General features: G+C 48.1%; 3 protein-coding genes across 14 annotated transcripts in view; all 3 read right to left on the bottom strand.

Moving 5' to 3' along the window:
- Positions 1–21,450, bottom strand: part of LOC118080878 (sodium- and chloride-dependent creatine transporter 1) — a 29,242-nt gene extending 7,792 nt beyond the window's left edge. The window contains exons 1-9 of the mRNA XM_060271267.1: positions 20,997–21,450; positions 16,505–16,753; positions 12,186–12,317; positions 8,883–9,147; positions 7,613–7,745; positions 4,525–4,659; positions 4,194–4,297; positions 1,589–1,713; positions 754–866 (exon numbers count right to left, since the gene is read on the bottom strand). Coding sequence (XP_060127250.1) covers positions 754–866; positions 1,589–1,713; positions 4,194–4,297; positions 4,525–4,659; positions 7,613–7,745; positions 8,883–9,147; positions 12,186–12,317; positions 16,505–16,753; positions 20,997–21,027 — 1,287 coding nt within the window. The 5' untranslated portion in view covers positions 21,028–21,450. The remainder of the gene's footprint in view (positions 1–753; positions 867–1,588; positions 1,714–4,193; positions 4,298–4,524; positions 4,660–7,612; positions 7,746–8,882; positions 9,148–12,185; positions 12,318–16,504; positions 16,754–20,996) is intronic.
- Positions 21,451–26,772: 5,322 nt separating this feature from the next.
- USP19 (ubiquitin specific peptidase 19) lies at positions 26,773–67,347 on the bottom strand. Of its 12 annotated transcripts, none has more exons than XM_035106853.2 (28): positions 67,148–67,347; positions 61,731–62,010; positions 54,859–54,915; positions 53,267–53,395; positions 52,769–52,902; positions 51,072–51,446; positions 49,600–49,852; positions 48,058–48,214; positions 47,850–47,921; positions 46,954–47,087; positions 46,373–46,587; positions 44,860–45,058; positions 44,610–44,743; positions 43,377–43,535; positions 43,126–43,236; positions 42,651–42,761; positions 42,135–42,236; positions 40,121–40,261; positions 39,831–39,949; positions 39,565–39,702; positions 38,973–39,379; positions 38,280–38,390; positions 36,837–37,053; positions 36,073–36,225; positions 35,172–35,335; positions 33,415–33,599; positions 31,356–31,570; positions 26,773–27,887 (listed from the first exon to the last, which is right to left on the bottom strand). In XM_035106853.2, the coding sequence occupies exons 2-28, from the start codon at positions 61,873–61,875 to the stop codon at positions 27,725–27,727; spliced, it is 4,500 nt and encodes a 1,499-aa protein (XP_034962744.2). In that variant the 5' UTR covers positions 61,876–62,010; positions 67,148–67,347; the 3' UTR covers positions 26,773–27,724. The 12 variants fall into 12 exon arrangements, with proteins under 12 accessions (XP_034962744.2, XP_034962747.2, XP_034962749.2 ...); XM_035106856.2 differs by having other exon boundaries at positions 46,373–46,581; XM_035106858.2 differs by having other exon boundaries at positions 46,373–46,581; positions 46,972–47,087.
- Positions 67,348–70,359: 3,012 nt separating this feature from the next.
- LOC118080881 (laminin subunit beta-2) overlaps positions 70,360–70,537 on the bottom strand; it is a 60,297-nt gene continuing 60,119 nt past the window's right edge. The window contains exon 34 of the mRNA XM_060271261.1: positions 70,360–70,537. This exon is cut by the window's right edge and continues 353 nt beyond it. The gene's annotated coding sequence lies outside the window, so the exon portion shown is untranslated.

Raw genomic sequence — 70,537 nt, 5'->3', positions numbered from 1 at the left:
ACATATGAGAGAGAGAGAGAGAGGTAAACTTGGCATGAGGTGCTGGTCTACGCTCTGCTTAACACAGAGTTGTGTAACCTCAGGACTGAGGTCGAGATGTGGCATAGCTGTCAACTTTCGGGTTTGAAAATAAGGGATCAGCAGCCTCACCTGTCCCAGGGACAGTCTAGGGTATATCTAACAATCCAGGATAGCAGCGGAAAACGGCGCTGGAATAAGGGAATTTCCAGCCAAAAAAAAGGGTGGGTTGACAGCTATGAGACGTGGCCCTCCAGGCCTCTCAACCTGGCCCCCGGGACTCCCTCTGGCCCTGCTTTGCACTCTGCACACATCCTGTGCCCCTTCAGCAGTGCAAACACATGAGCTTCGTTTGCATTCAGGTCAACTGGCGAGTGCTGGTTCGGTCTCTTGGGTTCCTCTTTACTTGCCCTGTGGGCACAGCATTACGCTCCCATTTTCATCATGCCATTGTAACCTGCTCCCTATCATCCTTGCTATGGGTGGCATGCCCTCCCTCCCTCCCTTCCCCCCTCCCTCCCGGCTGCCAACTTCTTAAACACCTCCTCCTCCTCCCATGCTTCCAACAGCAGCACCTTCCTGTCTGCGGCTGTGTTAGCAAACCGTAGCACAAACACCACGCACCGATTTCTGCAAGTAAAAGAAGCCACTTTCCCTCTACGCCATTTCTACATTGTGCCTCCCCCCCCCCAGCTGCTCTGCTCAATAAACACATGCTCCCCATGAGTGGCTTACCTGGCTGTCCAGCCCCAGGACCAGAAGCATGAAGAAAAAAAGTGTCGCCCAGAGCGGGGAGAGCGGCATGAGCGTCACAGCTTTGGGGTAGGCAATGAAGGCCAGGCCTGGACCTGCAAGAGACAGCGTGAGTTAAGAGGGGTGCCGGCTGCAGCGATAGCCACCAGCTTGGGGATTGAACAAATTCAGGGAGGACAAGGCTACCCATGTCTACTAGCTGCACCTGTGGCTCTGTTCTACCTCCACTGCCACAGGCATTGTGCCTCTGACTACCAGTTACTGGGAAACACAGGTGGGCAGGGTGATGCTGTGCTCAGGTCCAGCTTGCAGGCTTCCTATATAGGACGCTGCATGAAGGTGGACCATTGGCCAGATCTAACAGGCTGTTCTTACTTTCTCCCAAAATTCCAAGAAGTTACCTAAACTTAGCATGAAAGAACACACCATTGGCCTGGCCAGTCCTGTTCTTCCTACTCTGATTGGCTGCAGTTCTCCGTGGTCTAGTCAAAGTTCTCTCCTGTGCTGCTGTGCTTGAGGTTCTTTTCAATGGAGATGCCATTGTGCCTGGCGCCTTCAGCAGAGGGACACAGGGGAGCTGCCTTCTTCTAAATCGGATTATAGCTCCATCTAGTTCAGTATTGTCTATGCTGGCTGGCAGTGGCTCTCCAGGGCTTCAGGCAAGAGCTATTTGCTGGCGCTACCTGGAGGTTACAAGTAGGCTTGGTGCTCTGCCTCCCAGCTATTTTGCACCCATGCGCCACACCACAAAGAACCTGCCTTTTCTTGGGGAAAGGGGGGAATGGAATCAGAGGAAATCCCCACAGCTGGAGCTCACCTGACTCTGCCACCTGGGAGATGTCCACGCCCTGCTCCGATGCCATGAAGCCCAGGACTGAAAACACCACAAAGCCAGCAAAGAAGCTGGTTGAGCTGTTGATCACAGCCAAGACGTAGGCATCCCTATAGGGAGAGGATCAGGCAAGTCAATAGCCACAAGCTCACCCTCCACTCGGACCCATTGGGTGCCCAGTGCCCTCTCAGTTCACCTCCCTTACAAGAGGTTACAATGCTTGTACCATGTTAGAGGCGCCCAGGACACCAGCCTGCCTGGAAATCACCCTTCCTTCCCTCTAATAAACCCAATTGCCCCCTGCAATGACAGAAAGACACTCTGCACATGTTAAAATGTACTCTTGTCACATGTTCTAGGACTGAATCTCGCCACTAAGTATAGGTTGAGGGGTTCAAATTAAACCAGAGTTGGCTAGCATTAGATGCTAAAGGGTTCTTTTTTTGGGGGGGAGGTTCCCCCCCAAGCATGGGTAAGATTCTGCATCGCAGATGGCATCAAGCAGCTGCATCAAGCAGTGCACAATATAGGCACTATCCAATCTTCTGCTGGAAGCAGGTTGGACTGGATGGCCCTTGTGGTCTCTTCCAACTCTATGATTCCTGAAGCTCAGCTGTACTGTGCTAACCTCTTGCTGCTGCCACCAAGTTAGAATAATAGAATTGTAGAGCTCTAAGGGACCCCTGAGGGTCATTTAGTCCAACACCCTGCACAAAGGGCATCTTAGGGCAGTGGTGGTGCATCAAAGGCTTCAAGGTATGTGGGGTAGAAGCTTTTGCCGCACCCCACTCCCATATTAACTCCCCAACTCCACACACTTCCTCGAATGTTGCATTCGAGACAAATTGTGTCTCCATTTAAATTATGAATTTCCTTATTTTATCCAGATTTGCGAATTTGTATGAGTGCGGAAGATGTCATAGAGCAGGACTTGGCAACCTGTTCGATCTTGAGGGACACATGCAAACAGCAGCTCAAAGGTTTGTTTCCTGCCATTTCTGGCTTCCTGGCAGCTGACATTGCCAGGATTGTGTGTGTGTGTGTGCATGCAGCTTTCACCTGCATTAGCAGCAAATTAGTTCAGGGAAACCATGGAGGTAACTAGCAGACCATACATGGCATGAAAAACCATATTGCCCTCTGGCGCCTGGTACTACGATCTGCAAATGGAACATGCCGGTTTTATCATGGCCTGATGATTATCAGCTTGTGGCATCAGTGCTGCAGAATGCCCTCCATCAGTGTTGGTATTCTGCTGGCTCCTGAAGGCACACCTATTCAAGCAAGCTCTCCCCTAAACTGAACTAGTAGTTTTAATGGAATCTTTTTTTAGTATTTTCACTATATATTAAAGTTGTAAGCTGCTTAGAAGACACTTTGGCACAGAGTAGTATATAAATTAATAATAACTGATGACAAGGGTGTGGGTTGAATCTAGCCCATGGGTTCGCCCAACATAGAGAAAACAGAGAAGTTTTATGGAAGGAAATATGCATATCTGTGCATAAAGGTAAAGGTAAAGGGACCCCTGACCATTAGGTCCAGTCGTGACCGACTCTGGGGTTGCGGCGCTCATCTCACTTTACTGGCCGAGGGAGCTGGCGTACAGCTTCCAGGTCATGTGGCCAGCATGACAAAGCCGCTTCTGGCGAACCATAGCAGCGCACAGAAACGCCGTTTACCTTCCCTTCCCGCCGGAGCAGTACCTATTTATCGACTTGCATTTTGACGTGCTTTTGAACTGCTAGGTTGGCAGGAGCTGGGACTGAGCAATGGGAGCTCACCCTGTTGCGGGGATTCGAACCGCTGACCTTCTGATCGGCAAGCCCTAGGCTCTGTGGTTTAACCCACAGCGCCACCCGCGTCCCTATATCTGTGCATACTCTGCACTTAAAGAACAAACAAACAGCAACCCAGACTTCTATGCTAAATGCAACCTAAAATCTACACCAAGAAAAGCTGAATTCTGTGACCAACATAAATGATCAAATCAAGCACATTTGCAGACATTTTCATCTTGCATAATTCATTCAACTTCTGCCAGTCATAAAAATGATACTGTATCCCCCCCCCGACTCAGTACACACTGCGAGCACACATGTATATACACACACACACGTGATTTCTGATGTTTCACCAAGCATTGCCCACACAATTTCAGCCCTGTATTTGTCGCCTTAGCTGTAAACTTGCTTTTAAAGTGGAGGGAGAGAGGAAATGGAGATGGTCAGGCTGCTGAATTCTCTGCACTGCACCAAATTCTGTACTTGTGCAGAATAGAAAAGGGGGAGAAATAAATGTGTTGGAAGATGACATGCAGGTTGCGGAATGGGGTGTGGTTGGGGGCAGGAGAGAGATGACGACCTAGTGGGTGGGGGGGGGGTATAGATGCCACTATTTGAAGAAGTCCTACGGTAGTAACATTTTCAAGGCTTTTATTCAAGACCACAAGGGCTAGAAACAAACTCTTGTTTAAATAACAGCAGTGTCTCTATCAGGATTCAGACAAAGCCAGCAGATTCTACACTTGGGGACTGAAAGCCATGCAGATCTCTTTTTAAGATTACCTGTTTGCGGTGTGGGGCCTCACCTGTAGCAGTTGTTGTGGAAGCGGTTGTAGCTGCCAAGTGCGGTCAGGGCTCCCAGCCCGATAGCATATGAGAAGAAGATCTGGGTACCAGCATCAATCCATACCTGGGGTGAGGGGAACAGCCGTGGTATAAACCCCCACCGAGTGGGCGGGCAGAACTCTTGTTTGCATGACCAGGCCTGGCCTGGCCAGAGGGCAAAGGTGCAGTTAGATGCAAAGGCCTGCCTCCCTGCGCACAGATATTGGCTGCGGCCTCCGTTTCCCCAGCTGCTTCCCTGTTTGAAACCTTCCACGTCCCCTATCTTGGTGAATGTGGCATCCCAGTTCTTACCTGAGCGACAGCAAGCTTGGTCCAGTCCGGTTTCAGGTAGTAGATGATGCCATCAAGCGCACCGGGCAACGTCATGCCATGCAAGAGCAGCAAGATGAGAACCACGTAGGGGAAGAGTGCAGTGAAATAGACCACCTGACAAACAAGGATATTATTAGGACATTGCCAACACCACACTGGTGCTGAGTGGCTGCAATCAGATTGGTGGATTGCAAGGTGTGGATGCCTGGTCTGTAGGAGGAAAGGATGGGGCTCATGTTAAAAAAATGTGTCTTTTTTACTGGGGAATGATATGTAATGAAATGAAACGGATGTTTAAAATAACATATGTTTAAAAAACCCAGAAGCCTTTCTTCTGCGAATTATAGGGATAGAACTACATTAAATTGTATAGAAATTTATTTATGTGAGCGACTACAGCGGCAAGAATGGTACTTGCCCAAAAATGGAAAGAAGAAGAAGTCCCAGCAAAGGAAGAATGGATACAAAAACTTATGGAATATGCAGAAATGGCAAAACTTACTGGAAGAATAAGAAATCAAGAGACAAACTTTTTAAAAAAATAAAAGAATGGAAATGGTTTATTGAATATTTACAGATAAATTGTAAGCAGATAATAACACTGGCAGGATTATTGTAATAACCTGCAGCTATGTAAGAGTATATATACCCTGTTTCTCTGAAAATAAGACGTAGCCATAAAATAAGCTGTAGCAGGATTTTTAGGCATTCAAGGAATATAAGCCATACCCCGAAAATAAGGCATAGCCGCAATGCCGGCCATGGCAGGAGGAGGAGGAGGAAGAGGCAAAAAATAAGACATCCCCTGAAAATAAGCCATAGTGTGTTTTTTTGAGGAAAAATAAATATAAGACGGTGTCTTATTTTTGGAGAAACACGGTATATAAAGAAGATAAATAAATGAGCAAGTTAATTCAGATATGCAGAAGATAGTAAATTTAAGGAACTGCAGAAAGAGGGAGAAGGAAGTCAAGTTTTAAAATGTCAAAATGAATGTAAAATCAGTGAAATGTATATATTTGAAAAGTGTAAGTACTTTACTTATTATTTTAAAATGTGTCTTTTTGGCTCAGAGACACACCAGGAAATTATTTGTTGGGCGCCACAGAAGAAACACTTGTGATGCTCAGAACCCCCACCCCAAAAAGCAACACACACACACACAGGAGAAATAAGGGCAACTGTGGTGTCACCTGATACAAGAGTACTGGCCGTATAACCTCTCACTCCCATCCACATAAAGAATTAACGCCAGATGTGATAGGACGGCAGTTGCATTTGCTCGTATTTAACAGCGATTATGGTATTTTCTTACCACTGCTTACGCAACGTTTTTCCATTCACCACAGCAATTGTATAATGACAATTACTAGCTGACGTCATGTGTGGCTGGGCAGGGGTTGGGCCTTTCAGCAAACACCAGCGGTGCAACCACCACCAGAAAATTATTACAGATCCGAGTGCTACATCGGAAGGAGGAAGTGACAGCGTGTTCTCAGATTCTATCTTCGCTGGGAGTTTTTTTTATTACAGTTTCTGAACTACAAAGAACAAATTCCAGCATTAAGATGCTGATGGATCTGTCATTACTGACCACATTGCGCTCCCTGTGTGTTATTATTGCCAATATACACTTGTTATCAGTGGAGCAGTTATGTAATTTTAGGCTTTAGACTTATTAGGGAGAGAAAGGGTGCTATTTAAGAAGTGGGGGGGGGAACCCTTTTCAGCTTGAGGCCCACATGGCCTCATAGGGAACCTTTAGTGGGGCCACATAGCAGTGGTGGGTGGAGCCAGGTGGGAAAGTGGGCATAGCTGCCAAGTCTCCTGTTTTTCACGGGAAACCCCCGTATTTTAAACCGTTTCCCGCTGGCAGCCCGGATTGGGAAAAATCCCGTAAATCCCCTGGATTTCCTACCTGCCAGGGAGGCTCCATTTTGGGTCCTGGCGCCACCTGATTTCTGTTGCCCAGACGTAGATAGCGCGGCACCGGAAGTTGCTTCTACGCATGTCCGGACATGCATAGAAGCGACTTCCGGTGCTGGTGCTGCTCCCGCATTTTTCAACGGGAGACTTGGCAGCCATGGAAAGTGGGTGGGGCAACAACTGCATACATCCCAGGCTACATGGCAGCCCTGCAAAAGTCATAGAATCATAGAATCATAGAGTTGGAAGAGACCACAAGGGCCATCCAGTCCAACCCCCTGCCAAGCAGGAAAGTCGGACACACCCATCTCACCATCCATCAAACAAGAGGCGTTTTCGTCATAGCATTGCTTAATACGGAGGAACGGTAGTTGAAATTGTTGGAGACAAAGTTGATAGGTTTGGTTAGAGAAAAGCTATTGCTGAAATTATTAATAAATAGAGAAGCCCCTTTGGACTTTTTTTTGTGTAAAAGGAAAATGGATTAGTCTGAGACATTTGGCTGGGAAGATTGGGAAAATATTTCCTAACAGAAAGTAGACTCGCTGGATGTCATTCTAGAGTGGATATTTTGAATAATTTCTTTTATGTAACTGACAGGTGGAAAATCGGAAGTCTTTCCCTCTCTCCCCCCCCCCCCTTTAAATCTGGTTTTTTTCCTTTGGTGTTTTATTTTCTCTTTCTCTGTTTTTGTTTTTATTTACATTATTTTCTTTTATCTTATTGTATAATGAAAGAACTGTAATGAAATCTTATTTTTTTATATAAAAAAACAACCCAAAGAGGCATTAGCACTATTCAAGGGCAGCCAAAAGCACCCACAGAGGGCAGACTTCATGGCTGGTGAGTCTTGATAGTCAGATTGAGGTGCCTGGATGTGTCAGATTGAGGTTCAACCCCCCCCCCCAGGTGCCTGAGGCTCCCCACCTGAGGCTGCTTTAGGTGGTATTGTGTATTGTTTACTTCAAAATGTGTTATGGCAGCCTTGCTACATTTTTTGGGGGGGGGTGTCCTGATGAGCATAATCTTGAGCATTTGCCCTAAAATCCTGCCCTGGTGCCATAACCGACTGTTTTATACTTCCTCAAAAGCTTCCCCCGCAGTAACATTGCACACACACTTTTAAAGAAAGACCTGTTACCTTCCCAGTTGACTTGACCCCCTTCCAGATGCAGAAATAGACAATGACCCAAGTCGTGAGCAGGCAGAGAATCAGCTGCCAGCTAAGGTCTCCTGGTTCAGACAGACCCCCTGAAATCCGCAGCACCTTGTTCCTAAGAGGTGGGTGAGGAAGTGGAGAGGGAATTTAGCAGGGGCTGCAGCTTGAGCATGAGGAGGACAAGAAGAAAAACCATTTGCCTCTGTCCTTATCTAGTGCTGATCCTACCATTAGGCATTGCTTTAGAGATATTCAAAATATTAAGTGAGTTATAAATGATTTAAACAACTAACTACAGTAACTAACTAACTAACTAACTAACTAAATGTAGCACCTCACTTCAGATGACAGATTTCGGGTACCATTAAAAGGCAGCAAATAGTCAATCACTTTCGTTAATATAATTGATATAATATTTAAAAACGGGTCTCTGCAATGGGTTTCTCCTTTGTGTTGTTTTTAAATTTATCCGCTGTTATTTTCTGGGCTATTTTTAAAGCTGTTTTTTAATTATATTTTGTACATCACTGTCAGGGGACCTTCCTACAGGGAACCTCCCCCTCCCTCCTTCTGACCAGCACTTCGCCCAGTGAAAGCAGCAGCAGCAGCAGCAGCGGGTCAGGTGGAAGTTAGAGGAATGGAGGAGGCAAGGCTCAGTGATGTTGGAGAGCCCTTGCAACGCCTTGACCAGCAGGTGGATGGGAACAGGCAGCCCCTTCCGGCGCCCGGATTAAGGCGCGCCACTAAATGTAAGGTCGGGGGGAGGTGTTTTGGGGTGCCTAAGCTCTTATGCTGGCCACGCAACAGGAAACGTCCACTCCCGGATTCTGCAAGTGACCAGGAGGTCATGTTTTCTACTATCTCTGCACTGTAAATATTATGCACAATAAAACCGTTAAAGACAAGCATGGTCTTTACTCGAGAGTGGCCTCAACAACACCATTACAATCACCTAGAAACGTGTGTGGAAGGCGATTAATAAACAATGTTAGTAAATAATTAATGTATATAAATTATATACTGTCTTTTTTTTTATCCCCATGGAAAGCACCCTTTGAATTTTCTGCCTCAGGCACAAAAATGTGTAGGACCCCCTCCTTGTCTGAACCATTCCTCTCCCTCACGTTCCAGTCTCCCCTCATTCTTCCCCACTTGACCCTGTGAATTCACGAACCTTTACTGCAGGCCCCATACCGCCCCCCCAAAGAGACGAACATCCAGGTATCCCTCTAGGGAACTAGTACCCACTCACTCCCAGAACTCTATGATGGGCGAACGCTGGTCAGCCAGGTTGCTGCAGTTTCTGGCAGTGCTGCTGCTGTTGTTGGTGCTGTTGTTGTAGCAGCCGCCCAGTCCGAAGAGCTCAGTGCACTGGGGGGTGTTCCAGGAGTGGCCGCAGGTGGCCCAGGGCAGGGTTTCCGTCAGCGAGTGCACCAGGTAGAAAAGGGCCCAGACGAGAATCATGATGTAGTAAGAGTTGCAGAAGAAGACAATGACCATAGAGGCCAGGCCCAGGCCTAGGGAGAAACGAGATGGTCAGAGGCTGGCCCAGGGGAAAGCGGAGGAGGCATGCGGTTCTTCCTGAGGGAAGGGCAGCATGTTCAATTCCCACCAAGGCCTGGCTTGGGCATGCAGTGAGAATGAAGTGGTAGAGTCCCAGCGTGGTAGAGCAGAATGTACCACTTTACCTTCCAGGTGAGAGATCATATCTTGAATGCTCCCTTACGTGAAAGGAAAGGGAAGACCTCCCTGCAAATAGAAAATAAGCACTGTTTTCCATCTCCTGGTTTTTTGTTGTTTTTTTAAAAAAATAAAATAAGGAAGTGGGGCGGCCCCTCACTGACAGCCTGAGATCCATTGAAAGCTGCCTTACACCAAATTCAGGTCATTGGTCCATCTACCTCAGTACTGTCCACACTGACTGGCAGCAGCTCTGCAGAATTTCAGGCAGGCCACATCCCCAGGTATCACCCTTGGATACGTCAGGGATTGAACCTGGCATCTTTTGGGTGCCACTGAGCTACAGTCCGTTCTGGCACTTCCAACACCCCACGACCTCACTCTGCTGCGTGCGCAGACTAGGCCTAAGCCCTGCCCAACTCCACCTGCTTCTTCCATGACAACTTTCCGTCTGAGCTGCATAGCTGATAGCGAAGGAGGCGTAGACTCTCCTGGGGAGCAGGGGGGGGGGAAGCTGCGCCAGGGAAACCTAGATTCTACATCACGGGAAGCTCAATTCTATAACCTACATGTTGCTGTTACTATCATTATTCATTGCCTGCCCTTCGCACTAAGGTCCCAGGGTGTTACTACAAATAAAACACAACTTTTAAAAACAGTTTAAAGCAACTTTCTATCGCTCACAGAAATAAGGCGGGTCCTGAAAATAAATTATCTCATGTGTCAAAAGCCAGGACCAAGAGGTGTGTCTTCATATACAAATGAAGCATCCGTTTACCTAATCTGCACACTTTATTCTGCAAGGCAAGGGGAAAGCCAAGTCTCTGTCAAAGCCCCACCTCCTTCATTCAGCCCCCCAGTCCAAATTCTGAGCTATCACAAGAGACATGGCCCACACGCTTTCAAGCTTCCCGCCACCACGTCCTGAAATAACCTTAAGGACTTTAAAACTTGCTCTGAATTCTTCATCCAATACATTATTCAACGTGTTGGCAGAATCCTCATAGCCCCACGTTACCCTGACTGCTAATGTACGTAAGGGGGATGGTTACGGGGCATTTCAGGCCATACGTCAAAACGCCTCTACCGATTGCACGGCTGTTGCCCTTTCGCTTCATCTGCCATGTCTGTCTCCCACCCCGGTGTGCTAGTGTAGCCTTATCTGTCTCGCTGGTGTAGGCCCAGCTCTGTTGGAAGGAGAATGCATGATGCAGCTAGGGTTGCCAGGCTCAATAGAGGACAGGACTTCTGTGCCTTTAATTGCCCTGCTCTCTTTTGAGTCTGGAAACCTTAAAGAGAAACCAGCAGGCCCTTTGCTTGGAAATTAAACAAAGGGTCTGCTGGTTTCTCTTTAAGGTTTCCAGACTCAAAAGAGAGCAGGGCAATTAAAGGCACAGAAGTCCTGTCCACTATTGAGTCTGGCAACCCTAGTTGCAGGGGTGGGGAATCGCTGGTGGCTAGTACTGAGAAGTGACAAAATCGGTGGTAGTGAAAGGGGATTCTCCACTCACAGGCAGACTCAGTCCTGGGTCTACATTCGCAGACCCCACCCACCCCACGCTCTCCATTAACTCAAAGGCGCGACTCCCATGTCCTCATCCTCCAAGCAGCTGTTTAGTAAAGGGCCTCAGGGAGCCCTCTCTGCTGCTCCTTTTCAGGGCTGTGCTAGTTCTTTTCCAGTAGGCATCCCCAAACTGCGGCCCTCCAGATGTTTTGGCCTACAACTCCCATGATCCCTAGCTAACAGGACCAGTGGTTGGGGAAGATGGGAATTGTAGTCCAAAGCATCCGGAGGGCCGAAGTTTGGGGATGCCTGGTCTACAGCAAGGGCGGAGGTAGTCTGGTTGCACTCCAGCCCCCATCAGCCCACGGCTCATGTTCAGAGTTGGAGGGAAGTGTAGTGCAACATTGGGAGCGCCACTCATGTTTCCTCATCCTTGGTCTGTCGAAATGGTTGTCAGGCCTTCCAGGGAGGAGTTTCCATATTGAATCAACGAGCCCCCACCCCCGGCCAGGCATCCACCATGGAATCCCCATGCAAGGTTCCTTGGCAGACAAGTCGATGTGGGCTCTTCTTCCCTGAAGGGCAAGCCTTGTTTGAGCTGCTCAGCAGGGCTCAAATGACGCACAGGAAGGCTTGCTGAAATCCACACTTCACAGACTCCCTCTGCAAACTGTAACTGCCTCATAACCTTCGAAAGACAGGAGCTTGCTTGAGGCCCGGTGTGGGAGTCTTGTTATAAACTCAAAAAAGCAGCTGGTCCCTGCCAGAGTCCCCCCAGCCAGCTTAGCTCTCTAAGGCCCGGGGCGCCCCGCACTCTGCATGGGCCTGGCTGAGGGGCGGGCAGCCACAAAAGGGGGCAGCCTTCCACCCAGCCCCTATATAATTCAAGCCCTGCCCCAGGTTACATGAGAGCGCATTCTTAGAGCCCTTGACATTTTCCTAAATCTGAATGTACTTGGGGGGAGGGGGTAAGTTGTTCAGGAAGGACGTCATTATTTCAAGCAAACATGTCTATTGTTGCTGAACCCCTAATACGCCTCTATGTCACGCTGGGGACCCACAAAACACAAATGGAAAAACCTCTGTTCTGCTAGGAGGCTCTCTGGAGCTACCTAAGGCCAGTGTTGGGCCCATGCAGAAGCCCACACCACTTCAAGGGGCTCCACTGCTTCCCATGGGCTCTCTCCCTCTGCAGGGCTGTATGGACTGGGCCCAGAAGCAAGGAGGCAGGCACACTGCAGGTATCTCTTGGGCCTAGTGCACCCAAAAACCTAAAGCTGGCCCTGAGAATATGCTTTTTCCCTGGCAGCAACTCCTGTGGCTTCTAAGCATAGCCTGCTTATTATGCGGTTCACATTCCAAGCCTTTTACCTTTGAAGAGTGGGGCGATGTTCCAGGCAGAGATCCCACCTTGCTTCATAAACTGCCCCAGGGCCACCTCCAGGAAGAAGACGGGGATCCCCCCGACAAAGACGATTAGTAGATATGGAATCAGGAACACACCTGTGCAGAAATCGGGAGTCAGCCCTGTCGCTGTTAGAAGCACTGCAGAGGGGTATGAGACACGGGGCCTTTTCGGTGGTGACCCCTTAAAACTCTGGAAACCCCTCCCAGGAGAGTCCTGTCATCCTCACTCTCTTTGTGTGTGTGTTTAAGCAAGCATTCGATGCCCGCTTAGACTTATAGACTATACTCCTAACCCCACTTACCTAGGGGTAAGCCTCCTTCCGAGGAGACATGGTTAGTATTCTGCTCTGTTTGGAATCTTTCGCTCTGTGATGCTGTCATCTTAATTGCACATAAACTGTGCCATTTCCCCCCCCCCAAACTTTTAAATCATTTCATTGTTAAGATATTTTTAGAGGGTTTATTTTTGGTGAGCTGGTTTGAGTATAAATTGTACAGAACAGTGAAGGGAAACAACCCAATTAAATGAATAAATTAAATAAAAAGTCGTTGGCGTGGCTCAGCAGTTTCATATGGATGCTAGGAGAAATGTGGACACAAAGGAGTCTTACCCATTTTCATAGAATTATAGGGTAGGGAGGTACCCCAAGGGTCATCTAGTCCAAACCCTGTAATGCAGGAATCACGTCTTTCTCTCCCTTGTTGTTCACCAACCTGCTATTCAAGGTGGGGTGGGGACAGGGCCGGCTCTATGTAGACCCCCGGTGGCGCAGTGCACCATGGCGGGGGGCTGGTAAGCTGGGCGCCGGCCTGGCAAGGAGGGCGCCGCACGGCGAAGCCGCGCGGAAACCAATTGCGCCCTGCGAGGGCGGGGCGAGTGGCGGAGCGATCTCCGCCCCTCAGCACCAGGGCGCGCGATCTGCTCAAGATGGCCCTGGGTGGGGATGTTGATCCCTAGCTCCTGTTTACTTCTGCAATGGGTTCTTGTACATTTAGGAGCATCTATACAAACTCTAGCCCAGCACTGTCAACACTAATTGGCAGCAGTTCTCCAGCATTTACAGACTAAAGGGAAATGTCCTACGCGGATACACAAAAGATTGCATCTGAGACCTTCTGCAGGCAAAGCAGATTCCCTGTCCTCAAGCTAAGTGAGGCTCAGTTTCATAGCACAAAGCCATCAGAAGACACACAACCTCGGGTTCTGAAAACAAAGAAATCATTTCCTTAAACTCTAAAAACAGTAAAACCTGCTTTACCAATTCTAAAAACAATGTCAAGAATTTTAAAAAACATATATGTAATTTTGTATATTGTTGTTTCCCCACTGTATATATACTTACTTGTTGTATATTTTTTTGCTTCTTCCCTGCTCTGGGATTGAAAATATTCAATGAAGATCGTGTTACGAATACTTCAAATCAATCAACCCGCCAGAACAAAGTCTCAGTAAGGACCAGACATCATCCAATCACCTCCCTCCAGGTAAGCTTTCCGCAAGCAAAATGTGGATGAATGCTCAACAAACAAGTTGACAGGAGGAGCCCTCTTTGCATGTGAGCTTCTAGCCCCCCCTCCACTGCACTGAAGGCATTCCCTGGCATGTGGTGCAGGCCACTGCAAGCAATGCTTTCTTGAGCATCTGCTGCTGTGTCCTAGAAACTGAATCCTATGGACACAAACCAATGGACAAGGCCTAGGACCCACTCTGTTTTCAGGTGAATTCCACCTGGCTAACATCCATGGACCCAGTGGCCTTTAAAGGTGGTTTGTTTCACTCTGCTAGTTCTGGAGTCACATGGCCTTGATTTAATCTCCTCTGTGTCCGCCGTCTGCCCCCCCCCCCAAATTGGCTATTTTAGAAGCAGGTTATACATAAACCCAGTTTGAATTGTGTTGCTCACTACGTGGATCGAATAAATCAGCGGGGGCACAGAATGATTCATCTGATGATTTCCATAGCGGTTTTGCATCTGTGGGTAGGGATGCCTGCTGTACTTTCAGACACTGCTGGAGACGAAGCGTTGTCCGCTCCGCCCCCCCTCTCTCTTGTGTTACAAAACCCTTTGAAAGAAAAGCATCCCAGACCGTTCGGCTCGGCAGCACAGAATCCGCTTGCAAAATCTACCAGTGCCAGTCAGAGGATTCAGGTTCACTCATCTGGTCTCATTGAACTGAGACTAATCTTCCCACCCTGCTAAGGTTTGAGAAGCCAATGAGCAAAGTACTCACAGCGGCTCCTTCGCTCTCCCCGCCTTCCCACCCCTCTGGAACATCATGTGATGCTGCACACACACTTCCTCAGCTGGGTATGTGGGTTATGCTTTTCCCAGTGGCCACGAGAGATGAATACAGGGCAGAAGGAAAGCCATTAAGGTCCCACATGGAGGAATGAGGGCAGAAAGGAGCAGGAGCGCTGCAATTCAGAACCCAGGACTGAATCAGAAGGCTCAGCTAAGGAATCTGATTTCAGCGCTGGGTCTAAGAGAAGCAGAGCAACAATACAGAATGATGCCTCTGAGCACGTGCAGAGCTATCCCAGTTTTTCCTTGGACCAGCCCCTGTCCATGTGGAATGAAAACTAAGGTTTTCAGGAAACAGGGATGTCAGGCTCGAGGAACCACTACTGCTCCCAACATCTTTGACTACTGGTCATGCTGGTCAGGGCTGCTTGAGTGCAGTAACAACTGGAGAGGCAGAGGTTTCCCATCCCTGGGCCAGAGCCTGGCAATCCTTGGATAAGGTAAAGGTAAAGGGACCCCTGACCATGAGGTCCAGTCGTGACCGACTCTGGGGTTGCGCGCTCATCTCGCATTATTGGCCGAGGGAGCCAGCGTATAGCTTCCAGGTCATGTGGCCAGCATGGCGAAGCAGAGCAGCACATGGAAACGCCGTTTACCTTCCCGCTGTAGCGGTTCCTATTTATCTACTTGCATTTTGACGTGCTTTCGAACTGCTAGGTTGGCAGGAGCTGGGACAAAGCAACAGGAGCTCACCCCGTCACAGGGATTCGAACCGCCGACCTTCTGATCAGCAAGCCCTAGGCTCAGTGGTTTAACCACAGCGCCATAGTTAGAAGCAATTTGAAAGAAAGAGTTTTGCTCAAAAGTATATGCATGTAGAATCATAGAATCATAGAGTTGGAAGAGACCACAAGGACCATCCAGTCCAACCCCCTGCCAAGCAGGAAACACCATGTGTCCCACTTTTTTCTTCTCTGATAAAAGGATTCTGTAGAGTGGGTTAAAAAAATAAAGGTTCCAAATCTGACAGTGGGACAAAGAAAATTGAGTCACTTTCTTGCCTCTTAAAAACAACTGTTTGTCTCCAGCCTTACTTACTTAACCAGGTCCCAATTAGAAATAATGCATGGTCAGGGATTAGGCACATTTTAGGGACGGTGCAAAATTTTGCAGCTGCAAAAGTTACAATCCGAGGGTATAGCTTGACTGGTCAGGTGGGGCTGCAGCCGATGCTCGTCCTACCCAGAGTAGATCCACTGGAGTTAATGGACGTGACCAACTTTGGTTTGTTAATTTAAACGGGTCTACTCTGAACAGTACTTGGCTGGATATAGCCCCATGATTCTTTACCAAGTGGTAACTTAGCACACAGCTAACAGTGCATGGGACTAGTTAGGCTGTGAGCATATTCACAGGCAGCAGAGAGAATGTTGTCATGCTCCTCGCAGTCTCCCTCGGGAGGTTGTGGGCTCTCCTTACTTGGAGGATTTTAAGCAGAGGTTAGACGGCCATATGTCATGGATGCCTTAGCTGAGATTCCTGCATGGCAGGGGGTTGGACTAGATGCCCCTTGGGGGTCCCTTCCAACTCTACAGTTCTATGATTCCATGCTGCTTCTGTGTCAAGTTCAAGCACATGGTAAAATCCCATACATCACTTGCTACCAACAGACCCCACACCTATTTGTATACTCGCGGTAGTCTTCTACCACTTAGGATGAAAAAAAATTCTCATCTGCACTGACCCAGGCTAACCAGAAGTGAACAGAAGAAGCTGCCCACAATGTGTCAGGACACGGAATAGGGAAGCTGATGTTATAGCCATAGGAACAACAAAAAATGGGTTAGGTACTACAGGGCACCAGGATGATTTTGCTCCTTGCAAGTCACTAGAAGCTACCTCTTCCCATATCAAATTCTTTACTTCCTCCAAAAAAAAAGAGTGTCCATTTTCAGAGAGGAGTCTTCTCACACTCAGTTTAGACACCTGCTCTCACCCACCAAACCTGGTTCCCCCCCCCCCCCGCAGCCACCTCCTCACCTCCTCCATTCTTGTAGCACAGGTATGGGAAGCGCCAGACGTTGCCCAGCCCCACAGCAAAGCCAACACAGGACATGATGAAATCCATTTGCCGGGTCCAGGTCTCCCGCTCAGGAACGGGCAGCTTCCCGGGGCCCACGGGTACCACCAGAGGGGCAGTGATGGCTCTCCCTTCATGGGTGGACTCTGCTGTGCCACTAGTCGGCTCGGCACCCTCTGCCTCAGCCAGCTCTGAGCACCCACTGCCCTCTGTCAAGGCAAAGAACAAAGGATTAGTCAAATCAACCAATAGGTGCAGGGGATCAAGCCAGTTTTTGAACAATCGCAATGTATGGCTGCACGAGAGCTGAAAAGGATAATTAGCCTGGGCTTCCTCCTTTTGAACGCGTCTCTTCTACGTTTTGCCACCCAACTTTCACATTTATCTTTGCCACCAACAGGACTAGAAACTTAAATTTCAGCAAGAAACAGAACCGGAATGTTCAGAAGTCATCTGAAAGAATTTACTCTTCCACTTGTATTGTTTCATTTTCGGCATACAAATACCAGTAAAACAGTACGTAACACATGACAAAGAAACAAAAGACATGAGCATCGGTCAAAATTTAGTATCAAAGAAAGTAACATTTTTGTGGCTTGTCCTTGTTTAGTAGTTATTTCCTTCACAGGCTGTAAATTGCCTAGTTTTTATTAATTATACAAATGGACAGCAGCGCTTGCTTTTACCCTGGGAGAGATACTTTAGGGAGGAAACCTAATAATCGACGGAAACTCACCCTTTCCTGAGTGTCATTTGCAAGATCACTTACTATGGGTTAGTTATACCTTAGCAACCTTCAGCCATACCGAGCAACTTGCTCATGAATGCCACTGCATCAGCCTGGAGCAAGGTCTTGAATGCCACACAGCTCTCCGTCTTAAGGTCCTGTGCTGCTAAACATCTTTATAAACGGCTTGGGCGAAAGAGTAGCTTATCAAATCAGGGTATGGCACAAAGCACAGAGGAGAAGCTAATGCCATAAAAGTCAGAACCAAGTCTTAAAAAGACCTCAACAGGCTGGAATGCCGGGCCAAATCCAGCAAGATGAAATGCAATAGAAATTCAATAGAAATAGGTACTAAGAATCAATAAGCAAAAATACAGGATTGGAGCTGGGTGAGGTTGGTAGGTTTGAGAAAAGAGACCTAGCTTTGTATTAATGCAGCTGGAAAGGATTTAAGAATCTTAGGTTATTGTCAGCTAAGGATGAGCCAGCGGTGAAACACAGCAGCGTAAAAAACGAATGCACAGGCTGTATTAACAGATCACGAGCAGCAATAGTTCTACTCTTAGTCTGCACTAGTCCAACTGTGCCTAAAATACAGTTCTGGGTGCCACATTGTAAGACAGACATTGATCAGTTGAAAGGGTGACCAAGAAAAATACAAGGGGTCCTGGAAACAAAGAAGAATGACTGAAAAAAAAGTTGGGTAAGTTTATAACCTGGAGAAGAGAAGACTCCACAAGACATGATGGCCATCTTCGAATATCTAAAAGGCTGCCCCACTGAAGATGGGAGGAATTTGCTCTCTGTCGCTCCAGAGGGCAGGACCAGAACCAACCAGTGTTAATTGCCAGGAAGCAGAATTCAGCTAAAAGGGTTAGGAGCAACGAACTGGCGAAAGCTGTTCAACAATGGAACAGTCCACCTTGGGAGGTGGGTGGGCTCTCCGATGGAGGCAATGAAGCAGAGGCTGGACACCCACCTGTTAGGGACGCAGTGGTTGCATCCAGGTATTGCAGGTCCCTCGTGGAGCTGAACTAGGCGATCTCTGAGGTCTCATCTGAGTCTACATCTTGTGACATTTTGGTGCCTCTAGCTGCTGCCTTAGAACATCGGGGTGCTGCCCTAACCCCTGCCCCAATCCTTTTCATATCAAGTTACAGGTGGTGTAAGGATTCTAATCAGTGTTAATAGTTGCCACAGTTAATAGTTGTCACAGTGGCCAACCAGGTACCTGTGGGAAACCCGCAAGCAGGACCAGAGCACAAGAGCTCTTGCCTTCTCCTGCGGGTTCCAGCAGTGGGTAAAATTACTCCCCCTAATGCTATGGCTTTGCTCTGGAGCCTATTGCTTCCCTGGCCTGGGCAGGGCAGGAGTGGCACTCGTTTCCCAGGTTGAAAATCTGCCTCAGCCTGTGCCAAGGAGCTAGCTTGGCATCACTGCCTGCCCTTTGAGGCCCATCTCTGCTTTCTCGTTTCTTCAAGCGCCAAGTACTTCAGAAACACTTGAGCAGCTTAAAGAAGGCAGGAATTTTCCAGGCCTACCTTTTACATAATGAGCAAAACCCTTTTAAAGGGGAGGGGGAAACACACACACAACCCACCCTCTCTCATTCTGGAGTCCGAGTTTCGACGTCACAATGCAGGGTGGTGAGTCACCCACTAGGCAGCGATGCTGAATCCACACATTCATACACATGCGGAGGGAGTCACAGGAACCCACACATCAGGAATCACACTCACAGTGGGTTTACACACACACACACACACACACACACACACACTGAAGTGCTTATTGGGCTGTTGCACATGGTGGTTTCCATTTCCCCCACTCCCAATGAGCTGCGGGATCCCTTTTTAATTCTTTCTTTCTGAAGCGATGGAAATAAAGGCTGCGTATGCTCCATACACGCGAAGCACATTTAAAGCACACTATCTCACCCCATATAATTGTGGGAACCGCAATTTACCTCTTGGGCATATAATTCCGAGGGCCCACTGCAGTTCCCAGGATTTGGGGGGACTGCGCTTTGAATGTGTGGTGTGTACGCAGCCAAAGAGAGAATTAGCCAGCTCCTCTCCCCTTCCTTCTAGCCAGCAAAGAAGTGGCATGCCAGAGACAAAGCTCATAGGAGAAACGTGGGGGTCTGCACTGGGAAGGGTGTTTTCCATTCCAGCACCATCGTAACTCACAGCGGAACCTGAGAGCCCAGCCTCTCGCTGTCGCCAGCCCCGCTCAACGGACAACCCAAATTCCTCAAAGAAAACAACCTTACTCTGGGGGAAAGCCCTGAAAATCTCCTTTTGTGTTGAGCAGCCTCTGCAAAACCAGGGTGGAGGGTGGGAATGACCCGTTTTCAACAGAAACAGCAGCAACAACAACAAAAAAGCCCCCAGAAGAGACAATAGTTGTGAGCAGAGCAAAGCAGCAAACAACAGCCCAGACACAAAGCCCCTTTTCCTCCTCGTCTGGCTTCCCTCCCCCCACAGCCAACGTGCATCCAAGGCCCTGGCATGTGACGGAGCTAATCCTCCCCAATTGTGGGGCTGAGGCTGCCGGACACCCTTGCCTACCCCCCCCTCCCTCGCCTGGGTACAGATCAGCCACTTAGTTGGCACCACTCACGGGCATTCTTTTGGGCAATGCTGTGAAGAGCACATGCTTTCTCAATAAAAAGGAATGAGGGCAGGGAGGAGGTGATTGGAGGTTGATGGTTGCACACAAAACAATCTTGTTTTCTCTCACTCAAATGTACACACACACACCTTCTGCTCCAGCTGAGTTGCTGCCTTATAAGGGGCTGATGCACAGAAACCTCCAAGTTCTTCTTTTTGCCAGCTGCCCTCGTCTTGGAGAACCAGCCTATATGAACTATGGGGAACCCGCAAACAGGATAACTGCTTCGGACTCGGACATGTGGGCATCCAGTGCCAAATGGCAACCGTAGTGCACTGCTGATTAAAGGTGGGTCAAAGGGCAGCAGCTCCACCACCATAGATAAATAACAGTAAGAAATCTGTTTCCAAATGCACATTTCGGTTAAAGGTGGGCCCTGGATCTGAAAAAGCTGGAGGCTGCTGCTGATTTAGACTACACACCCTGAGTTCATAGCCCATTGACTCCACATGAGTTCCCCTAGAATACTCACCCTCCCGGTTCTGTATTCAAAAGAACCCCCAACTCTGATTAAACCTCCTGCCAGTGCCACCACTCCTGCCTTCAAAAGGAGAGGGGGAAATAATGGATGCGGCCACAGCGAGGGAGAGTCATAAAGTAAGTAAAGTATGTGCCCCGGGCACAGCATGGAAAGCTGCAAAGCACAGGGCATCCTGGCAGAGAGAGGAGAGAGGCAATGAGCAGGAACACCTTGGCAGAGACAGGACGTACTTCTGGCACAAGGCGGGGAGAGATGCCGGCGAGGCAAAAGGCGGATACAGCCCGGCTGCTTGAGCCCATCCATCTCAGGAGGCTTGGTGATGGCAGCATTTGAAAGCAGAGTGGGGAGGCTATTGTATTAAGTCTCCCACCCGAGCCGGGACGGGGCACTGCTTTGTTCACCTGGGTCCACTGGGTGGCCACGGATGGGTCGCCAGTGATGCTTCGCGGGTGGCATGCCACCGGTTACCTGAGCCCATCCACAGCAGGAAGCAAGGTAGGAGAAACGAGGACTCCCTGAAACCCCACACCCCGGAATGCAACCCGGCCCTACTTCCGAAGCCGGCGCTTACCTGAGCAGGTCTCGGTGGGCACTGGAGCCATTGGCACACTGGGCTAGCGGGCAGGAGGCTGAGACGGGTGTCGGGTGTCGGGAAAGCTGGCTCCGGGTCTTGGTTGGGGATCTCGGTGCGGTCTCAGAAGCAATCCACAAAGCACTTGAAGGTGAGACGGAAGAACCTCATTGATGGGGATTTACACCAGGGAAACGGTCTGGGGCGGGCGACGGTCTGGGCAGGGCCTGGAGCTCAGAACCAGCCGGCGCGGGCAGCGCTGAGACGACTCTCCATCGCTCAGCTCCGGCAGCGAGGCTTGTGGTTCCTCGCAGCAGAGGCGCAGCAGAGAAAGGCAGCAGCTGCGACTCGGGTTTGGCTCCCGCCCCGCTCGCGCCTCATTGGCCCGGCGCTGCTGGCATCAGGCCTGCCGCTTGCATGCCGGGAGATGGAGTCCGGGGTGGCGCTTGGGTACCATGGAAATGCTGGGACTGGGAGATGATGGAGGCGAGCAGGTGCACCAGTGGGCAGGGTGGAGCCAGAGAGAGAGAGAAAGAAAGAAAGAAAGAAGAGAGAGAGAGAGAGCAGGGCCTGGATTCTGCAAGCGCAGGAGCGAAAGGCGCGCAAAGCAGGCGCAGAGGTTTGGTTCCTCTTTCTAGTCGGGGATCCGAGTTGAGCGAAAACAAGACTCGCTCAATAATCAACCATTTTTTGCAACCCTTTCCTTGTGGGGGGCAGAATAGTTTGTGCAACTACACAGGCTCCTCCCGGGTAGATTTATGCCTAAACTTTCTGGGGAAGTCCTTCCCCTCCTCCCACCCCACCCAGGCTTTTTCGCAAGCATCGTCTTAGCTTTGCGGCCAAGGGAGTTTGTTTACCTAAATCTACCTTCCTGTGGCTAAAATCCGCGGTTGCTTAAAATGAAGCGGCCAATGTTAAGGTTTCAGACGGCCACGTAAGAGAAGCCCACAGGCCATCAGGAAGGGAGATGAACCTTGCCAAGCAGCCGACGCTGCGCAGTGAGGTATTTGGAAATAGGGTTAACGTCTAGATGAGAATATTAATTTGTAATATACTGGTAAAGGGCAATCCAGAAAGGCTTATTTAAATATCTCCTGGGTCTGTAGAACAACAGAATATGTCTATATTGAGGAAGCTGGGATAACTCTAATCAGTAGAGCAGGAGGCTGTTAATCTCAGGGTCGTGGGTTCGGTCCCAGGTTGGGCAAAATATTCCTGCATTGCAGGAGGTTGGACTAGATGACCAAACCGACCCTCAAAGTCTACAATTCTATGATTCTTTCAAAATGTCAGAAAAGCAATTGATGGAGTGGGAAAGTTTATATAAATGTTCTAATGGACAGAGAGTAGCAAAGGGAACTTAGTGAAATAATAAAGGGATTACCATTACTAAGTATACCGTATTATTGATTCATTACATTTAGAGCCCTCCTTTTCTCCAAGAAGCTCAAGGTAGTGGTTCCCTTGCTCCTTATTTAAACCTCACAACAATGCTGTGAGGTTAGGCTGAGAGGCAGTGACCGGCCCAAGGCCACCCAGTGAGTTTCATGTCCAAATGGGGATTTGACCCTGGTCTCCTAGCTCCTACTCCAATATTCTGACTGCTATACCACACTGGCTCTCAAACATAACACAATTAATGAAATGTTCGATTGGTTTGATTTAGGAAAATACCTTAACAAAATATGAATAATAGGAATCTAAAGTATCTTCGTGGTGGAAGGAAGAGGAAAGGAGGTGGCGGGGGCTTTTCATCCTATAGTGCAATCTGTTTTCAACATGCAAATTTAAAAAGGAGTTTAGCCTTACGGTGACCCTGTGGGAAGGGATTTGTGCAGAAGTATTGTGAATTAATTTGGGGAAAAGAATGGGAATGGTTAGGAAATGGCAACATTAAAACAACTGAATCAAAGTAATGATGTCTGCCTACCAAATTTTGGGTCCAAAATAAATCTAGAGGGAATATGTTAAGGAAGGAAAGTGAATTAGAAGTATTATTAACAAAGAGAAAACAGAAAAAAATGATATAAGGTATAATATATCAACACAGTTGATCTGACAAGAATATAAAAACTTTGGTGAAGGGGCATACCACTTCCTCAGGCCTTGTCACACCCTCCATGTTTTTACATGGCTGAAATGTGTCCTTAAATTTTATTATATCCCTTGCTTATCTGGAAGGGGTTTATGGAGGTGTGTGTTCAGGAACTGACTGTACAAAGGTTATGATTGACACTCACTTCTTGGCCCACATTAGCCTAAGGTTACCAGATTCCCCCCCCCCCCCAATGAATCCAGGGACACTTTTCAACTTCAATGGATTTTGTCAGGGGACTGATTTGTAAATCTGGGGACTGTCCCCAAGAAATGGGGACATCTGGTAACCTTACATTAGCCTCTGGCCATGCCCCACCACTGGACTGCATCTCTAAGGCTCAGGCTGAAAAAGGCTGCCTGCCCCGATATATTGGAAAATGCTTATTAAAGCCATAGCAAGTTTGCTATATGGCTCCATTGAGGATAAAATTAATGCCTCTAGAGAAAGCAGAATGCTACTGCCTGGATATCAAAAAAGAAAGAAAAGAAGAAAAGAAGAAGAAAAGAAAAAAAGATTAAAAGATTAAGATTACCAAAACAAGTTTTAAATGTACTACCCACTAGCCCGAGTGGTGTCCGTGTTGTTTATATAGCACCAGGCTGTGTCAAACTTCTTCCTGAGGTTGAGAAACTTGTGTTTCGTTAACGGGAAGCTGTGTTTCTCAAAAGATTGCTCCATGTTGTACAAAACACATGCGGCCTAGGGGTGGTGAAGGGAGGTGGTATTCCTAAGAACAGATAAGCTGGGGCAGGAATAATTTGAAAGTGAGAATGAACCAAAACGCCTCTTCTGGAAGGCCCTGTGCATGTCTCTGGTGTCAACACAGCTCTTATTTTTTTTGGGCGGACTTGGAGAAGCCATTGTTGCTCAGCTTTGCCTCTCCTTCACTCTTGTTACATTGAGAGAATATGGGCCTGTCCTCCAAGCAAGGCCGGCTCTGCCGTTGGGGAGAGTGAGGCAGCCGGTGCCACCTCAGGCAGCTACTTTTGCTGTGAGGCGGAGGCCTGAAGCTGTCGTTTACCGTTAATAAATTCAGTAACGATAAGCGACCGCTTCTGGCCTTCGCCTCACAGCAAAAAAATTCTTTCTTTATATGCCACCCTCAATCCGAAGATCTCGGGGCGGTTCGCGAGATAAAAATACTGTACAGGATAAAAACACAAAAATAAATAGTTCAGACAAAAACAAAACAAACCCCTTCCCGCTGCCAGGGGAAAGCCGTTTAGACCACCTGAGGACAAAATAGTTTATTTGCTGGATGGGTGCCATTTGCTGCTCTGCCTCAAGCAGCAAAAATGTCTTCAGGCAGCCGTGAAGATGACTCAGGAAACGGCGACGCAGAGCATTTTGACCATTTGAAGCGGGGAAGCGCTATGTGCAGGATGGAGATTACTATAGCTTCCTGCCCGTACGAGATAATGCCCATTTCTTCCCTCCTTTTCTCGCCAGCCCGGCTAACGCTTCCTCCCACCCCCCCACCCCCAAGCCGCCCATGAGAATCGGCACTGGGAGCACATTCCCATGGACGGCTTGCCCGGTTGCCATGGCGCCCTGTGAGCAAACAATTCCACGGCATGGCTAAGTCTCCCTATATAGCAGGCAGCAACCAGGCTCACAGGGCAAGCACACATACACTGGAGGCCCCTTTTCTCAAGCCGAGGAGTGAGGGTTAATGCCTTAGAAAAATAGGCTGAGGCACAGCCTCCGCCTGCTTGCTCCCTTTGTGATGTGAAAAGAGGCCAAGGATATTTCTGGGGCCTCCTCGCCAATAGGAAGCACATTGTATCTTCCCTGGGCCAGATAGGAAAGTGTGAGAATCAAAGGCAAGGCCGAAGGGCTTCACACCACCGTGGAGACAGCGTGGTTCAGCAGTTTTCAAACCCTCCGGCTGCAGAGAACCTTAAAAAATAAAATAAAAAAGGGCTTCCCTGCGGAGGAACCTCCTCTTGCACAGGCCATTCTGGGAAAAGTTCTGGTGCAGGCAATCCAGAAAAAAACTATTCGCAGCGGTGACAAGTCCATTTGTCCAATTATGCATAGAAGCACAAGGGGGAAGGTGGTTTTTAAAATCCCCATCCCCATATGGTTCACTTCCCTCATCTGTTCACTCCCCCCCCCCCAAGGTGCTTTGCTCTTTTGATGGGCTCCCTTCCCTGAGGCGGCTAGGGCAAAGGGCATTTGTGGATTGAGGCTATGTTGGGGGGGGGGGGAGAGAAGCTGGCAGAGGGGATTTGATTCTCCTCAGCCATATGCCCCTTTTTGTACTAAGTTTCCGATCCCACCATTTCATCTCGATTGGCCCTCAGTTCATATAAGGTGGTGGTTCAGGACTGCTGGGCCTCCTTCCTGCTCCATGTAAACTGCCCTCCAGTTCCCCATTTGAAGCATGATTGGCAATAGCAGACCACCTGTGTCCGGCAGTGGAAGCCTGTCAGCCATCTTTGAAGGCCATTGGTCCAGTTCTTTTTACATTAACCTGGCAGTGGTTACTAATAGCTGGATCTCTGCTACTTTCCAGGTCCTGCCCCACCCTTTTCTTGAATTATGTGCTCCCAATATTAAATATGTTCTCCCTTTGGGCTATATAGCACCCCTTTTATTCACTCTGAAGCAAAGCCGCTCCTGACGTCCGGCCTCAGCATTTCTGTGGCTCATGTGCATTAGAATCAAGTGGGGTTCACTAGGAGGCAAGTTGGCAGGAGGGGCATAATTTCAGTGCAGGAAGTGAAAGCATGCCAGGAAACCAATGGATTTTTATTCTGACAAATATTCAGAGCTCTATGGCAGGGGGTAAGGAACCTGCAGCCCCCGCCTGTGGCCAGGCTACAGCTACTATTGAATCTCTGGCCATTGGGGGGGTCACGATTGCCGGACAGATGGGGGTTGAAATCCAACAGCGTCTCATAGGCCACCCCCTGTTCTAGAAGCTTCTGTGTGTTCTTTTCTTTTTAAAAAACACAATGCAACTGTGACCATTGCTACTTACACTATCTCTCCCCTTTTGAACTGTTTTTTCAGTCGTCTTGTTTTTCAAGTGGAAATTCCTGCAATCTAGCATCCTTCCCATCCCACCTGTAAGGATAATGCGGTCTTTTCCTACCAACAGCCTCTCTGTATGACAGCTTATTCATTACCACATCAGAAGAGATGCTCATCTGCAGAATATTTTATCTGACATGGCAACTTCAGAGTTTCTCATACGGAAGGCTTTATCATCACATGCAGACTTATCATTTCAATTAGAGACACGAGAAATCAGTCAGTTGTCTGTTACACTTAGCACTACGTATATTACTCTTGTGATGACTATATTTGGTTATAGTTATTTGTGTTACATTGAGGACTCTGCGTTTTTTAAGACTCCTTCCGCTAATCACAGGGAAAAGGAAAAGCTAAATTCCTGGTATCTGAACATAAAGCTGCACATGGAGCAAAACATGCTTCTAAGAATTCCTGATCTACAGGCCCTTTCCTATACATTCATCAGTCATTTTATACAGAAGTTTAAATCGTGCCACCGTTCCTTTCTTTCCCAGCTCCCAGAATGTGTTCGCCAAGGAGACAGAATGAAGTTTCTAATTCAGGTTGCAATTTTATCTCTACAGTGTTGCCCAGGCTGAAAGCCCATGCCAGGGTGGCGTGGCAGCAGACAGAATAGCACACAGACACAGGAACAAGCGGCGTTGAGTAGAATTTAATGACTCGGGACCCAAGACAAACACCAACTTTATACAAAGACAGAGCAAGACTGAGGCCTCCCTGGGAATGGGCCCAGGACAGCCTCATTTGGTTACAGCAATTCCAAGCATGGATAAAAGGGAACAGGGAGCCAAACATTTAAATAGGAGATGGTACTGGCAGTGGTTTCTCACCCCAAGGATGTGTCACAAGGGGCCAAGAAATCCAAAACGACTCTGGGGCAAGGCAGCCAAGTAGTAGGCCAAGCCACAGTTCCATGCCTTCCACGTAGGATGAGAAGGCATAGCAGCAGGTGCCTCCCAACAGCCTTCTTTACCCAAACTGCCAAACTAAGCAATGCTGGTGAAAGGGGTGGGCGGGTGCAGAAATCAAGGAAAATGGGAGATGCATACTTCTGTCATGAAGGCCCATTTTGGAGCCATGGTGTCCTGAGCTTGGGATACCAAGAAGGAACAGATGGGAAAGTGAACAGGCAGGCAAAAAAAGGGGGTGGGGGCTGTGGAATATTGTGAAGCAGGCACCCATGGTATGGCAAATTGGGAGAAGGCCCCTTAGGGGCAGACAGCAATGACACCCACCCCCACCCACCACCCCCAGTAGAACAGGCTGGGTATGCAAGACAAGGAGTGCAGGGCTCGCCACGGCTCCCCTGCCTCTATGCAAGGTGGCCAAACCAGAACCTTTGGGGCAGGAGATGCAGGAGGAACTGCCGCACTGGGGGCACTCAGTGGGTTTTCCCCCAGCACAGGGCAGCCTCTAGTAGGGGGACACGAAGGGAAACCTTTCCAGCTTGCAGGGGAGGAGGAAGGGGGTGGAGCAGAAAGTGCTTGTGTGCTTGAGAAAAGGTCACAGCAGCTCCTCCTCCTTCCCACTGCAGGGGGGACGCCGGGGTGGGGGGGGTAGGGTGGGAAGCCACAAAACAAAGCCTTCTTTATGTACACCCCACCCGCCACCCACCCCCAGTGCAGAACGATTTAGTCAACTTCCTCCATGTTGCTGTAGGATGGAGCGGGGTGCTCCGCGACCCCCTCTGGTGCCAGTGCGGGAGCAACTTCAGGGGCCAGGTTGGTTCCAAAGGGTGGTGAGCTAATTCCCTGCAAATAGAACAAAGCGTTAGAGAGCAGCCACAAAGGGTGCAAACGTCTCCCTGCTGTGGAAAAAGCTTGTCTGTTTCCAATATGAAATCCCTATAAACACATTGTTTGAAGGTCCGGAAACAGATCTGAGGGAAAGAGTTTATATAAATATAAACCTATGGACTTCATTCACGAGTTTTATATCCTGCTTGATTGCAACAAAAAAACCTCAGATCAGTTTACAAAAGCAAAACGTTAAAATTATATTTAAAAATGGTTGCCAAACAGCTGTTTAAAGCATTCAAAAATAATCAAAATATAAAATAAGGTAAAACCCAGTTGAAAAAGCATGTCAGATTTCCACATGTCTGGATAGGCTTGCCTAAACAGAAATGTTTTTAGCAGGCACCAGAAAAAGTACGGCGAAGGTACAGGACTGATGTCAATAGGCAGGGAGTTCCAAACTGTGGCTACTGCCACGCTACAAGATTGATTTCTTACAAATGCGGAACGAGTATTATGTGACACCTGTTAACAGTGCCAGATCTGCAAGTCAAAGCAGTCAAGTGGACACATATGAGGTAAGGCAATCTCACAAGTAACCTGGTGCCAAGCTGTTAAGCGCTTTATATACCAGATAATGGTCCAACCACGACAAAGGATTGCATCATTGCCCACCTCCTTGGTCCATGCCTCTTACCACTTGGAGCAAAGACTACATCAAGAGTGTGCCCTGCCTGATGTGTTGGGCCCATGACCATGCGTGAGAGAGCCATGGCCGTCAGAGGTCATGAAGTCTTGAGCCAGCTCAGCAGCAGCCTCTGTATGGATATTTTAGTCATTCCAACACCTCAACCAGCCTGATCAGGGCATAGCTGCCAAGTTTTCCCTTTTCTCGCGAGGAAGCCTATTCAGCATAATGGAAAATCCCTTAAAAAAGGGATAACTTGGCAGCTATGGATCAGGGACGCTGCTGGGAATCGGGGGGAGGGGAGGCATTCTAGAGACCAGCAGCACCCCAATCTGCCTCTCTGGCCCAATACTGGGGGCAAACCCTCTAAACCTTTCCCAACACCAGTAAGTTTTATGGCAAAGGTGCTTTTATGTACAGTAAAACCACTACCACCCTCAATGCCCCCAGTCTAGCCTGGTGCAGTACTATTAACCAGAAGGGCCCATCCAGCTAACTCACCCAAGTTTCAGTAATGCAAGCCAGATCAGTCCCTTCAGTGTGAGCAGTTACAGCTAGTCTCATCAGTATATTGTTCAATTAAGTGGCACAAATAATCATGGTGTCTGGTAGGCAGGCACCTAAATACGAACTGGTGTTATTGAGCAGTCAAATCTTAGGAAATTTTAGGAAGAAATCAGTATTTCTGAGTGTAATACATACCAAGCCTTACTCATAATTCTCTCCTGCTCCAGGCTTGAAGAGTCAGCTATCCTCCTAGAGCCGGGTCTACTTTACACAAAACTGCCCCACCACCCCAAGAATCGTGTGCCAAGGTAACCTACACTCTGTGACCCACTAACAATACTACTAATAATAAATATATAGTTTGCAAAAGGGCATGTAGCTAGTGCATTCTGCTTCTGCAAACAATGGGGAAGGGCAAAAAAGCTACCCTAACCAGCGACTCGAAATCTCACTGAGCTCCTCTTCTACAGATTTCACTAGACATTGCCCATGCGCTTCTGGAACTCTTCTTTGAAGATATCCAGGCCAATAACTTGTTTCTTATTTTGTACAAACACTGAAATGCTCAAACAGCAAAGTGAGCTTTGCACCAAACTACAGAACACACAAAGCTACAGAGTTATCACCACCAAAAAATTTTATCCAGTGCTATTTCGCTACAATTCAACGAGCGGCCCAACCAATTCCTTGGTTCCCCTTGTGATCCAGTAGCAACAGCAGCTAAGACTGGACAGGCTTGGGAGCCAGTGGGAAGATATATGTGTGGACGCGCAGAACCCCCCCTGTTAAATTTAGAAAGCAGGTGCTGAAGGAAAGGAGCGGCTGGGGAAAGAAAGGAGCCTATCCATATTTCTTTAGAACAGCTTAGGTTTATTAAATACAATAAATAAATACACAGTGAAAGCTTTCCCACAGCACATTGCAATGCCTTTATCCACCCAGCTGACAGAGGATGATTTCCTTAGGTTCGGGACGTCCTCACCAGAATTGCACATGGATCAGGCTGTGCTATTTGGCACTGGTGCAGATAGAGACTGCCCACTTCCTGGGGCACAGCAGGAGTACCAGCACCAGACAACCTGAAAACTGGGGTCTGGAGACAAGGCCATATCCCTTTCCCTCCCTGCAACGAAAGGGAAGGGGTTGGGTTGGGGGTTGGGGAAGCCTCTCTGAAAAGTGCTGGGAAGAATGTGCAAGATGATGTTAGAGTTGCGTAATGTTTATGGGTACAATATTAACAACAAACAATAATGATGCAGAAACCAAGGAAGGGGTGTCGCGAAGAATAAGACGTTGGCTCTAGGATCACAAGCTCTCAAGACGACTCTTACTTATCTGGCCACAGCCAAGAGTCTAGATTGGGGTACTCAGGATTGAACCTGTGGTCAAAGAGGCACCAGAGGGATCCTGCGCTGCACTGAAAAAGCCATACAGCCTGCAGGGCCAGATTAAAAGAACATGAGGCCACATGACTCCGACGCCAGAGACACACTTCTGCTTCCTTGTGTGCACACAGACATGTCCTAAGCATTCAGAAACAGGTACAGGAGCTGTGAGGCAAGTCAAAGTACTGTCTTCTCTTTGGCTGGGGCCTTGTGCTAAAGAACATTTAGTTCAACTGTGGTCTCACGCCTCGACAGAAAGATTTGTAAGATGCCATAAAACAAAACAAAAAGATGATGATGCAGTTGGCTGAAAGCCAACACTATCCTGGTGAGGGAACCTAATCCATCAATAATCGGAAGCGTCAGCAATACATTCTCACTCCCTCAAACAATGAGGGAACAGATGCCCGGATACTTCTTTTCCACCCTGCCTCCAAGCAAGGGGCTGGTGCCCAACTGGATAAGAGGTCACGACCTTCAACTACTAGGCACATAGGGCAAGGGACAGCTGTCGACCCAATACAGAGGAGCAATCCCAAGGCAGGGAGTGGCCAAGACCAACATATTCCCATCCATTTAGAGAGACTAATGTTTGTAGCTCTGCAGCCTCTGCTGGAGTTCACAGATTTGATTCGCGCGGGCCAAAGTCTTACAAGGCCGCAGCGTTATAAAGAGCCTTTTCCCAGTTGCCAATCCATGTGGGACACTGGCCAAGCAGGAGAGAGCAGGTCCTAGACTTGAGGGCTTCTTGATGGGGAGGCATTGGCACTAGGGCTTCTTCTTGCACCCACCCTGGCAAGGAGCATCCAAGGCCTTTGTCCCAAAGGTGTAATGGGAGGAGAGCCAAGGCTGAGGCGAGTGAGCTACCCTCCTCCTGGGTGCCGTTTCTGCTGCTGCTACTACCTCCAGCGGGTCTGATAGATGAGTGGGTAGAAAACATTCAGGAAGAGTGCCACAATGGCTGCCATGGTGCCCAGGACAAAGTATCGGACACGGCCTTCATCGGGACAGTCTGGGGTGAGGTGCCTTGTTCTTCGGCTGCAAGACCTCCAAGGGCTCCTCATCAGCCTCCTGGCAGCTTCCTCTTCAGCCTCCAGTTCCTGCCAGAGCAGAGAAGCCTGCGATGTGGAAACCTGCGTCAGCACTTGGTGAGAACACAGCGGCAAACCCCTCAGTCACCCACACGCTGCCCTGCCCCTGCCCGGAACAGCCTGCCTGCAAGCGCACCTTTCCCATAGCAGATCTCTCTGCTGTGGCCCCACAGATTTTCTGCCCCCCCCCACCACCTTGCTATACAGCTCCAGCAGTTCAGATACAGGGGCCTCCCAGGGACAGAGTGAGCAGCACAAGCCACAAAAGGATGGAGGGCAAGCAAGCCCTAGCTTGTCAGATCCATGTCGGCTGGCACGGGTCAGAGTTCTTCCCCCCCGTCTGCAAGCGTCAGCACCAGCTCAATCATTTCAAAAGACCCAGTCACCAAAGTCATCACAGCCCAGACTTCCTTGTATGCGCAAATGCACTGGACCATTCAGCCACACTGGGTGAGAACACGAGGATCATTCATAAACAGCCAATCGTAGTTGAGCTTTTGCTGGTGACAACATGAGGATCTTATGGCAGGCAGTCACATCCAAGCGCTTGCAGGTGGGAACATGAAGATCTTTCGTAAGGATGGTAGCTAATCAACAGCTCAGCTTTGGCAAGTGAAAAAAACCATGAGGAACATTCAGAGATGGCAGCCAATCATAATCACTCTTGTTTATTTTTTTTTAAAAAAAAACACACCACAACAATAACAACGACACAGTTGCACAGGAGTTAGTTGCAGAGTAACCAGTCACAGACCAGCTCTTCCACGTACAGAAAGATCATTCAGACCAGTCAGCCAATCACTGTGATTTTCTAGATAGAGGTTTAAAGGCGGGCAGAATCAGTCTTATCTTCCCCACTCCATCCCTTGGAATCTGTGCACAGGGGGTTCCTGCTGCTTCCAGACCTCCCATAGTCTAAAGCTGGTTGGGGAGGGTGATGTTTTATAGCTGGTTTGAGGCGCCAGTCTCACTGCAGGGGTCAGCTGCCAGAGTCCACAGGCACAAAGGGAATCTTGGCTTAAAGCATACAGGCCCCTCTGGCAGCTTCTCTGAATGGATCTGTCTGTGTCCTCTCCTCCTGAGTAGGCCATGTGGTTCCAATCGGCTTGCTGGGCAGGTGGCCAGGGGCAAAACACACCGCCCAGCTCCAGCAAGAAAGGGCAATAAGAGCTTAACCCCTGCCCAGGAAGCTTTCCTGGGCAGGATGCTACCAAACCACATGGCAGAACCCCAGGAGATGCCAGTGCCCTCAACCCAAGTGCACCTGGGAGGCTCTCGTCCTAGACTATGCCAGGCTGGCTGGCATTGCCTCAGAAAGCACAGTGCTGGCCTTCTGTCTCCCTGGTCCCTACCATGTTAATGGCTGGGAACAGAGTGGAGGAGAAAGAGAAAGGAGGGACTCCCAAGCCTACAGCAGTCCACAGTGCTGGAATCAGGCCCCTTAAAGTACGACGCCTTGGCTGCTCAGGAACCATGGCACTGCCGTTTCTCTGGCACCTTTCCCTCATCAGCTTATTTTGCACGGAACTTGCTGCTGTCACCCACAACTCTGAAGCCGGCACCCTCCATATTGAAGGGATCTTTCCCCCCAGCCAATTCCCCACCCACCCGCAGGCGCCTTCGACTCAAGGTAGCCTTCCTGTTCTTGAGAAGGGCCTCTCTGTTTCTATCAAGACCTTCCCCTGACAGCCTTGAATGTTTGTCATTTTTCCAGGATACAACTGTTGGAAGGAGGCCCACAGCCCAGCCAGAGCCGTGAGGGGGAGCCAGCAGTCCCTTGGCTCCTCTATCAGAAGCAGCGAGGCCCGCTAAGCAGGCCAAGGCAACACATCGAGGCGGGGAAGACAGGCAGCTCCCCCCAAAGCCCTCACCTGATTGGCTGCTGCCTCGGCAGATGGGGCCATGTCGGCCCGAGGGTCTGAGGGATGCGCTGGCCCCCGTGGGGGTCTCTCCACTGGAGAGTTTCGTCGGCGGTAGAAGAGCACGTAGGCATATCGTGTCACCACCTGGCTTTCATCCACTGTGGTGACAGTGCTGTCGTCAAAGAGCCGCCATCCTGTGAAAGGGGATAGGCAAAGGGTAAGCACACCAAGCTCTGTGACCCACTGATGAGGCCAGACCTGCCTGATCCTCACCTGTCCTTCACTCTTGCAGGAAGACAAGCACAGTCTCCAAGTCTCCCATGCATCAGGAAAGACCTACCCAGTGCACTCACCTGAATTTAGCCCACAACCTACCAATGCGGTAGCCCCCACAGCTTTGCCTTGTTGTCCAATGTGCATTCGTGGGTGCTGCTTCCCTGACAGAGGTTAGCAGACTTGTGGGGGATTTTGCAAAGATGCCAGGGCACCCCAGAATTAACTGAGAGTGATGAAGCCGGCAAGTGGGATCCTGTCACTATGTGAACCTATGAAATGTTTCCCCACCTACATGGACACTCTCTAATACTACTGTCATATTCACAAGTCCTAAAACGACTATTTATTCTTCGGTGTATTTAATTGTCGAGGGCAGCATGTATTGGGGGATCATCAGATTCCCTTCCACCAAATCCCACTGTCAGCAAATTCCCAAGCAATGGGAAGAACAAACTGACTGGAAGTTAGGAGGGAGGAGGGAGTAGCAGGGCATGGCATGGCAGCCCTATTCCCATGAATGACAAGGTCGTTGGCCCACAATGCCTACATGTCTACAAGCCATGAGTTCTAGAACGGTATCTCATTTCTTGAAGTAAAAAGTAACCAGCTACCGACCCGACTGGTCAAGATTGCTCACATGCAGAACAGAGAAGAAAAAGATTCTGCTTAGAAAACACTCCTATATAATGTTACTCAAAATAAAATAAGCAATACAGTTGTACCTTGAATCCTGAACGCCTTGCAAGTTGAATGTTCCAGCTCCTGAATGCTGCAAACCCGGAAGTGAGTGTTCCGGTTTGCGAACATTCTTTGGAACCCGAACGTCCGACGCGGCTTCTGATTGGCTGCAGGAGCTTCCTGCAGCCAACTGAAAGCTACGCCTTGGTTTCTGAATGTTTTGGAAGTCAAACGGACTTCCGGAACGGATTCCGTTTGACTTCCGAGGTACCACTGTATATCCTTAAAACACTCAAATTAGACCCGCTTCCCAGAGTCTTCCAAAATTTTACCATGTGAGGACCTGGCTCTAAATTCAATCCTGAAAGGCTGAGGAAGTGATAACAAGTATTTAGAACAATCTCCCTGGAGCTTACTAGACAGAGGGGCCCAGCTCTTTTTGACTGTGCATGTGCACCACAGCATCAAGACCTCTCCCATCATAAAGGAGGAAAGGCAGTGATTTTTCTTTGTAAATGAGTGATGGAAGCCAAACTGTGCTGAGAAGAAAGCCTTTTCTTGCCCTAAAACCTACTTAAAATGTGATGTAGGCCTTCTCCTCCCTTGCACCTGAAACTTTCAGCACTGACAATGGAGGAAGACCCTGCTCATTCCTTATCAATTCCCCCATTGCAAAGCAGCAATGAGTGCCCTATTTAAGATCTTTCTCCTTGTGCAGGTCTCTGAGAAGACTCTACCTCAATGGCTGGAACGTGGCTAGATAATTGATGGCTACCAGACCACACAAAGTCCCGTCCCCCCCGGCAACTCACCCACATCACTGCGTTGGCTGTTCTTGTCACTGGGCAGCCGTGCATAGGCTGTGTAGTGTCCGCCAATCATGCCCCCGTAGTGGTTGATAACTGCATACAGGTCATACATGGGCAGCTGCTGCTCATCCTTCTGGCCAATGCAGAACTTGCTCAGGTCCAAGCTCCTGGGGGCAGAGATAGGAATAAGGTAAACAGCTGTCTTAACTTGTCCTATATGTACGTGAGTGTTTCAAGGCAGGTAATACAAGAAGTCTGCAGATTGCTTTGAGAAGCAGGCTGAGCTCCCTATCCCAACAATATAAAAGACTCGGGGTGAGATGTTCAGAGAATGCTAAGCATAGCTTGCTCTGTTCAAAATGGACAGATTTCAGAAGAGCAGCCGCTAGAATTGGTTGCAGCAAGAAGGAAGAAAAATTTGTGGCACTTTTAAGATGGATCAAGTTTACTTAGCAGTAGCTTGAGCCTACTTTCATCGGACACATGGTGGAGATACATGCACCACAACTGAGGACCTAAGGATGCACACTTGACTACCACACACATCGGATGAAGCAGGCGAAAGAGGAATGTGCTGCAGCCTCAACATGAAGGCACAACCAAGCCTATGTTTCCTGCCCCTCCCAAAAGATTTAGCCCAACTTCAGTTCCGCCCTCCCTTCCAAACAACGGGGCGGCCAATTAGGCTGCCTCCTTGCCACGCTGGATGTAAATGCAGGCAAAAGGGTTCACAAGGATAGCCTGAGCATACAGAGCGCTAAACACCCTTGGTGCTAAGACAGGGCCCAGAACTGCAGCCACGTCTGATCCAGGCTTGGAGTGGAGGGAGATGCTTTCCTTGGACTTTCCTGAGTGAAGTCCAAGTGGGAGCAAAGGAACACAAAGCACAGCAGCATCTCCTCACCGCACTGGGAAATCCACCATGTCGTTGATCTTGTCTCTCCAAATAAAGCTGCGGAAGGAGAAGCGCTTGAGCTGTATGATGAGGACGTTGGGCAGGCGCCACAGCATGAGCTGCTTGGATGCCTCACGGTGCTGCTTACATTTCGGGCAGTACCTGTGCGGGGAAAAGGGGCGGGTCTGTTAGCTTCCGCTGCTGCCAGCTCTGCTCTTTACCAACCCGTTTTGCTGCACTACGGAAGACCAAGGCATCCTGTTTGTGTTTCTGAGATCAAAGGGTTTAGAAACAGGCTTTGATCACAACTGCAGTAAGCAGTATTCAGCTGATGGGAGAATGTGAGCTCTTTAATTGGAAGAAGGGGGCTTCCACCTGATATGATTTCAGGGAAGAACGTGACTGTATGTGGGACATGCTGAAGCATGCCTGAGGAGCCCAGGAATTCAACAGATCTCTCATACCTCTTCAGGCCCTCCACAAACTCCCAATAGTCCCTACTGAGCAGCACTTGACAGCCATCTGTCTTGGATGCTTTAGCTGAGATTATTGCATTGCAGAGGGCTGAATCAGGTGACCCTTGGTGGTCCCCTCCAACTCCATGAACCTATGATCCTATTATCACTTCAGTGTTTGGAAGCAGTAACCATTTCCCAGCCTACAAAAGCCGCACATCTGAACCCAAAAACTAGCTGCACAATGTATACGTTTATGCACACACTTTTGGATCCCGCATATGGGGTTGTCCCTGCCCACAGAGAACCCTTTCTTACCAGGCCTCCTCTGGGGCTAACACCTCTGGCTTGGTGAAGAGGTTGAGGCACTGCTCAAGGGTGAAGTGCCCTGCCCTGGCTGCCTCACTCGCAGAGCCGGGATCCTCTACGCACTCCAGCTCCTTGGACTCTACCAGAACAAACTCCTTCATCCTCTCATTGTTCTTCCAAACCAGGGCCAGAGAACAATCATCTGTCAGGTCAAGAGGGACATCTCCTGCAAGGATATGGAAGTTTACAGATGGTGCTACCCATCTAAACACACCAGGCCAAAAACAAACACCCAAGAAATAAGAACCAGAGCAGGGGTATCTAATGTAGTGGGGCCTCCAGCAGTTGTGGACTAAAACCATAATCAGCTCCAGCCCAGCAAGGTCAATGGCCTGGAATTGGGGGAGTTGTAAGCCATAACTTCTAGAGGGTGGTCATATTGACTACCACCAAACCAGGGGCAGTCCGCCTTTCTCCTGTTTAAGAACAGAGAAAGGGTGTATGGAGCAAGAAACATGAGAGATGAGGGAGGCAATTCCTTATCAAAGCTAGTTTCAATCCTTAGTGAGCAGGAAGATTTGCAAGCTTGTTCGTAGCTCACTGTGATCCTGCAAAGCAAGTTGCTACTAAGCCCAAATTTCACACGGATGGAACTGGGGTCAGGCCAAGGAGATTACTCCACTCTAAAGTCACCCAAGCAGAGCTTGCAGCCAAACATTCCACTAGATCGCATGCTGGCCCTCCAAGAAACGGATGGGAAAGCCACCAAGGCCGCTTAAAATGAAAGACTGGGTGTAGGAGTGTGGGGATAGATATCCAAGACAAAGCAGAAAAGGAACAACTGCAGGCCCCATTGTCTGTTTTTGCAACTCTTTAGCATAGGGCAACGTCAACTATGCTGGAGGAGCAAAAGCCAGGAATTCCAGCGCCAAGGACTGTGCTTTCCTCCCCAGAACTTGTGCTCGTTTGGCACTCCTTCGGGTGGGTTGCTTGTATCCCACACAAATGTGGTAGTGGGGACCTTAAATCAGCATCCTGAGAATTGGGACTGGCAAGGGCCGCTGAATTCTAAGAGAAGTCACCTATGGGACAAGGCGCCCAACTAAGAGTCCCAGCAGCCAGGTTCTTAAGTGCCTTGCATAGCTCCTTACCCGTTCCCCATAGCTACCAGAAAGATGTGGAATAATCAATACAGGTCTGTATGATTCATACAGATTGCAGACTTCAACCTTTTGCGCAGAGTGCGCATAATTTTAGCCCAGCTAGAGCTGGTCAGAAGCATACATGCATGCCTTTAGGGGCTCAACAGCACCTTGCATTGGGTAAACAGATTAGATCCAGTCTCTATCACCACAGAAGATCTCCCTAAGCAAGGGTGGGGCCCTCTCAAAACGCCCAGTCAAATGTTCCAAGACGGCACTGCTTTCAAAACCCTGAGATTTTAATCCTCACCTTTGTCCTCCAGCTTCTGCTCTTTGTTAGCGGCATCAATTTTGTTGATGTAGAACTGGGTAGCGTGGGAACTCAGCCCCTCAGCCGGATGCTGGTAACCTGGGATGGCAGCTGTAGGCAAGCAAGGGAGGGATGGTGAGTGGCAGCAGCTCAGCCGGCAGCCCCTTCTTTCCTCTGCTCAGCCACCCTATCCCCCTTTCCACAGCTTGGATAGCATTTAAGCTACAAAGCCTTGGAGATGGCTGGGGTCTTCAGGAACCGCACAAAACACAGGAAACGGCCCTGCTTCGGGATATTAATATTTGCTTATTGTCAGCTGTGTTATGTTCTGCTGCTTAGAAGCCTCCACCCTACACAGCATGAGGCATATGGAATAAATTGTTTTCCTAATCCCACTTTTGGCTTTTGGGGAATAACGGGGACAACAACATTTAAAATAAAGTTGCTTGATTTTATTATTTTGATTCTCCTTCTTATTATTATTTGGCTTCTGGTATCTGAGAGCAGAGGCTGTTGGGAAATTTGCCTGCTGCCTACAGAGCTCCTCATGCAACAAGCAGCCCCAAGGAATGCTGGTGTAACAGCCGTACCGAAAAGTGGTGAGAAACCCCTTGGAAATGCAGGCGCCCAAAGCAGCAGCCGGTGTAGGGTGGGGTGGGGGGCTTTGAATAAGGCCCATTCAGATTTGCCTACCTTCTGGCTTGGGGAGTCTCTCAAAGGGCCCCTCCCTTTCCACAAAGCTGTCAGCCCGTGTGTCCAAGGAGGGCTCAGAGAAGCCCGAATCCAAGCTCAGCCCTGAGCCTCTTCCTGCAGGGACCTTGCTTCTCACAGCACTGGCATCCCCCAGTTCTGGCTGCAGCTCAGGGGCCAAGAGAGATGGCTGGGGTTCCTGCGGCAGGTGTGGGGCCCTGGCCCCGTCTCCCGACTCCATGGCGGTGGAGGTGTCATCGGCAGCAGAAGCTGCCGCGGCGGCAGACGCGACTGTGGCGCTGCTGCTCCGGGCCAGCGCCTCTGGCTTCTCGGGAGGCTGGTGCTGCAAGCCTTGCTCTGGCGACATCCTGCCCACCTGGAATGGCGGCTGGAACACGCTGACCGAGTACCTGAGCAGGGAGAGGAAAAGCCGTCTGCTAAGAGGTCATGTGTTGAGGGAAGAGGGAATGTGTTGCTGGCACCGAGGAAGGAAATGGAGGCTTCCTTGCTGCCTTGGCCAAAGCCTACAAAACGAGCCAAACAGTGGCAGCTGGCCAAGTGCCCAAGAGCAGTGCCAATACTCCGTCTACCTTACCTCGCGTAACCTTCCAGAAGCTGGGCCAGCCGTGCATAGGTGAGGCGTGACTCCGGCACGCTGATGAGGAAGGGGAAGCCAATGTTCTCGGGGAGGCACAAAGCTTTGTGGTCGGGCCAGTGTGTTTTCTGGCACACTCTGAAACACACACAAAAACAGTCTCATGCAGAGGGCCACAGGGGCTCGACACAGCCAACCCGCCCAGTCTGGGAGCAAGAGATGGCTCTCGGCTATGGAGAGGGTGAAAAAAAGAAGAGGCAACTTACACGTTGCAATAGCCGACACGGTAGCACCGAGTGCAGCGCTTCAGCTTCTCCTCTTCTGTCTGCTGCTTCTTCTGACAGGCGGCACATTTGGTGATGGGCACGCTGGGCACCTGAGGACGCTTAAGGGAGAGAAATTGTCCACTTAGGGTGATATGGAAGTGGTGGGTACCTGGACTGGGAAGGTGGCAGGACAGAATGTGTAGGTTTCACCTTGAAAGCCTAAGAGCTTTCTTTCCATCTCCTTCTCATACACCTGTGTGGAGGGTGTAATAGCAGCTCCTGGCACCTACCTGTTGGACCTGCAGCTCCACCACACGCTCCTTGGCCAGGTCTGGAGAAAGCACTTCAAAGCACAGCAGAAGGTCTGTGGGGGAGACCGTGTCCAACGATTGTGAAGGCAAGAACATGCGGTGGAAGCGGTTCTTGATTACCTAACCAACGGAAAAAAGGGAGGTGAAGTCCTGCTCAAAAGATGCCCTTTCTTCCCTCTAGTGTCACACATAAAGGCAAACTTCAGGTTCAGGTACAATGTACGTCTGACCACCAGGTGCTTGGGTTGGGGTGTGGGGCAGAGAGTTAACCAGGGGGAAAGCAATTTGCTCTGCTTCTGAGCTTCCCAGGGGCATGTGGACTGTCCAAGATGGAACGATAAGCTTGGCCTAGATCTAATAAATAAATCAAATACTGAACAAGCAGGGTATGCAACAAACGCTGCAACAAAATGTTGCGGTGAATGGCGCGCCTGTTCTGGATTTCCAGCTGGTCAATCAGGCCCCACTCCAGGATACTCCATTTTCTATTCTTCCTCCAGTTTCCCTTTCTCCTCCAACAGCTGATCAGCCTTGCCATGCCCACCAGGAATGGCAAATCCTCAGAGCAGTTCTGTGTGCATGCCCTAAAGTCCTCCCCTCCCCATTTCAGTAAAATTCCCCCAACTCTGCTGATACCATGTGCATGTTTCTACACACACACACACACACACACACATATGGTGCTGTTTTGGCTACACAAGGATCCACTTGGATCCCATTGGATTCCGGCGTATAAGACAACTGGACGTATAAGACAACCCCCAACTTTTCCAGTTAAAATATAGAGTTTGGGATATACTTGCCGTATAAGAAATACGACCTGGCGTATAAGACGACCCCCGACTTTTGAGAAAATTTTCCTGGGCTAAAAAGTAGTCTTATACGCAGGAATATACAGTATATAGGTTTGTGCTAGTGGCAGAAAAACCTCATTACAACAGCACTGTGTCAGGATGAGGACAGGATGGGGTGAGGAGAGACAGACAGAGCTGCAAAAAAAGGAGGTGGCGGGGAAGGAACCAGATCCTTTTGTGTGTGAACAGAATAGGAGGGACTCTCTGGGTTCAGTCTTTAGAGTCCTAGCTTAGCCTGGAACAATTAGATTTGGGGAGTAGGGAGAATTGAGAACTTGCTGGTGGGATGAAGGAGGAGGAAAAAGGAGATTAATTTGTGGCACTTTTCTAAGAAGCGGGAGGTATTTGCAGCTCAGGTTCATGCAACGGTAGATACTTATGCTGCAAGGATCCATTTTAGTCTAATTCCCTAAGTGTAAGCATATGGAAGGAATGAGGAGTGGATAGACCACCACTGTCTCCATATGCACCCACCATATGCTCATGACAATTCCCCCCCCGCCCCTGCTCCATCCAACAAACAAGATTTTGGTCCAGGTCTTTTCCTTGTTAAGACACTCCAGAGTTTATTCTTGGTGGTTCCTAGTATAGATTAAATCTTGCGTGCAGCACCATTTGCTCATTTATTTGTAAGCAAAAAATATGTGTGCAGTCCCAGTGTAATGCATGTCATGGCTACTGAGGGGTAAGGGTGTGTGTGTGTGTGTGTGTGTGTCTGTGTGTGTGTGTATATACAGTTTAGTGAAAGGTAGGGTTCTGTGTTGATGACACTCAAGCAAAATTCTGGAGGTTACAGGTAAGAGATCCCAATGAAGTGTCCAGACGCAAGAGCAAAGGAAAGGAGCCAAATTTTGCATATTGATTGGAAATTTTCTGCCAAAAACCTTGGCTGCTGGGATACTAGGTCTCCTGTATACATAATGGCTCTCTGGTACCTGGGCAGCCACAGCCAGGGGAGATCAGCCAAGCCTTGTGTTGTGTGAAAAGGACGCTGCATGCACAGAAAGAAAAAGCTCCAGAGGTGATCCCCATGCCAAGAAGCTTCCATTCAGTGAACAAGCCTCACTGCTGCTAAGGATCCTTGGAACAACAACGTCAGCAGCATTCAGACACAAGAAATCACCTGGACCATGCCTCACCTCAGCCAGGCGCAGGTTATCAGGAGTCACTCGCACGCTGTGGGACACAGAGTCTAGCACCTCCATGGCAGTGGAATTCTCCTTGCTGATGCTCACCAGGAACTGTTGGAAGAGAGCATGTGCTGGGGTGGGTATATCAGGGCGTGTACCCCTGACAATCTTCCCTCCCACTCCCTGGTCTCATTAACAATTACTCCTTCGACAATGTAATTCCTGAACTGCACCAGGCTTACCGCATTGGATCAGCCAACCAATCAAAGCTGTACCCATGATGTGCCCACTTTCACATGCTCTCTATGCAATTTAGACATGTTTTGAGTTGAAGCACGGGGAACCTGCCCCTGACACATAATGCTTTGCCTCTCAAAGCAGATGTTATTTCCACTGGTATGTCCCACTGAGTTTCAGAAATCTCTAAAGCTCAAGGCCACTCGTAACATAGACACTATTCTGAAGGCGTTTAGAGCACAAGAAAAAGAGGCCCATCCTGGGCAGCTGGGATGCTGCTGCTCTTACCTTGACAGGTTTCTTGTGCGGTTCCTTTGCAAAGTAATAGACCGTCAGCACTTTCTGCTTTTGGGGTAGGGGGACTGGCAAATAGAGGAAGGGATCAAACGTGATGGACACCTGCAAGCAATAGGATTTGGCCGTCAATCAGCACCCCCTGGACATAATGCATTGTGCTGGAGGCACTGGCAAACCCCAGAGATACAGAAATGGCGAGTCCGGGGTCAGAGGGCAGCAACCAAAGGAAGGAGGCAGCCTGGTAAAGGTGTCAGTAGCAAAGGATCACCAAAGTCCTTGACAGCAGGACACATGGACCGTGGAGCGGAGGATATGGTCCAAGCTAGCGAATAATCGCCGTAAAATGAGCAAAAACCACCTCCCGCCAAGCTAGCGGAGGAAAAACAACTTTAGATGCAGGCCGTGTTGCCCCCAGCATGCTCAGAGCTGTGAAGCAACCAGGGAACCCAACAAGTTGGCACACTACCTTTGAACACACAGGGCACACTAGCTTGGACTTGTACTGGCCCTGGAACAGGTCCACGATGAAGGAGTCGTTCCTCATCTTGTGCCGTTTCCAGGCCTCTTCAGCAACAATCTAGCAGTCAAAAACAAGTAAATAGCAGTGAGGGAACAAAAGCAAGGGTGACCAAAGGTCCTTCAGGCTCAGCCTAGCCAAGGCCTCACAACTTCCATTGGGCCATTGCATATATTATATATGTATATATAAAGACTTGCCTCATCAGGTCGTCCATCTGAATCTACCGTTTCAGTGTAGGGCTTGCTGTGAATGCGGTTCAGGTCCTCATGGAGCCCATCCAGCAGAAAAGCCATAAATTCCTGGGCATCGTGTTGAGCGTAGCCTGTAAACTGGCTGGCCTTGCTGGCCACAATCGCCTGCAGGAAGAAAGGAGTGTCATGAACAGACAGACGCCTGTACGGCATGACCGGAAGGAACGTTCTGCCGGATCAGGGCAAGCGGCCATCTAGTCCAGCATCCTGGGTCCAGCTAAGCTCTGCTCATAACAGACCCAGTAAAATTAATGAACCTAAGTCACGCCAGTCATGTCTATTGACTTCAACGGGTCTACTAGGATCGGATACAATCTCCTCTTTTCACAATGGCCAACCAGGTGCCCAAGGGAAGCCCACAAGCAAAACCTGAGGAAGGCGGCACGCTCTCCACTTGCAGTTCTCAGCAAATGGTGCTCCCCTTGTCCTCTCAGGACTGGAAAGAGGGGCAAGTGCCAAGTGAGATGTGAATGGGCTCAAGAGCTATATGAAAAAACAGTAATTACCAGAAAAAGTAGCTTCAGAAGTGTGCAGAGTCCGGATTAAGGTTTCCTAAAGCCCAGAGGCTTCCTGCTTGAGAATCTAAATGGTTGCTGGTGGCATCCAGCGATCCAAAATAATTTCCAGCCAGAAGGCACAAAAATGGTTTGTGCTTGCATAATTTATCATTATTAAGCTCCCAAGTAATAAAATGCCCTTTTCCCCCAACACATAAGGGTGTGTGTGTGTGTAGTTTTTATACACTGCAACCCATAAAGGATCCCCCTGGGGAGCGCTGGCCCACCCTGTAGCAGAGAGAGCAGATAAATTTTGCTTTCACTGCCAACAGTGCTCCCCAGAACAGCACTTTGCTCGGAGCATACAGTAATTATAAATACACATGGAAGAAAGCTAGTGACGCTCTAGTGGAAACTATTGGAAGGGGATTAAAGTTGTTCCCTGCCCCCTAACGACCCCCAGCAGCTCCCTGAGAATCAAGCTTGCTACAAACTGCACAGCCCAACTCTAAGCAGCTTCTTGGTCACAAGCACTGGGAACCTGCCTCTGCACAGCAAAACTACATAGGCATGTGTGGACACAGACACGGACACGGACACGGACACAGACACAAGGCCTCCTGCTGCCCACTTGGGCAGCTCATCCTCTCAGCCTATATATGCTTCTGCAGGAATACCTCACCTTCAGCTTGGAGGGCTGGAAGGCGTGGTGTGTGCCTTTCCAAAGCGCCCTCAGCAGCACTGCAAAGCCGATAGCCAGGCGCCCCCCAGTTCCCAGGGGATTGTTGTAGTTGATTTCGGACTCGAAGGAGTGATCTACAGGAGTGTAAGTGAAAGAGAGAGAAAAGGTGATGGAAGGCAGAAGATGAAGGCCAACCATGGTACGTACAGAGACAGGGCCAGCCCCCATCCCACTCTGAGATACAGCTTACCATGAAAGAAGTCCCGCAACTCCCGGGTGTTGGAGAGAGACTGGATAACACTGTTCATGAAGCAGGTGTTGCCCAGGTTCACCAGCCCCGTGAAACCTGGCAGGCACACCTTCTTGTCCTCCTCCTCCTCCTCTTCCTCCACGCTTTCGCTGCTGACGGGGCTGTGAGTCATGGGTGGGACCATGCATGTTGGCTTGGGCTGGGGGGGGGGGGGGAGATGCTAACACAGTCAAGGAGGCAGCTTCCATTGGTTGCCAGGCTCTCTGTCTTGCCCAGAGTTTCCAGGCTCTGCATGCTAGATTTCTATGGTCACCATCCCACTTCCCCCCTCCTCTCTCCTGCACAGAAACCCAGGCCTTGCTCACATTTAACTTTTTTTAAAAAATCATTTATTATTCATACACAGAGCAATTCCCAAAAATGGCTAATTCACCCTAATTAGAAGATCGCATATATGCTCTTTATTCACTGGCCTGGACAGCAAGAATCACACCTATATGTGGGGGGTGGGGGGTGGTCAGCCTTATCAGTTGCATACCCCCAATTACCTGCTGCTGGAGGTACCACCCTCTTGTTTTTCTGCAGAAACTTCCCCAATGGACTTTACCTGCCTACTGTCAGAACAAAACTGCTGAGATAAAATGCTGGACCCAGCCCAGCGATTCTTAAGTGCATATTCTGCATTACTTTTGATTTCCCTTTAACTTATGTCACCCAGTGCACTTCCTACATGCTAAAAGCAAATGCATTCTCTAAATGCGCCGATCCTTCTGTATCCAAAACAGCAACAACCATGCAAAGCATGAAGGCACCCTGAGATTTAGGGGAACCCTGAGATTTGCAGAAGCGCAGAAAGTGCTTTTAACTTGATAGCAACGTTCCTTCCACCCCTGCCCCCCCCCAATGACTGCTCACATGTCCATTCACATGTCCAAGGAAGTTATTAACAGCCTTAGTTCCAGCACTGCCTCCCTGCCTCCATCTTCAGAAGTTTGACTTTTCCCATATCCCTCCTGGCTAGGAAGGGGAAGAGGTAGGTAGGTAGAGGGGTGTGTGTGTGTGCGCAGTAGAGCGTCCTTTGCTGGTGACAAGCTCCGTGCCTCAACTTGACACAAGGTCAGGAAATTTCCTTGCACTCCCCCTGGTTCAGAGGCAGTGCAGGAAATGGTCCTTCCCTGAATGGCTCCCCTTATGCTGGAAAACAAGTGTGGAAGGTGCAGATTCAGCTGGCTAGCAGCCAGCCAGATCTCCACCTTCAGGCACCAAATAGAAAAAACAGCCATAGGGCTATTTCCATCCAAACAGCAGGAACACATTGTCCCACCCACAAGCAACATTTTGTTGCAGCTCCTCACTCCTAACTCATTGGCTGTTGTAATAATCTGTGCATGGTTCGAACCCGTTATAATCCAAGTAGCTCCTGCCTTCAGCCCACCACCTCCCCCGACAACATGTCTGCCTGAGCCCTAGAGACTGGGATTCAAAACTCCCAGCGCAGGCCAGGAGTTCTCACCGAGGGGACGAGTGGTTCTTGCTTCACTGGCACATGCTCCGTCACCGTCCGAGCGGCTACGCCATCCAGGCTGCTCTCCTCTGCTCGTGGCTTCTCCTTCTCTCCCACTCGTGCCTCCTCCTTAGTGGACAGCGGGTGCTGGTTACTTCCAGGTTGGCTTTTATCCAGGGGAGTAGGGCCTGTTGGCATGGCAACCTTCGCACCACCCACTGCACCTTAAAAAGGGGGAAAAGTGGGCTTGCGGTTAGCAGCACATGTGCACTGAGCCTGCTGCCCTTCCTTGCTTAAAAAGAAACGGTGGGGAACCTGTTCTGGTTTCCAAGCAGACACCAGAGCATCAATGGTCTTTCACACCCTCAATCTAGAGCTGGTCCTCTCCCCAAGTAATTGCTGATCTCAACATCCCCAGCCAACAACAGCATTCATTTCATACCATTTCTATAACTCCCTTCATCAGGGGATCATAGAGGGTGGTTTACAATCACAGGGCAGTTCACAAGTAGTAATACTAATAAGAATATCTGACGCTGAAGCCCCAGCATCCTTGCCAAACCTCAAGAATCCCAACAAGGCGAGCTCACAAAAGTCAAGGTGCAGACCTCGTGCGGCAGGAGCCTCGAGGCCCCCCCAGCGCTGGCTGTGCCGCTTCTTCAAGCAGATGTCGATGCGAGCGGGGGTGAAGTTGTACGTACATTGGTCTGGCTCTATGAGGTTCCTGCAAAACAAGGCAACCAACCAGGGATCAGAGAACAGGAGGCATAGACCTAACGGGGCGTTAAGGATGCCTGGGCATCACAGAAGAGCGTAACACCCAAAGTACTCTGCACATCCCATTACATAGGAAGGTGGGAGGGGGAAAAACTTTCTCCAAAAGGGATCCCATGCTAAAGGTTGCCCACCTTATTACAATTTCTGGCAAACTGGGCTCAGGCTACTGGCAGTTGTGTCCACGTGGCACAGTAAGAAAAGAGGGGACAGGAGAGTGTACCCACTTCTCCAGCACCGAAGTGAAAATGGGAAATAGCAATCCAGCTTGCACACAAGTTCACACACTTTAGACTGGGCTGTCCAGCAGTGTGTGATCAATACGAAGGTTGCTTCTTGTGCCACAGAACAGAAAAGTGGGTAGGAGGCTTATTCAGATTATGATGCAGGGACAGCTAGGCTGTGTTATGTCTGATTGCTGGTGTGTATTAGCAAAACAAAGCCATAGCAACCGACGACAAAGAACCCCATTTAAAAAAATCTACAGTATCATCACTATGAAGGGAAGAGACACCTGAGCAGCTCTTGTGTCCAGTGTCCCAGGCCCGAGCCCCCAGTGTAAAGTAATGTACATTGATTTCTAATATACTAATTCATAGACCTTAATTCAGAAGGGAGAAGAGCTGTGTCAGATTGGTGCTGGATGTGCAGGTGGAGAGGAGCAACAGAAAAGCTGTCTATACTATTAATACAGAGAAGGAAGGTCTTATACCTGAGTTTCACTTGCCACCTGAATACTGTATGAGAGCCACAATCTGGATGCAGTCGCAGGAAGTTGACATCACTGCAAATAGAGAAAGAAGCTCAGGCAAAGGAGACAGACAGGAGCCATCCCTTCCCCACTGTCGATCCCAGCTTACTGGCAAAGTCCAGTTCTGGGAAGGAAAAGCACTTGGCCTCTGCACCAGGAGTTGCCATACCTTGTCTGGAACAACAGTGTGAAGTCCTGCTCCCGAAAGAGCACCCTGGACATCTCCTTGTGAATCTCCTTCACGTAAACGTGCACCACCATAGAATCGTTCCCTTTCTCATACGAGTCGTTCTTCACAAACGTCAGATTCACTGTGGGCTCTGGTTCTGGGAGAGGGGAAAAGCAAAGGCAATGACAGTAATAGAGGTGCTCTGAATAGCGCCTCTGCACCATCCTTAGCTGAGGGACCCAGGTGGCGCTGTGGGTTAAACCACTGAGCCTAGGGCTTGCTGATCAGAAGGTCAGCGGTTCAAATCCCTGTGACGGGGTGAGCTCCCGTTGCTCGGTCCCAGCTCCTGCCAACCTAGCAGTTCGAAAGCACGTCAAAATGCAAGTAGATAAATAGGGTTAGGGTTAGGGTTAGGGTTAGATTCTTATTAGTGGGAATATCTACAGTGGGAAGGTAAACGGCGTTTCCGTGTGCTGCTCTGGTTTGCCAGAAGCGGCTTTCTCATGCTGGCCACATGACCTGGAAGCTATACGCCGGCTCCCTCGGCCAATAATGCGAGATGAGCGCGCAACCCCAGAGTCGGTCACGACTGGACCTAATGGTCAGGGGTCCCTTTACCTTTACCATCCTTAGCAACAGCAAGCCAGAGAAATGTGACCGAGGAGCTAGAGAGCCCAGCATGTGACCTAAATTCTCAAATAGGGTTTGTCTCTTGGGGTCAGGTAGGAGGAGATGGAAATAGATCAACCAGACATTAGTCTGCAGCATGCACTTGAAACGTTAAAATCCAGCGTCCAAAAATTAAATTATGCAACTTATATACCTTATGCAAATTTACATAAATTGTTTAGGCTTCTGCCAATCACAAAGAGCAGCAAGAGCACAAGACCCACATCTCCCTTGCCATTGCAAACAATACCACTGTTCCACTCCTATATAAATTTCTGAGATTGGCTACATAATTCCCAGTGGACAGATCATATACCAAGCTGGATTACAAGTCCATCTAGGCTGGTACTGTCCACTGTGACCAAAAGTAAATCTCAGGCAGAGGCTTTCCCAGCCATGGCCTTTCTTGCTGCCTGAACAATTTCAAGCCTAGGCTAACAACTTGTTTTAAAAATAAAAACAGAGCTTTTCATAATGCTGAATTCTCCACCCAATTCTGATGTGGTACTTCTTGTAAGCAGCTCAAAATATATAGCCCTTGTCGAATGTTACTGACATTGGATATTTGTTATGAGAAAAAAAGAAAATCAATAAAAATTTAAAAACTATATATATATATATATATATATATATATATATATATAAACATAGCCCTTGTCCACACCCAGTGACAAACTTAGTTGGTCTCTAAGGTGCTACTGGAAGGAATTTTATTACATATTTTGTTTCAACAATTTTATTATTTATACTCTGCCCATCTGACTAGGTTTCCCCAGCCACTCTACACAAGGTAGGTCCCGCTGCTATTTCATAGACCGATTCAAACTATTTCTTAAATGAGGGAGCATGCAGGACCCCCATCCCCTCCCTCACCATTAGCAACAGCCTCGAGGGCATCGTTGTCTTCGGACCAGCCTCTTTTCTCAGTGTTACTGGATGGCGGAGAGGAGGAGAGGCCTTCGCTGAAGGCAGAAGCAACTTCTGGCCCCTGTGGAGTCTCAGAGGAACTGGCTGGCTGTGGAGCCCTCTTCTCTGGGCAGGGCCGAAGCTGGTGGGGCAATGAGTCTGCAGAGACTGTAGGCAGCTGCGTTTCCACGGGCACCGACACCCTCTCCAAGCTGTCAGCCTGGCAATGTAAGGAGAAGAGAAGGCACAATCAAATGCCGTTACAGCCACTACAAAACATGTGGGGCCAATACGGTAATAATAGTAATAGTAATAATAGTAATAATAATAATAATATGATGGTAGGAATGAATGCATTTATTCATTTTCTGCCCTTTTGCTTCATTAAACAACTGGAAGACTTTCTGCGCAGTAGGATGCAGTTCAGTACTCGTAACCATTGCTGCACCACCACACTTCTTGCACTACAGCAAGGGAATACTGCATCTTAATTTAGTAATTGTAGCAATCAGAAAGGGCGGGAAAGAGCGAGCACCAGCTCAGTTTACCTACAGGCAAACTTGGTCATTTCAAGTCCCTTCAGCAACAGGACAAGTGAGCCTCTTGGGTAGGAAAGCTGTTAAAACTTGGAAGGCTCAAGTGAAATCCCTGTTCTCAAAAGCAAGGAGGATAGCAAGCCACAAAACTGGGGCAAAGTGTCACGAACTCCATGGAGACATCTTGGGAGGACTGGTCTGAGGGGGAGGAAGAATGGGAAGAGGGTTTGGAGCCTGACGCTGGAGAGGGGCCAAGCAGCCTTGAGAGTGTTCAGCTGCATGGTGGGGAGAGGTGCGAAGTTGTTTGCTGGGAAGAAGCACCACCCCAATGCCATTGGATGGCCCATCTGATTCGGCCTCCACTCTGCCTTCAGCTAGTGCTTCCCTACTCCGGTGTGTGTGTGTGTGTCTAAACCTAGGTGAAACAGTTGAGCAGGCCGCGCCAACCCTGCACCCGGTTTCCAGGGATACGGCATTGGCCACACAAACAGTGCCCACAAACGAAGAGCCAAGGGGACGTATCATATGTTGACAAAACGCCTGGGCGTGTGCCCAGCCTTGTATCTTGGGAGTTCTATGTTCTGAACTCCAGACATGTGTACCTGCATCTATGTTTAGACCAGGCAGTGAATTTTAGAACAAGGCCTTTGGCAATAATTGAGGAAGAATTCCAGTAATGTGTCTACAAGTGGAAGCAAGGATGGCACACCTGCATTTCTGTTATGCATCCCAGAGTCTCCTCCCCACAGGAACAGACCACGAAGCCAAGTCTGCCCTTTCTTTGACTGACAGTCATTTGATGGGAGGAAGGATGCGGCCTACTGTTCCCTTTGTCATAGGGCTCAATGACAAAAAAACAGCAGCTCCTCCCAGCCTTGAGCCCTCTCTCCCCCTGCTTCTCACCTTTAGGTCCGGCAGGGCATCGCCTTGGGCTCCCTTGTCATTTTTCAGGTTGCTGGCTTTCCCACTGAGTCCTGGGCTCCCCAAGCTGCAGCTGTTTCCTTCCTCCTCGGACAGCCTAGCTTTGACACCCACTGCCCTTTTGGCACTAGGGTCAGCTGGCAGTCCCGGACTGGCTGGGCTCTTCCCTCCTGCAGCCTCGTTCCTCCCGGAGCCTCGTTTTGGGTTGGAGGGCTCCCGTTTGCCCCTGGATGGCTCCGCTCTGCTGTCAGGCTGGGGCTCCTCAGGCACCTCCACCACAGAAGGGGATTTTTCTTTGCCATTCTCCTTACATGCAGGCCTCTTCGTCTGCTCTCTTGAGCCATCCTTGCAGCGTTTCTGGGGGGAAAAATATTAAAGGCTAAAAATTACAATATTGAGTTAGGAAAAGGAGCGGGCTCCTTTAAGACTGAGCTTAATGAATGCAGCCAGACATACACTTGATCTGCTTTTTGCATGCTGGATCAATTCCATTTGGGGGGGGGGTTGTAGTTGTTTGAGTTATTGGAAGCCTGCTGTGACATTTTTGAAAAGGCGCTCTGAGGATAACATCACTCAGATTAGAACGGAACAGGACACCACAGAGCAAATCCTGAGGACGCGTTGCCTGGTCCAATTGTATCAGATCAATTTCAATTATTGCAGCCTAATGATGGGGGCAGGGTGCTTGTAAGGGTTTGAGTGATCTGCTATTCTCTCCACCTTCCCTGTAATGGCTTATAAAAACTAGCCAAGGAGGAATGCCCTTAAGGAGGAGGTATACCACTGACACTTTAAGAGAAGCTCCCCAGTTCCTTAAGTATTGAATAGCTATGCCCCAGTTGAAAATATCCCCTTTGGGGGCCAGTTGCTTGAAAGGGGTAGGGAGATTCACCTGCAGGTATGCTTGGAGCCATTTCAATCTAGTTTCAGGCCTGGGATTGGGACTGGAACAGCATTAGTCACCCTGGTTGTTAGAAAAGTGTTGAGGGTGCGGGTGCAACTCTTAATTTTTCGTTACCGCTTGGTCTCTTTTGACCACGGTACTCTTTAGGACTGACTCGGAGGGTCAGGAGCTGGAGGCACTGTGTTGCAGTGGTTCCACTTCTACCTACAGAGGCATGTCCAGGGGGGGTGGCAATGAGGATCCCCTGCTTGGCGCCACAGGAACTGACATGTGACTGTGGAACTCCCTCCCTCTGGATGCGCACCTAGCCCCAGCTTTGCAGGTATTAAGAAGACACACAAAGGCACAAGGTTTTGGCCACACTTGTGGAACTGTTTGATTGCTGTTAAGGATTTTACCAGTGATACATTATTTATGTATGCATTTTACTGTTGTATTATGACGTAAGCCACCTAGAACCTTTGTTAAAGGGCAGGTAATAAATGTGTTTAGTAAGTAATAAAAATGGTAATAAATGTGGCCCCTTTGCTTACAGGAAACAGATTTAGGCTGGCCATGGGTAACAGGTTGAGGACTGTTTGCCCAGAGTCACAGCAGCTGTTGTGGCTCCCTGCAGTGTATCACTGCTGAGCCAACCCACAGGGGTCCCTTCCAACTCTAAGATTCTATGAAAGGGTAGCCCGGCTCTCATTCTACCTATCCTTGCTGGTTTCAGAAAAGGCTGAGCTACGGAACAAAACCCCACCTGCATGTTCAGAATAAGGCTGAATCTTACCAAAAGTGAAGCCCAAGTGTGCAGCGGGATCTTCTTTTGTAGCACCAGCTGTAGGATATTGCCCTTCTTGTACTGGACTTTGCTGCAGGAGCTCTCAATCTCTGCAAATAACTGGCAGCTCCACTCACGGCCATCTAGGGAGGGGTGTGGAGATACGGCACATATAAGAGTCTTTCGGCTGCATTTCACACACACACACACACGCCAATATGACAACAGAGAGGCAACAGTGAATAGTGCATTGAAGGCAGAAGGTCCTAGGTGCAACCTCTGATTTCTCTAATGAATGTCCCTCAAGAGACCAGGAATGACCTCTGTCCAAAACCTTGGGAAGCCACTGCTAGTCATCACAAGGTAGTATTGGAATTTTGCTTTAAAGAGGGCAACTGCTGCTACTGTTCACCAAGAGGAAAAGAAAAGGAGCAAACAGAAAGAGAGAGAGAGATGCCCAGCCAACTAAGAGCTACAGGAAAAAGAAAGAATGTCTGTATCACACACCAGGTAACTTGACAACACAACTAGTGTCTGTGAAAGATGTATCCACTTCCTCTCCCTTCAGGACTTCGCCGCCCACGTTCAGCTTCACAATAATTTCATGAGCATTCTGCTTCCAGTCCAGCAGCAGGTCTAGGAAACAAAAGGGTGGGTGGAGGGTAAACACAATATGTCAGTCTCTCACTTGCTGATCCAGAAGTGCAAAGTGCCAGAGTGACCTGCTAGCTCATGACTATGAGAGTTCAGGACTTGAAGCAGAGTTAGTAACAGAGTGTAAGTTTGCAGCACTCCTACACTATCATAACCAACACAGAAATCGTTGCCACGCAGGATGGTAGGAAGACAGCGACCAAAACTCTTCTTAAACAGATCACATGAAAATGTGGAGGATATTCAACAGTGGCAACAAGCCATCGCAGCCAAAGGTACATTCTCAGTATTGAAAAATAGTGTGTTACTGCATTGTATTAGCAGCTGGTGGAATACAGTAACTTAAGCATAAGCTGTGAGTCAATAAGCTGTTCACGGTTCACGTCAGCCATGAAGTGACCAGGTGGCCCTAGGTAAGCCATTATCTCTGAACCTCAGGTCTGTAGCACAGGAAAAGCAATACTGGCTAACACTGTGCAGGACAGTTATGAGGGTTATGGAAAACATGTATGTGAATCACTTTGAACACTCTAAAGTGCTATATATATATTTCACGTACGTGCGTATGAGATGCTGGAAATTAATGAGATGAATTATCACCAGTACGCCCCATTTGTAATCTGCCCTGACTGCAACCTACCCTATAGCAACTGTCAGTTATTATTTATTTACACTTTTAAACAAAAAGATCTCAAGGTGGTTCACATAGGGAGACGTGGCTTAAAAATGAGTTTCAATAAAGTTGTCTCAGCAGGGATGGGCTTTCACACATAGGCCTTGAACTAAGGACCAGACTCCCTCCCCTTAGGCCTGATTATCTATGCCAGTTCTGGGTGTCTTGAGGAGCAACACCCTCATTGGAGGAGAGTCTGTTCTCTTCCAAGAATCCTCACTTGGGGCATGTTGTGAGATGCAGGTGCCCTCTTCCCTTGCAAATGTCCGTGGCGGTTCTCAGGACGACAGGGTGCTGAGGTGGCAGGCTCACTGGCATGACCCTGTCTGGCAATTCTTGAGCTCTCCTGCACTCCCCACTCAAAAGCGGAGAGGAATATGGCTGAACACCCATCCCTTCCATGGGAACAGAAAGACACAGACATGCTTGAGGCAGCGGTAGCTGATGCTCTCCTGTGACGTAACTACCATGCCCTCTGCTGGCGAAGGGCTGATCTTACCGTGTGCTTCTCATGCCTCAAATGGGCCAGCATCAAGGTCGTTCCCTCCTTTTGTTCTTTATGGTAGTCAAGGTCCCGCTTCTTTCGTCACGCTACCTTGGCAGCTTGTTAGGCTGTTAGATTTACACAGCTTTGTTAAGATCGCTTGTTAAAGAAGCAACCCTCAGGCCTGAAAAGGAGTGGGGCAGCCACACAATGCAGACAGGCGGGTCAAGGATAAATAAGGTGGCTCAGTACTAGTGCCCCCTGAAGTCATGCACCCCTGCGACTTACCCTCCTCCGACTCCCTCTGCCAATTGGGCTCTACCAGCGCCAGGCCAGGGAAAGGCTCTAGTGATCAAAGAAACATAGAAGAGGTGTGTTGCTTTGCCATGAGCCGCTGCTCACTGCATCTGCACAATGTACCTCTCTGCTGCTCCTCACTTTGGAAAAGGTCCTCCACAGGTTAAAGCTTACTTCTTGTTTTTTAATCACCACAGTCCTGCTTCCTGGATAAGGAACTTGCACACAACGAAGACGAAGGCCAACGGCAGCAACACGTAGAGGACGGTAACAAACCAAACAAGGCTTATGAAATTGTCCATTGTTGTGGTTTGCCTGGCCTGCAGCAACAGGTGCCATGTCACCTCTTCGTCAATGCATGCAGGAAAGAGGTCGGTGTAATATTTGCACAGGGATTTGCAGGGTGGCATCCCCTGAAACCCTCCCCTTTGGCTCAGGTCAGGTCTTCACCTGCCCCACACCTGATGTGCTGTATGAAATCGGATGTAGCGTAGGTGGGTGTGGGTTGACTGAAGTGGACTTGCGGACCAAATGGGTAGGTTTGGCAGGCCCAATTAGTTCTGTGGATCAGAGGTTCCCCACCCCAGCTCTCTACATACAAATAGCAAGGCTTCCCTCACCAGCAATTGCTGCATTAGATTATTGAGAATCCCAGCTTTCACTTTCAAAAGGATATTCTGGGCTTCAAAACTGCAGGTATAAGATTAAAAAAGGAAATGCATTTTCTACCAAAAAACAACAACCAACAACAGACCACCACCTCTGGAACGGCACGAATTGGGTGCACCTGCTCTCCCACCAGAAACTTCATTAAGGCCCCCCGTTCCTTCCCCACAAGTCCCTTTCCTTATATACTATTTTAGTAGTTTGCAAATAAAAAAATGCCTTATTATGGTCTCAGCCTGACTCACTGTAGAGACTTCTTTCGAGATTAAACAGTATTGTTGGCCTAGATTCCACTGGCCTAATGATTTTATTCCAAGGACATGACCTTGGAGAATTTAGTGCTTCAGGTTGTGTGGAATTTTGGAAGGTGAATGTGAAGTGCAACACCCCCATGACGTTTGGCAAATGATAAATACTCATGGGGAATAGTCCTCATTTTTAACCCTATAGAACCAGGGGAGAGGCTGACTGGAGGTGGATCCTTCCGTCAAGCATGAGCCTGTGAGAAGGGGCACATATCTACAGAGGCAGAGTTTAGACACTTGGGACATGCCTCTGTGTGTGGAAATTTCCTGGCAATTTCAGCAATCCAGGAAAGTGAAAGTGGCGAAAACAGGGAAAGGTTCCCTATTTACTCCTGGCTGACAACCAAATCTGCATAGCTGGAGAAGGCTTGAAACATGAGAGGGAGGTTGCTAAGTAAGTGGGGAAGATAGATGAATGTGCTTGATATATTGCCATATTTAAAGAGACAGGCAATCCTTAGGCCTTTCTTCACAGCAAGTTGGCCATTATGCCTTCCACCTTAAGTTCAGCCTTGATTCACTGAATTAGGTGTGGTAGGATTCTGTGGAGAGGCAGAGGAACCAGAGACCAAATAGCAAACACGCGCTGGATTATGGAGAAAGCTAGAGAGTTCCAGAAAAACATCTACTTCTGCTTCATTGACTATGCAAAAGCCTTTGACTGTGTCGACCACAGCAAACTATGGCAAGTTCTTAAAGAAATGGGAGCGCCTGATCACCTCATCTGTCTCCTGAGAAATCTCTATGTGGGACAAGAAGCTACAGTTAGAACTGGATATGGAAGAACTGATTGGTTCAAAATTGGGAAAGGAGTACGACAAGGTTGTATATTGTCTCCCTGCTTATTTAACTTATATGCAGAATTCATCATGCGAAAGGCTGGACTAGATGAATCCCAAGCCGGAATTAAGATTGCCGGAAGAAATATCAACAACCTCAGATATGCAGATGACACAACTTTGATGGCAGAAAGTGAGGAGGAATTAAAGAACCTTTTAATGAGGGTGAAAGAGGAGAGCGCAAAATATGGTCTGAAGCTCAACATCAAAAAACCCAAGATCATGGCCACTGGTCCCATCACCTCCTGGCAAATAGAAGGGGAAGAAATGGAGGCAGTGAGAGATTTTACTTTCTTGGGCTCCTTGATCACTGCAGATGGTGGCAGCAGTCACAAAATTAAAAGACGCCTGCTTCTTGGGAGAAAAGCAATGACAAACCTAGACAGCATCTTAAAAAGCAGAGACATCACCTTGCCGACAAAGGTCCGTATAGTTAAAGCTATGGTTTTCCCAGTAGTCATGTATGGAAGTGAGAGCTGGACCATAAAGAAGGCTGATCGGCGAAGAATTGATGCTTTTGAATTAGGGTGCTGGAGGAGACTCTTGAGAGTCCCATGGACTGCAAGAAGATCAAACCTATCCATTCTGAAGGAAATCAGCCCTGAGTGCTCACTGGAAGGACAGATCGTGAAGCTGAGGCTCCAATACTTTGGCCACCTCATGAGAAGAGAAGACTCCCTGGAAAAGACCCTGATGCTGGGAAAGCTTGAGGGCACTAGGAGAAGGGGACGACAGAGGACGAGATGGTTGGACAGTGTTATCGAAGCTCCGAACATGAGTTTGACCAAACTGCGGGAGGCAGTGCAAGACAGGAGTGCCTGGCGTGCTCTGGTCCATGGGGTCACGAAGAGTCGGACACGACTAAACGACTAAACAACAACAACAGGATTCTGTGCAGAGAAAAGATATTAGAATGCCAAAAAAAGTCTGAACTCAGCGACTAAAGACAAACCATATGAACCTTTCTAAACTATGTCACTTTCTACAGAACTAATTTGCAGGTGGAGGTTAAGAGTGTGAATAAGGGGCAAGTATCACTCACTGCACAAAGTCACTGCTGGTGAAATAAACGTGCCAACTTTCAAGCTCCTCAATTCTTCTGTTTGGTAATTTGCAATTGTATATTCTACCTTGTGGAAAATTCTGTGTAAGTTAAGAGTCTGCTCTGCATGCTTCAACACAAGTTGGCTCAATGAAGGATTTCATTGCACCAAATATATTTTTCATATTCATCCAAAACCAGCATTGGTACTATTATCTATATTCTAAATACTTAATTTTTAATCACTTATCATGAAAAATGAACACTCTAGCTTGTTTCTTTATGGAAGAGAGAGCTACATATAAACAGCGATGCAAACCGAAATAATAATTTAAGATGGAAGTCACTAAACCAGCCTAAGCTGGCTGAACATCCAATTGCCGTAATAACCCAGTAAGAAGATTTACAGCAAGAGGAGTAGATGAATCATTGCTATGAGTTCTAATCTGCTCTTCCCCTAACTGAACTTATTATTAGAACAGTGGTGCTGTAAGGTAGCTTTTATCTAGACCAAAGAAAGGCAACTGTTAGCCTCAAGACCTGTTCTTTACACCACAGAAGGACAATAATTAGCAGCAGTAATAAGTTGGTGCGCTGCATGTTGCACCATGAGAGATAAGAGAATAATGTCAGCTACAATCAGCCACAATTAGTGGCAAGCTGCCTCTCCTTTAAGGAAGAGCTTCCTCAAAAACAGCAGCTCCAAGTATCACCAGCAGTATTACTTGAAATGTAACTGTTGTACATACGATAACGATTATTCCCTAACTAAGTTTACTGAAATTGTGTACATCATGGGTAGTTAAATTAAGGCCCCGGGGAGGGGCGGATTCAGCCCAATTGCCTTCTAAATCCGGCCCGCAGACAGTCTGGGAATCAGCTTGTTTTTACATGAGTGGAATAGTCTTTTTATTTAAAATGAATCTCTGGGTTATTTGTGGGGCCAGCCTGGTGTTTTCACATGAGTAGAATGTGTGCTTTTATTTAAAATGCACCTCTGGGTTATCTGTGAGGCATAGGAATTTGTTCATCCCCCCCCCCCAATATAGTTCGGCCACCCACAAGGTCTGAGGGACAGGGGACCTTGCTGAAAAAGTTTGCTGACCCCTGGTGTACATGGTCACTGGTGACACCTGTCCATGATCACAAGGATAGGAACAAAGGTGGAGCGGGGGGGGGGGGGAAGAGTCCTTTCTCTTATAAATATTTGGAGAGAGTGGAGGAGATAGTGAACGGAAAGGGATGTACTCGTTTTGCAAGCTGCCAGTGTCCAAGACTTCCACAATTTGCAAAACACTTGGATATGCAAGAGAGCATTAAGCAAGAAAAACAGCCCTTAAGGCTGCAACTTTGCACTGAACTCAGGGCACAGAAGCAGGCAGCTGGTTTTGGAACAGCGCATGGCAAAGCCTGAGTCATATTGTATCCTTCAAAAGAAACTGCCTTGAGCAACACTGTTAAGAGCTTGACTTTCTCTCTCTGCATTGGCTCCCTGACCCTTTCTAGCTTAATTTATAGCAGCTGACCATAGCACAAGGCTCTTCATCTTTTCTTCTCCTCCGTCTCCCAGACATACTCATCTTTTACGAGTCATCTTTAATCTTTGCTCCCTTTATCTACTGACACCACAGGTGGGCAACTAGTTATGTGGATTTCCCATAAAATTTTGAATCAGAAACCTCAAATTTGCATAAGGTGATTTTGTGTCAGAAATTATTCTGATCCCCTAGAGCAGGCATCCCCAAACTTTGGCCCTCCAGATGTTTTGGACTACAATTCCCATCTTCCCTGACCACTGGTCATGTTAGCTAAGGATCATGGGAGTTGTAGGCCAAAACATCTGGAGGGTCAAAGTTTGGGGATGCCTGCCCTAGAGAGTGATTCAATCTAGCATGTTTATTTGTATTTGGTAAACAAAATATATTTACATTTTTTTTGTCCCAATGAAAAATTATTCAACCTAAATTAATTAGAAGCGGAAATTGAAGCACCTAAGATGCTTTACATGTATATTGTGTAGAAAACATAGTTTTTTAAATTGTAATATTTCTTTAAAAAATAAAGTCATTAGCAGGCACACTTCCCTTATGTTGTTTAAATTTAAGAAAAAACAAAGATACTGAAAACTGTGGACTCACATCACAGTCTAGCAACCCGAACAACTGTGCATGATATGCTGACTTCCATAGTTTGCTAGGGATAATCTCCCAAAAAACATAAAGTACAATTTCAGAACTGTCAAGCTCGGCTAATATTGCCTTCGAAACTGGCACCCATACATTGTTGGTAATGAACTTATGAAATGGATACTTTCCCATAGAAAAATAAAGAAATGGACAATTTCTGCTTTCGAAAAAATTTCCACCTCACATTGCTGTGAGCAACTTGCAAGTTGCCTTACACGCTGGATTCACACTCCTTTCAGCACACCAATCAAATTTGGCAGGCTGCACAGAGCATGATTTGCATGAGAAAGGTGCACTGGGATGGCTCTCTAGGTTGCAGCTGTGCTCCCTTCAGTCCACCAGATTGTAAGCCCCTGTCTGTCAGCTGGGGTGTAGGGAGTGGCCAAATGGAATCACTGCCCACAACATGCTTGCCCCTCCCCCACCCCCAGCAGCTGATTGCTGTTGGTAAAAGCCAAAGAGCTTTTCCTGGACACAAGGAATGGGATCACTGTGGTCCTCTTGCTTGCCTCCTTTGGAGCTCTGTGTGCATTTGTGCGTGTGCATGTGAAAGTGTATGCCCCCTCATCCACTGCCCATCCCCAATGAATTATTATTATTATTATTATTATTATTATTATTATTATTATTTGTTTGTCTGTACCCTACCCATCTGACTGGGTTGCCCCAAATGTAGCATGTAGCTGTTGGAAGCAGTTTGCCTACTCCTGATTTACACCCGTGCCTCTGGTGCTGTGATCCTTTCTATTCTTGGAGCAATTTCCCCTTCTGCATTTGCCAAACCCAACTGAGCCCACCTTTTAGAGCTCTCTTCCTTTCTCACCTTTTCAGGAACGTCTTTCTTGGACAATATCAACACGCATACACCACACCTCCATGCCATCTGTTTGCTCTACTTTCACATTTAGTGCAGCCTATCATACTTGGGCTGTATATTCAAAAATCACACAACATGTAACACTTTGTCCTTCTCACTTCTTTAAGCAACTCTTAAAATTATGCTTGTTAAGAGTGGCTGAAGGGTGACTTAATTCCCTCAATGTGAGTTGTAGGTAGAGTGGGGATTCAAATTTATTACAACTGTGGCCATGACATCCACAACACACCTTTAAAGCACATTCTTCCCCAAGGAATCCTGGGAACTGTATTTACCCTGTACAGAGCTACGGTATTACTACTACTACTAATAATAATAATAATTTAATTTTTATACCATCCACTACCCTTAATAATAGTTCCAACGATTATTTGGGGAAAGCCATGTGTTTTAAATGTATGGTGTGGGTGTGACTTTGGAAACTGGCAGATGGCAATTACTCCTGATTAATTGACCAAGAGTCAAGTTATGGTCTTGTGAGCATAATTCAACTGTAAACATTTTGCGTAGAGACAGTGTCACAGCTGGGTTCTGTGTAGTACTTTCTGGAAAGTTTAGTGTACTTTGTGCACTGAACAAAAAGTATGTAACAGTAGAGGAACTTTACAAGTATTTTTCCAGCCCTGGTCACTAGGTGTCCTGAGTCCTTTTGAGCCTTAACTTAAGGTACTCCCTCCATTTGCTCTACAGTAACCAGCCTTTTGCACGTAGTTTCCAACCTTTCAATTGATCCAGCATACTTATACAAACATAGTATTTATACTGGATTTAAACATACAAGAAGCGTGCATGCACACGAAGCTCATACCAATGACAAACTTAGTTGGTCTCTAAGGTGCTACTGGAAGGAATTTTTTTTTAATTTTGTTTCGACTACCATAGAACAACATGGCTACCTACCTGTAATTTAAACATAGAGTAATAGGTACCTATAGCACAAAACCATACCTTTCTTTGAGTCACTGCCAACTGGTGGTCTCTCGCCTTCCTTATTCTCCTGATTGGCTCGGTCCTTCTGCTTCTTCTTACTGGTTGCATCTTCCACGCCCCGTGCTGCTCTTCTCTGGCCAGGGATGCTGGCACTGTTGGACATTTTCAGCCGTTTGGATGAGACAAACGGCCCGCCGGGGTCGGTGACAGAGTCTGGGTCAGGGGTGCGACGTTTTCTTCCCGAGCCAGCTATCTTGGCGATTCTTTGTGGTCAATCTCTCTGGCAAGGAACAAATGCCTGGGGGAGAAGAACACAATGGGTAAGGGTGGTAGAAGAGGAACGGCAAATACCTGTGCTGTCAGAAGCCTTACTGAAGTGCTGTGTATAATTTATATGTGTACACACACACATGCACACACACAGACACACACACTAAGACAGGGAAAGCCAGCACAAATATCTTTGCTTTGAAAAATGAATACAGTACTACTGATCGGAATGGGAAGCACTGCCCATTCAAGGAAGTGCCATTCAAGGCACGGTCTTATCTACACGAATTTTGAAATGAGGATTTTATTTTACATTGCATGACCACAGTCAAAATGTACCAGGCAATATTTCCGTAAGACAAAATGTCATCCTGGTGAGGATCTAGTTCTGCCAGAACAAATGGGTGGCTCAGTAGTCTGTCAAAGGCAGAGTGCTGTTATCTGATCCCTTTCCATTACTGGGTGCAATAGAAACAGCTGAGCACAAGACTGTTGATTTCCATGTGGGTTGTTGCTGCTTCAGAAACGATTATGATTCTCTGAATGGGCGCAAAAGCTAGTAAAAATTTCCTTTAAGTTATGGAGTTCCTGGGGCTTCCCAAAATCTACCAACACCCCTCCATTTGCTTGTCCATTTGAGTGCCTTGCATCTAAGAGGCCAGTTACAACTTAAATATTCATCACATCGTTACAGCAAAAGCAGCTCTCTGAAGAGGTAATCAGAGACACCCCTGCTTGTTACTGCCAGCCAGGGTGAGCAATACAGGCTCCCCACTGCACTCCACACAGCTACTGGCCAATTCCCTTTACCTGCTAGCCTGCCTGCCACTATCAGGTTAGCCACCTCAGAGACCTAAGCTGTCAAATACCAGTTTCACTCTCCGGCACCTGCCATGAACAAACAGGAAAAGGTTAGGCTGTCAGAAGGAAGCCAAAATTGAATGCTTTACTTTTTCAGATTCATCACCTGTCAATTCAGTTATAGAGAGCCTTAACATGGTCTTCCCCACTTATTGCCTCCTGGGCACAGTACAGTGAAGGTGAAGCCTAGGAACTCTTACTTGGAAATACCACCTAGGTTCAAGAAGTTAAATTTTAAGGATAACCACCTGCACAAAGGCCAGATTACGTATGTACCTCAAGAGAAGCATGACCTGAGCATCAAATATGAAACAGATCAGACAGGACTTTCCTTGCAAGAAGCACACAAATTCCCACCCAGGAAACAACATTTTTGAAGATGTAACCAGGCAATTACTTCAAATACCCTGGAGCACAAAGGGACAACAAATAGTCCACAACTGGCAGCCTTCATACGCAACACCAGGTCCCCTGAATCTCCAGTGAGCTCACTGAGCCACTACTTTGCCCTTCTGTCACCAGTATAATCGTGCTATATTTTGTTGCTCCTGGTGAGCTTAGTACTCCCCACCATTCACAGGCCCCAGCAAATTGGATTACACTCTGAATGTGAAGCATTACTAGGAAACATAGCAGTCAGGACTGAGGTACGCAGTAACAGTGACAGTCCCAAGTGGCAGACCTTAGAGAACATGGGCACCTCCAGATTTAGGGGGCCCTGGGCAAAGTGGTCCTCTGGTGGCACTCCTCCTCCATGGATGGGTCTGCTTGATTTACAACTGAGTTGCTGGATCTAGACACCATTTTGATTTCCTATAACACCCCCAATTCTGATCAGTGTAAGAAATTAGAATAGCCTAGACCCAGCTGCCCAGATAAGCCAGCTCTCTCTCTCTCTCTCTCTCTGTGTGTGTGTTTTTAAAGGAGGCTCCAGGGCACACATCAATGTACCGTATGCCTGGAAAATGGCCCAAGACGCCAGGTGAAAGCTGCCACACAACTTAGATGGAAAACTCCTACAGTACTCCAAAACTTTCCTACCAATGACAAAAGACCCTGCCATACTCAAAGAGTTTGCCTTTCCATGTGTTTTCTGACAGACAGTATACTACTGCCCATGATTAACCTTATATAAACTTTATATAAAAATATAGACTCATAGAAATGCTTGAGAATTTCAAAGGGCTCTTCCTCACCAAGAATTCTAATCTATCAACTCCGAGCCCAATTCAATCCTCCCAATAGCCAAGTATGAACAAGACAGAACACTCCATGAGTCAGAGCTCCCTTCCCATTACAGTGGTACCTCGGGTTACAGATGCTTTAGGTTACAGACGCTTCAGGTTATAGACTCCACTAACCCAGAAATAGTACCTCGGGTTAAGAACTTTGCTTCAGGATGAGAACAGAAATCACGTGGCGGCGGTGCAGCGACAGGCCCCATTAGCTAAAGTGGTACCTCAGGTTAAGAACGGACCTCCAAAACGAATTAAGTTCTTAACCCGAGGTACCACTGTAAACTTAAAGACACCCAAACCACTCCCAGCCAGGAGTCCATGACTCAGGTGTAAGCCTGAAATAAAATCATAGCCTCTAAGGCAGGCATCCCCAAACTGCGGCCCTCCAGATGTTTTGGCCTACAACTCCCATGATCCCTAGCTAACAGGACCAGTGGTCAGGGATGATGGGAATTGTAATCCAAAACATCTGGAGGGCCGAAGTTTGGGGATGCCTGCTCTAAGGCAATAGCTATGATGAAGAAGAATATGAGAAGTGTGAAAAGCTCCCCAAGTTTGAGCAACAAAGCGCACTTATATGCCACAGTTGGGAACATCTCTTCCTGAAAACACACTGCACAGGGCTGCATCATTACAGAAGGAACCAAGAACTAGCATCTGGCTCTTAAATGTGAATGCTGATCTGTTCTGAGTGTAAGGAACAACAACTGCTTTGAAATGGGTGGAGAGGGAAGAAGGCCTGGAGTTTCATCCAGGATTTATCTCTTCTACTAGGAGAGCCAGTCATCAGTAGGCACAGTACATTCTAGCCTGTAGAAGCTACTCCCATGGGATCCAGTTGTTACAAAGTCAGTGCAGCTGGATCCTGGTTTCCACCCCTCAGAGGACATAGCCTTTAGACCAGTGGTTCCCAAACTCTCCCCCCTCCCCCAAAGAGACTATTTAAAAATTGCTGAGATTCCTGGCAGACCACTGTTAAAAGTCCAAATTGTCAGCCATCACTACATCTTGTGGTGGCAAATTCCAGTGTTAACTATGCACTGTGAATAATACTTCCTTCTCAGAAACATCCAGCTTCTGGAATACACTAGAACATAACCAATAAACTCCCATTTCATCTTTAAAAAAAAACCTCTTCCACACCCACTTCCCTCTCCACATAAAATCATGTTTACATACAGTAATATGAAAATCTTTTGCAGTTAAGCCTGCCACAAAGCAGGACTGTCCCATAGATCCAGACCACAGTGTGCCTAGGCTGTGAACAAAGCTCAGCTACTGAGTCTTTCAAAATTTATTAAATTTATTATTGTAGGAACAAACAGCACTATTCAGTTACAGGTGACACACACACACACCAGAAACAAATTTGGAAAGCAGCAAAGAAGGAACTGCAGAAGAACAAGCCTTCTTAACTGAGCCATCCCCAAAGCAGTAGAACAAAATTTAGAGCCTTCATAAAGGTATCCCATGCTGCCTAAAACCAAGGATAGTCATATATGTTGATTTTGTATTCTTTCCATTCCTAATGTTTCCAACCTTAAATTCATTTATCCACATTGCCTTATCCATTTGCTAATTTTTTTTATCTAAAAAATTTTTCATGAAAATTCATCAGCTTTTTGGTTCAAATTTCTCATTCGTTTGCAATTCTGCTCAGATCAGTGGCAGATAAAACATTTGTATAGCCCATGGAAAAAAGGATTTCTCAAGGCCCATGTTGACCCATAGAAGGCTAGATTCAGGTAGGTAGCCATCTTGGTCTGATGCAGAAGGCTAGATTGCTTACAGATTTGAGGTATTTTTATTCTAGTCTTCAGCCAAAAAGGCTCTCTGAGTACTTTAGAAATATCAGTGAGAAGACGGCTCCTGCTCTCAGGCTCACAATCTAGTAGATGTAAAGTGTTTTAAGCACCCAGAAAATATATTAAACACCTGTTAATTGCTACTACATGGTTAACTTTGGCATCAATAAACCTTGTATTTATGATGGTACACCCCCCCAAAAAAACCTGAAATGTACTCCTAAAATAACTATCTTTTTTGAGCCCCTCAGCTGAGGTTGAGGTCTCATCTAAGTTGTTGTGGCACAGTTGGTTGCTATAACATTGCCTCTGGGCATCTGGTTGGCTGCGAGAGCTGTTCATCTCATGACACCAGCAACAAAGCAGCTACGCTATTTTCACTGCACTGACCTAACCAAGCCACTTTCTTTCCCACACTTTCGGACCTCTCCCTACTTCTCGCCAGTTGGCATGAACCGCATGCCACAATAATCTCCACCGCCTGCTTCTAGGAGTCTTTATTTGGAAAGAAGAGCAAAGGCAACTCCTTGGGTTTTGCAGCGCGCAACACCCACCCCCCACCCCGGCAACGCCTCCCGAGCTGATTTCAGAGAGTCAGCCCATGGCCTAGAAAGCCATATCCTTCAGCTCCACAATACACGCCTTATTTCAACGTGTATGAAAGTCTCCGGAGTGTGTGCGTGTGTGCGACTTGCACACTTGGGGACCCTGCTGAGTACAGGTGCCTCCGCCCACCTGCTTTTTGGCACCTGACAGCTTCCTACACGACAGGAAACAGGGGCTGCCACAAGCTCTCAGTCTCTGAGGTTACACACACACAGCACCTGCAGCAGCATGCAACGCACGGAAACAAGGCTGCAGCCCGGAGCAGCGCCAGGCCCAAGACCACGGGCCCTTTTTGCAGCCACTTCTTCGGTCCCTGTTGTAGGGGAAAGACCATGAGGGCCAAAAGGGGACCCATATGCACAGTGACAGCTCCTGGATCCCACCCCCAGCCGAAAAGGGTCACACCTGAGGGAAGCCAAAGGGGGGGGGGTTCTCCCCGCGACCAAGAGATGGGACACGACCCGGTCCCTCAAGACACTTATAAATCACCCCCCCCCCTACACACACACAAAAAAATACACGGATACACCCCCTCCCTCCTCAGTGACCCCCCCCGCACCTCGACGGAGGCCCCTCCCCCTCCCTCAGTGCTTACCACCCCGCCCCCCCGCCGCCGCCGCTCACCCTCCCGCTGACGGGCCCCGCCCTTGCGCACCTTCGCCCGCCGCCGCGGCTTCGCCTTCTCCGCCCCAACAGTCACTCGCCGCCCCCCTCCCCCACCCCGCCCGCAGCACGCACGCGCGCGCGCACACACGAGGGCCGCGGCAGCGACTCTCTCCCACCCCCGCGGTTTGTTTTGTTTCGAGCCGAAGTTCCGAGCTGCGTGGGGGTGGGGGTGGGAAGGGGAGAACTCAGGAGGAGCCAGGCCCGAGCTCTCGTGACGTACTTCCGGAAAGCCGGCGTCGCTCAGGGCCACGTGACGACGACGACGAGGAGGCGGCGCGCGGGGTGGGGAGGGAGGGAGGCGTGGGGAGAGCGAGCCGATAAATAAATAAATAAGTGGGGCGGTGTCACGTGGCGAGGGGGAAACGTTCTCTCCGCGCACGCGCGCTCTGGTGGGTGGGGGCGCGGAGGAATCTGCCCCGGTTCGCGTGGCGTCACTGGACGAGCCCATGGCAACAGGGCTATAAGTAGACCGGGTAGGAACGCCGGGCCGTCATGTGCTGCTGGGCGAGCTCTGGGGTGGCCAGTCTGAGGGTGAAGCGTGGGCATATACAACAAACTCCGTTGTTTCCGAAGCTGCAGTCGTGTTTCACGTCAAATTTAATACTTCACCCCCTTGCTTTCTAATTTCAGCGCTTTGTAAGGGTTTTGTTTTTCTTCCTGTCTTAAGACGACTTTTCCTCAGTTGGCTTAGTAAAGTGGGAATGCTGACATAAAAGCAAGACTTCGCTGCTTCCCCCCCCACCCCCATTCTTTTGGTCGGATTTTTTTTCGTCCGGACGCAGTCAGAGGAACAGACCCGGAACCGATTTTTTGCATCCTGCCAGTGTTGATATTTGGGGCCATAACCCCCCTTTTTTGTCTAATGACTGGGGGGACGGGGACATTTACAGGTTTGCTAGTACCGGTATGTCCCCAAACGGTGCAAAATGGAAAAAAAGATATTGCTTGTGAATAAAACAGATCCCAAGGTTTTGCCCCATCTACTGTACTGACTGGGTTAGGGTTAGCTTGCCTTTGATGTACTAAGTATTGAAACACAGTTTGCATATTTTGCTTGCTAACAGACACTGAATAATAAACAGTCGGATCTGTCTAGTAATGCTTCTCACCACCCCGCTGCTTTGCCTATTAGGACTAATATGGTTCCTTGCAGATAAAAGCACCCCAATTTTATTCTATGCACAGAAGACGGTGTGGAAATGCATGTGTATTTACAGTAATATATTTTCAGATAATGTCTGTGCTTTCATCATGAACAAAATTTATTTATGTGACAACATTACTTACAAACAGCATTAACAAATGCAATCCGTGCAAAAATATTCTCAAGAGACTTGCAGATCATATTTTGATGTTGTCGGCAAGCTTAATTTCTAACAAAATAAGGCTAGGTAGAAAAATGGATGAAAATGTATTATTATTATTATTATTACAGTGGTACCTCGGGTTACAGACGCTTCAGGTTACAGACTCCGCTAACCCAGAAATAGTACCTCAGGTTAAGAACTTTACCTCAGGATGAGAACAGAAATCGCGCGATGGCGGCAGTGGGAGCCCCCATTAGCTAAAGTGGTACCTCAGGTTAAGAACAGTTTCAGGTTAAGAACAGACCTCCGGAGCGAATTAAGTTCTTAACACAAGGTACCACTGTATTATTATTATTATTATTATTATTATTATTATTATAGCATCTGTATGGTATGACAATGTTTAATATTAAGAGGGTCATATTATTGTAAGTCTCAGAGCTATAAAACAATGAGAAAAAGCTTATTTAAATCAAGGCAACTGTTTTAACACTGACTCAGACCACAAACTACATTGTCTACAGCAGGCATCCCCAAACTTCGGCCCTCCAGATGTTTTGGACTACAATTCCCATCTTCCCCGACCACTGGTCCTGTTAGCTAGGGATCATGGGAGTTGTAGGCTAAAACATCTGGAGGGCCGCAGTTTACAGTAACTGGTCTACAGGGATGCCTGGTCTACAGTAACTCTCCAGGAGTTTTCAGACAGGAGTTCCCCCCAACCTTACTTGGAGATAGGGTGGCCTGATGCAAAAGAGGACAGAGCCCCCCCCCCACACACACACACCTTTAATAGTAGTGTAGATGAAAGCATTTTAGTAGATGTAGTTTGCATGAAAAGCTACACTTGGTAAAATTCCCTCTGCATTAAAGGTGCAGGGACTTTGCCCTCTTTTGGATTTGGCTACCCTACCTGGGTATAGAGCTAGGGCCTGCTAACCTACCTACCTACCTACCATGTACTTTACCTCTGTTCCTGGATGACAAGGTTTTACATGTTAACAGTGATAAGCAGCTTTATTTCCACTTGAGGATAAAGTCTATAAGCAGGCCTCTCTTGTCTCTAGCAAATGCCAGTTCGCAGTCCTTCCCTTGATAAAAGGCAGTATGTTTTTGTGCATGGGAGGATAATATGGAGGGCTGGTTGGATAGCAGTGAGGGTGGGGTGTGTGAACCCCATTACAAGATAGCGCTGAATTTGGGTGTCATGTGGACCCAACTCATAAGGGGTCAAAGAAGCTTTGTATCTGGAAAGTAGTTTGTTGTTTGAATTCATCCTCATTGCATCTGTTGCACCCAATTACTAAGCAATACAGTAGTTGCATATTGATAGGAAGTTGTAGTACTGTACGCACTTTGGATAATTATTATTTCCCCTATATTTCAGGCTGTTCCTATTTGCTGGAAATAAAAACAAACTTCCGCTGAGGTAATAAACATAGCCTGTAAGCCTATTGAGCATATGTACCGTTTTAGACTGTACTAGCTTTTGCATATATTTTTCTGTACAGGTAACTTGCAACTTGCACACATTTAACCTGCACGTATTCAGCTTTATGTACTTGGCTAATAATACTAATAATAATAATAATAATAATAATAGGTGGTGAAGGAGATTGGTGTCCATGAAAACAGACTATGGCAATCCCACCTGCAATTGAATCTAGTGTGTTTTGACTATACAGGTACCACTGTATGTGATTTTGGCTTTATGCATTATCCCTGGAATGTAACCCGGGGATAAGTTGAGAGTCACCTGTAGTTGTCACTAATAATATTGTTTTCCTATGTAGTTTGCATCATGTTAAAATAATAATAATAATAATATATTATTATTTATCCCGCGCATCTGGCTGGGTTTCCCCAGCCACTCTGGGCAGCTTCCAACAGAAAAATAAAATAAAACAATCGATTAAACATTAAAAGCCTCCCTAAACAGGGCTGCCTTCAAATTGTTATATATACTCGTGGATTTATACCTCATCTACCTTGTGTGAAGTTAAATGGGTACATACATCTTCAGTATTGCTGAAAGGCCAATTTGTCGGTGGTGGTCAGAAACATGACCTAAA

Source organism: Zootoca vivipara, chromosome 2, assembly GCF_963506605.1.
Source record: "Zootoca vivipara chromosome 2, rZooViv1.1, whole genome shotgun sequence".
Classification (NCBI taxonomy): Eukaryota; Metazoa; Chordata; class Lepidosauria; order Squamata; family Lacertidae; genus Zootoca; species Zootoca vivipara.
The sequence above is the reverse complement of the archived record's forward strand: the minus strand, read 5'-3'. Positions and strand labels throughout refer to the sequence as shown.

Excerpts from the sequence above, each read along its gene's own strand:
- USP19 (XM_035106853.2), bottom strand. The coding sequence starts at position 61,875 with ATGTCCAACAGTGCCAGCATCCCTGGCCAGAGAAGAGCAGCACGGGGC. Across the intron at positions 39,703-39,830 it reads CGTGTCGGCTATTGCAACGT|AGTGTGCCAGAAAACACACT; the intron begins GTAAGTTGCCTC and ends TGTGTGTTTCAG. Across the intron at positions 36,226-36,836 it reads TTAGCCCCAGAGGAGGCCTG|GTACTGCCCGAAATGTAAGC; the intron begins GTAAGAAAGGGT and ends TTCCCCGCACAG.